The sequence below is a fragment of the Zea mays genome, chromosome 8 (genome assembly GCF_902167145.1).
Source record: "Zea mays cultivar B73 chromosome 8, Zm-B73-REFERENCE-NAM-5.0, whole genome shotgun sequence".
Lineage (NCBI taxonomy): Eukaryota > Viridiplantae > Streptophyta > Magnoliopsida > Poales > Poaceae > Zea > Zea mays.
The window spans coordinates 8,468,019-8,530,908 of record NC_050103.1 but is presented as its reverse complement, the minus strand read 5'-3'; the positions used below and the strand labels follow the sequence as shown (position 1 = coordinate 8,530,908).

Here is a 62,890-nt window from a genome sequence, read left to right as displayed (position 1 = left end):
CCTAATTGGAAAGCTGATTTGATGACCAGAGCAGGCAGGAGAATACTAGTGCAACATGTGCTCACAGGTATGACTGTGTATCTGGCAATGGCAATTGATATACCCCACTGGGCAGTTGATGCTATAGATAAAATAAGAAAGGGCTTTCTTTGGAGAGGAAGAAAAGAAGCTAAAGGGGGCCATTGTTTGGTGGCTTGGGGCAAGGTGTGTCGCCCACTTCAGCTTGGTGGACTGGGTATCTCTAGTCTACCGGAACTTGGATGGGCCCTCAGGATGCGATGGCTGTGGCTACATAAAACTGACTCTAGAAGACCTTGGACAGGGCTTCCTATTCAGGTCCCAAGTAAAGCCAGAGCGTTCTTCAGTAAAGTCCTTATCTCGGTGGTAGGTAATGGACATAATACCCTCTTCTGGTCTGATAACTGGTTGCAAGGCAAAAGCATCTCGACCATTGCCCCGAGCCTATTTTCTGTAATCCCAAAGAAGATAGCTAAGAGTAGAACGGTCTATGAGGCCTTGTCAAACAACAGATGGATTTATGATATTCGAGGTGGTCTAACTGTGGGAGTTCTGGCAGATTATTTCAAGCTCTGGGACTGTCTCTCTGGTTTGGAGCTGCACCCCCTCATTGAAGACAGACACATCTTTAGCATAGCCCCAGATGGAAAATATTCAGCGAAGGCAGCTTACAAGGGTCTCTTCCTGGGATCATGTGCATTTGGACACTACAAGAGGGTTTGGAAATCTTGGGCTCCATCAAAATGCCATTTCTTCCTCTGGCTGGTGGCCCAAAACAGGTGCTGGACTGCTGACAGATTAGCAAAAAGGGGGCTCAATCATCCTAGCAGTTGTCCATTGTGTGATCAGGAACCTGAAACTATTAATCACCTGCTGGTCTCATGTGTGTTTGCAAGGCTTTTCTGGTATAATCTGCTCAGAAAGTTCGGGTTGGATATCTTGGCCCCCCAGCCGGGCCTGACTTCCTTCCTGGATTGGTGGGAGATGATTTCTGAAACTGTTCAGGGAATGGTCAAGAAAGGTCTGAATTCACTGATCTCTTTGGGGGCCTGGATGATCTGGAACCACCGTAACAGATGCGTTTTTGATGGACAAACTCCCAGTCTCCCCTCTATCCTTCGGCAGGCTGATGATGAGAGAAGACTGTGGGCATTAGCTGGGGCCAAGGGCCTCTCTTTTTTGGCAGCTTCCTTAACTAATGGCTGAATCCTGCTGTTTCTTTTTTAGTAGTTTTTTGAGTCTGGCTTTATTGGACTCTTTCACTTATAGGAGGTACTGGCCTCCGTAAGGAGCTTATTGTTTGTAACCTGGTCTATTTTAGACCTTTTTTCCTCTTCTTAATATATTTTAAGGCGCAGTTCCCCTGCGCTTTCGAGAAAAAAAAAGAATGCGCTAAAAAAGTTACATGCCTTATTTTATAGGACAAAGGGAATATATTTTTAGGCATTTAATAACACATTAACACTAGAAATATGACATTCTACAAAATATAATGATGAAATATTTGTAATGTATATTTTAACACAAAATATGATGTTCTCTATTATCTCACAAAATTCAAAACTAAAACTCGATTATACATAGAAAATAAGAAAAATCTTTTTGGGTGGAAATTAGACAAATTTGAATAGTCTTTGGTGGGGAAGGCGGGAACGATCGTTCAATTTCAGCAACCACAACTCTATCTTCACTTGTGATGCCTGCATCAAGGGCGGGAGGACTATGGTTTTGTAATAACTTCTCTCAAGGGCGGGAGGACTATGGTTTTGTAATAACTTCTCTGCACTGTATAGGCACCTTATCAATCCAATCTACAAGTTCAAAGATCTGCATGAATATATCCTAGCTACATGGACTGATGCTAGTAGCTCGGCTTGGTTTAGGCACAATCTTCCAAATCTCGGTAGCGCGGTATTCCATTTAAGGGCCTTGTACATAGTGGTAGACATCACAGGTGTTGCCATACAATTCAGGGATAATTTAGGACGATTCCAACTATTACGATTTCAACTAATGCCACTTCCTTATGGAAGAAAATAAAATACTTTGATGTAGAATAGGTAAGGTTATAGTATACAAGTTGGACCGCAATTTTAGAATTACACTGGTTTACAACAAATATAGAAAAGACGATGTTAATCAATCAAACTTTAACAGAACTAGCAAATCTACAAATGAGGTGCATGCAACTATAGGTCGGGGAGGCATTTACAACACACCGAAGGAAGGGAGCACAAGGGAGACATAGACAAGGCACAACAACAACTAGCACAACATCCCTTCAATCAGTAATGCCAACATTACAAACGCCAGATGGATTCTTCATCAATACCCCCTACATGATAGATCTATGAAGGTTGTAGTAATGGTTTAACAACATGACAAATCTATATTCACCTTATGAATAGTTAAATCAGATCCAGACCTACGCATATTCCCTTACATAACCCTAGAGTGAGGATTGGTTAGCTTCCACGCATGGACACTAAAGCTCACTGCCCTACCGGTTCGTCGCTGCTAGCAACAACTACATGCCTCAACTCAAGGACAATTCTCCGGGCCGGACACGAGCCACCTCTTGCTTGGGACCCACACCACCGCTTCCATGGCCGTCCACTCGACCTTGATGCTGGAATTGTGGGCGGGGAGACCGTGTTTCTAGAATGAAGGCTGGCGTTGGGCTGGGAAAAGAAGAGGGTAGAGGGGGACCGATGGAGGAAGGAAGAAAAGGGAACTCAATGGTTAGATGGTTAGATGAACAGGAGGATGCACAAATGGATGAAACCCACATAGATGCGTGACCCCGGAGGAGATCGTGCACTTGCACATGCGAATACACGAGCCACCGGATGTGTGAATAATGTGATTTTGTTGCATATTTTGTGCATACGCGATCATATGCACGAGGTGCTGGAGGTCGTTAGGCTGTCTCCAACATGTTACTCATTCTATCTCCCATCTGATATTCTATTTCAAACTCCACTCTGTGAACATTGCAATATACAATGCAAAACAATGTTTTACGTGATCATAAACACGTTCTGTTGGAGACAATCTTAATGATTGTACTGATGTTTTTTTGGATTCTATGGTCTATTATTAAGATTTGACAATGGAAGTTGATATGATTATGTTTGGTAATGTATTGTTGATTGTTGAGACTTAGGTGGTGTTTGGTTCTCCATAGATTTTAGGTTTTGAGAAGTTGCATACGACACAAAATCCATTACAAATTCTATTATCAACTTGTGTTGAGAATGTGGCATACAATTCAAAATCTGTTTGGCTAATAATAAGATTTTAAGGAGGAGGAATAAACAAAACACAACCTTAAAAATTGAACATGATAAACATTGAAGCTCGGTTTGAGTTTTTTTATTTATTTGCGGCTATTAGCCAGGCAATAAGGCATGAGGCTGTTTGATTCGAATTAATTGTTTGACCACTGGAACTGCAAACTATAGAAGCAATACGGAATAAAGCCAAAACATGACGACATTGAACAGTCATAACAAGACAAGACGACATTGAACAGTAATCAGACGGGATATCACTTATACTTTTCGATAAAACCCCTGTTCTTCTGGAGAAATTGCACACATATTCCCTACGCCTCGCTAGCGCCTTCCGCGAACTGAGGACTCCCGAGAGGCCGAGACCACCCCGATGTCCGCCATGGAGACCGACATCAACGCGCCGCCGCCCGCCCCAGCCGGCGAGGGATCCTCCGTGGTCGGTCCGTCCTCCTCATCCTCCCGCAAGCCCAACAAGCGCTTCGAGATCAAGAAGTGGAACGCCGTCGCGCTCTGGGCATGGGGTACGTCCGCGCTCCCGTCCTTCCGCTCTAGACTTCCATTTTTTTATTGGAATTTGGATCCCGTCTGATCTGTTTGTCCCCTTTACGCCGGTGCAGATATCGTCGTCGACAACTGCGCCATCTGCCGCAACCACATCATGGATCTATGTAAGTTTCGGGTCCGATAGATTCAGTGCTCGTTAGGGTTTGAGATCTAAAATTAGAGGTTTGAGCTTCTTAATTCATTCGGTGCAGGCATCGAGTGCCAGGCGAACCAAGCTAGCGCGACCAGCGAGGAGTGCACTGTCGCTTGGGGTACAAATCCAATCTCCTAGGGTCTTCTCACCTATCTTCTTTGTTGTATCTTTTGTCTGTTGCCACTAATTTTATGTTATAGGTATGTCTCTTCATGTGGAATGAAAGAATTCGCTATTCATTATTTTGCACACTAGTTCCGCGGTTGCTCATTGTGGCATTTAGTTTTCGGGAATCTTACACTAATCAATATGTAACTGGCAACTATGTTTAGGGTATGACACACACAGATCGCAAAATATAGATTTTCCGTGCTCTTTCCTAAGATTCTACTATGTGATCTTGATTACTTTAGTCTGGTGAACTGTGCAATACGAACAATTTGTTTCATATACAGTGGCACTGGAGCTGTTAGAATTATAGTACGATAAGAATTCAAAATTGCACTTCTTCCTCATCTCCAAATTTTGATATGGCTGGTGAACTGTATATGAAACTACTGCACCTAGTTTTTGTTTGACATACCTAATTGCCTCTTCAGATGAAACTTATCCTACTGATTACATATGAAGCTCAGATTACTTAAACTCTGTTTAAGTGTTTGTATATATTTTGAGAAAAAATATCCATGAATCCCAAATTTAACTAGATAAGTGATAAATATCTGTTTAAGTGTTTGAGCCGAAGTTGACGACAGTGGGAGTAGGGCTGGACGAAATACTCGTGGCTCGCTGGCTCGCTCGGTTCGTGGTCAGCTCGGCTCGGCTCGGATCGGCTCGTTTGAATTTTTTCACGAGCTGAGCTAACATCCTAGCTCGGTTCGTTAATGAGCCAGCTCGGTTCGTTAACGAGCCAGCTCGCGAGCTAAACGAGCTACCATATTCCAGCAAAATGAAACTATATGCATATCATTTACAAAATAATTGATGAACATGTTATATATATGTGAGGTGTTTATGGCTTATGAATTAAACTAATGATTAATGAACTATGTCTATGTGTTAATTTGGTTTATACAAATATAATTATGGGTTAAACCGATGAGCATGTATGTGAATTGTGAATTAATGAGTGATGAATTGTGCTAATTTGGTGTTATATTGACGTGATTTGTGAAACTATGAGTACAATTACTATTTTCTATTATTAAATTAGTTTGAAATTAACTAAAAAATAATTATTATATACATTTTATTTTTTTCTGCTCTGGCTCGCGAGCTAAACGAGCCAGCTCGAGCTCGTAAACGAGCCGAGCCGAGCTGACTCTGTGGCTCGTTACCTTAACGAGCCGAGCCGAGCTGGCTCGTTAGCTTAACGAGCCAGCTCGAACTCGGACGAGCCGAGCCGAGCTGGCTCGTTATCCACCCCTAAGTGGGAGGGGCCGCCGCCGCCACCGTCGCTCCCCTGCAACCATGCGCTGCCAGGACGAGTACCACAGCAGCGTCAGCCGATGGCCAAGGGAAGGTCGGAAACCGCGGTGGCACCCTGGATCCACCCACTGGCGGGCCGGATCCACTCTAGGGAGGCTTGATCTGGTCGCTGACGAGGCCCTGGCGACGAGGTGATGACCGACTAAAGCATGGATGAAACGGGAGGTGGAGGAGAAGAGGGGCATGAGAGAGCTGAGGTAAGCCCCGCCGCGGCCTTCCTAGCGCACCGGCACGGGCCTCCTGGCCGTGTGCTCCAGCGGCGGTGAGGTGGTGTTGGGGGGCGGCGGTGTGTGGATGGCGCGGCGCGGGGCTCTGCCCGAGTAGGCGGCATATCCTCGGGAAGGACACAAAAGACATACAGTTAAGGTACAACTGTATAAACTGACAATACAACAATCTCTGAAATCTGAACATTGGCAAAGCTAACCAAAACATTGACCACTGTTTCTTTAATTGTATATGTTTATTTTCTTGATTATAAATATTGAGGGTTTGAGACGAAAATGAACATATCCATTCCAGCCTTCCTTGCATGCCATAGTGGGTACGCATTAAGATAAATGGATGAGCTATGGCATCAAGCGTTATAGAACTTCACAACAATGACGGTCAAACAAACAAAATTAAAATAAACACTCCAAACAAAATGCAGAACCCCTTAAGGTCGCCAAATTAGATGAGAACCAAACTTCCTGAAGCTCAAGAGTTGTCTCACTCTCACCATGACATTGATACTATTTTTCACTACCACTATTACTGTCACCTAATTTTTTTCTTAACCAAGAAACATTCACATTAGTCACTTCAGTTTGTCAAAGCTCCCAAACAATCCACTCTTGGCCCCTCATCTGTAGACGCCTCCCTGCAGAAACAAATTTAAATAAGTAATACCTGCTGATCCAATGTTATCCATGTTTTAGTAGCCTTCAATACATATAATTCCCATAGGTAACTAATCTCACTGACAAGAGACAATCACTGCGGTTGTCAGGTAGCAAGTTCTTGTTCAAAAGCTCTTGTAGGAAGACATACATCATTGTCTTGCTCATTCCTGACACCTTCAATTTTGAAGGAAGAGGCCTGATGATCTACCTTTAGTTTAGTCAAGGTACAACATGTAACCTAGTATCCGTGATTTCACTGCACATCCTGATTCATCTCTATTGTCAGTTGGCCACCAGAATTGTGCTGATTCATTTCTATTTTCGGTTGCCCATCAGTATTGTGCTTCTTTTAGTTATTGAGTTATCTAGAATAAATCAAGTTTGGAATTATCTGAAAGATAAGAAGGTAAATTCAATATCACAAAGCAACCTGAACTAAACAGACAAGAGACAACTACATAGTCGATCATTTTTTTTCTCGAAAAGCGCAGGAAAACTGTGCCCCATAAATATATTAGCAGGGAAGAAAAGGTATAAGAAGACCTGAAATACAAGGCGCTCCTTACCGAGGCCAGAAACAACCATACATGTATAACCCAGCCAAAAAAAAACTAAAACCACCTAGTTGAAGCCCCTCAGCAGCAGGAGGGGCAGCCAAGAAAGAAAGACCCTTTTGTAGTGCCCAAAGGAACTTGACCCTACAAACAGACCCTTGTATGCTGAACTCGCAGAATACTTGCCATCAGGTGCCAAGGAGAAGATGTGTTTGTCTTCAATATTAGGCTGCAACACAATGACAGAAAGAGCATCCCAGAGAGATAAGAAATCTATCAGAACTCCAACTGAGTGCTCCCTTGAATATCTGCTATCCATCTTCTGTTCAACAAAGCTTCTTGCACAGTCCTTTTTCATGCTATTCTATTTGGGATTATGGCAAACAGTCTTGGAGGAATATCTGAAACCTTTTTCCATTGATCCATCTATCTGCCCAGAAGAAAGTGTTGGACCCACTGCCAGTCTCAGTAATCAGCACACTAGAGAAGAAGAGCTTAGCTTTGCTTGGAACTTGTATTGGGAACCCTGCCCATGGGCGGTTAGGATCAGTTCTTTGCAACCATAACCATCTCATGCGAAGAGCCCAACAAAGTTCATGGAGACTACAAATTCAACCCTCCTAACTGCAAAGGACGGCATACCTTGCCCCATGCAACCAAGCAGTGTTCTCCATTTACCTCTTTTCTCCCTTGCCATAGAAAGCCCTTTCTTATCTTGTCATTGGGGGAAATCAATTGCCATTGCAGCATAAATAGACATCCCAGTAAGGACATGCTGCACAAGGATTCTTCTCCCTGCCCTGTTAAGCAAATCTGCCTTCAAGAATGGGAGTTGTAGTCGATCATATTCAAAGTAATATTTCAGATACTCAACATTTAAGCTACTATTTATATTTTGTTTGGAGGGCAATTTAAAAGAATAGAGATGGCAGACATGATTAAATGATATAATTTAGAAGCTGATAAGCATACTGCTATCTTTTCAAATATTTGAATCCTGAACATTTTATCTTACAGACATGGTGCACTACATGTTCCACAACTATAGAAATAGCCACTGTTTACAGTGTAAATATGTACCAGGTAATGAATGGGCAACTGGTGCGGGATTTTATTCATTTTAACTTCTATTCAAGGTGCTTTTAGGAACAAAACTAACATAAGAGAATTGAGTCGGCCGATCATGCTTGTTGCTACGTGTCGAGGCTCGACCAGTGACTTGCTTGTGGATGGTGGATCTTACAAACAAACTGGTAGAAACACCTCGGCTGCGCAGATTATAGGAGTGAGTATCAAGTTGGCTGGACGAGCGGGAGCGAAGGGGCGCCGTGCTGCCGCTCGGCTGGGAACTTAGGTGAGGTGCGGAACACAAGTGAGGCAGGGAACAATCACTTCTTAGATTGATCAATGCTTCCAATTGATTACAGACGCCTGGACTTTATAGTCCAACTCTAAACAGACTCCTTAATCTTAGGAACTCTAACAGACTCTCCTTAAAAAACAGACTCCTTAATATTAGGATCTCTAAACATATTCTCCTTATCTAAGGATCCTCCTAATCCTTATCTATATGTCCCTCTATAATGGGCCGACTAGAGGGCTGTTTAGGCCTCCTACTATAAACCATAACATTTCTCCCTCCCTCGACGAACAGCTCGTCCTCGAGCTGAAACTGCGGATATGAAGCCTTGAACTGTTGTAGAGGTTCCCATGTTGCATCTACTGACTGAGTACCATTCCAGTGCACCAACACCTGCCATTGTCCGTGCTGCATCCTTGCTCTTATTATCTTCTCTGGCGATGGCAGAAGCCGGCCATTTTGCATAGGTGGGAGGTCTGGGGGCAGGACAGGAGGGGTACCCCGGAAAGGCTTAAGGAGTCCCACGTGAAAGACATCATGAATTCGTGCCCCTTCTGGTAACTCCAGACGATATGCTACTGCGCCCACGCGCTCAAGAATACGAAATGGTCCCGCATATCGCGGTCCCAATTTCCCTTTGGGTCGTTCGACCAGTGACTGAGCTTGTCGATTGAGGAGACGGAGCCAAACCCAGTCATCCACATCGAACTCGAGATCCCGGTGTCGGCCATCATAAAACTTTTTGGCATGCTCTTGAGCTTGCAGCAGCCTATCTCTGACTTCCCCTAGAAATATATCTCTTTCCCGTAGCATATCATCCACAACTTGAGTGTCTGCTGTCCCCTGCTTATATGGAATGAGAGGTGGTGGATCTCTGCCATATACTACACGAAAAGGAGTTGTCTTCAATGCTGAGTGGTATGATGTATTGTAACAGTATTCCGCCCATGCAAGCCAGTCCACCCAAGCTCTTGGCCTGTCTCCCGTGATGCACCTCAAATACATGGCAATAGTTTTGTTGACTGCTTCCGACTGACCATCAGTTTGGGGGTGAAAAGCAGTACTCATTCTTAACTTGACACCTGTTAGCTTGAACAGATCCCTCCAGATATGTCCAGTGAAAACTGGATCTCTATCGCTGACTATGGAACTTGGGAACCCATGCAGCCGCACTATGTCAATAAAAAATGCTCGTGCCACAGTCGCAGCTGTGTAAGGATGACTGAGGGCAATAAAGTGGGCATATTTAGAGAACCGATCAACCACTGTTAATATGACAGACTTACCATGGACCTTTGGTAAACCCTCAATGAAATCCATTGAGATGTCTGTCCATATTTGTATTGGGACTTCCAGCGGTTGGAGGAGCCCTGCGGGATGCAGCGACTCTGTTTTGTTCCTCTGACAGATTGCACATGATTTGACCCAATCCTGTACCAGTGTCCTATCCTTGTGAATGAAGAAATCAGCTCTTAATCGATGCAGCGTCTTTTGTACTCCACCATGTCCTGCTGAGTGTGCGGCCTCCAGTATTGAGGGAATGAGTTTGGATGATGTTGGGATAAACACCCTGCGACCGTGCAATATCAAGCCTTCCCGTATCTGCCATGGGGCCTCTAGGGATCCCTCTGTAATCTGAGCCTGGAGGAGTTTCCACTCATCATTATTAGCACATTCTGTCTGCAATTCTTGGTACAGCTGGAATGTTGGGGTTGATATGGTATGGACTGAACTTTCAGTTGTGTCCCTGCGAGATAAAGAATCAGCCACTGTGTTGAGTCGTCCTGCCCGATATTCCACTGTGAAGTCAAAGCCAAACAACTTACTAATCCACTGATGTTGTGGTACCGTGGATAGTCGTTGATCTAGTATGAACTTGAGACTGAAATGGTCAGTTCGTACCACAAATCGTCTGCCCCATAAATAAGGACGCCAGTGACGTATTGCCTGTACCAACCCAATGAGCTCGCGCTCATATGCTGCCAATTTTATGTGTCGGGCTGCAAATGGCCGGCTAAAAAAAGCTATTGGGCCGTGATCTTGGTGTAGGACAGCACCAAACCCCGAGCCCGAGGCATCACAATCCACAGTGAAAGTCCGTTCAAAGTCAGGAAGCTGCAGGACTGGTGCTGATGAGAGTGCCCGTTTGAGCGCTTGGAAGGCGGAGTCGGCTTCTGGAGACCACTGAAAGCCTTCTTTCTTTAGGAGTTTGGTTAACGGTGCAGCGATTAACCCAAATTCCTTGATAAATTTCCGGTAGTAGCCTGCCAATCCCAGAAATCCCCGCAGTCCTCGTGGTGCCTTTGGGATCGGCCAAGAAGTAACTGCTTCCACCTTGCTGCTGTCCATAGTCACTCCTTTAGCTGAGATGATGTGCCCTAAATAAGCAACGGATGTCGCGCCGAATTCGCATTTGGACTGTTTGACAAACAAATTGTTGGTCAGCAGGGTCTGTAGGACAGCCTTGACATGTATGAGGTGGTCTGACCATGTGGCACTATAGATGAGGATGTCATCAAAGAATACTAGGACAAACCGGCGAAGGAACTGACCCAGTACTTCATTCATTAACGCCTGAAATGTCGCTGGGGCATTTGAGAGACCAAATGGCATAACCAGAAACTCAAAGTGCCCATGGTGTGTCCTGAAGGCTGTTTTGTGTACGTCTTCTGGATGAACACGGACTTGATGGTAGCCGGATCGGAGGTCCAATTTAGTGAAGAAATGTGCCCCTTGCAGTTCATCTAGCAGCTCATCAACCACGGGTATAGGGAATTTGTCTTTGACTGTTTTCTCATTCAGTGCTCTATAATCAATGCAGAAGCGCCATGATTTGTCCCTCTTTTTCACTAGGAGTACTGGAGCTGAAAAAGCTGATGTGCTGTAGCGGATAATCCCCTGTTGTAACATGGTTGTGCATTGTGCCTCCAATTCATCCTTTTGAAGCTGTGGGTACCTATATGGCCTAACTGCAACGGGTGCTGTTCCTGGCAAAAGGTGGATCCTGTGATCACACCTTCTTGCTGGAGGAAGGTCACTGGGCGTAGCAAACACCTTCTGAAATTGCAGGAGCAGACGATCCATCATCGGTTTGGTGGTTGTGATATCTGTGCTAATTGTTCTCACTGCTGGGTACACATTAATGGCCTTCCGATCTGATCCCAGTCCTTTCCACACAATTCGTTGTCCCCTTCTCCAGAAAGCTAGGCACAGGTTCTCGAGGTCCCAAAGTGTTGGCCCCAAAGTGCGCAAGAATTTGACCCCGAGAATGATGTCGAAAGAATCAATTGGGATGGCGTAAGCATCCATCAGAAAGTCTTCCTGGCCGATAGTCAAGCTGATGCTGTTGGAGAGCTTACAACACATGATTTTATCCCCATTGGCCACAAATGCCTGGAGGGCTGGGTTTGGCTGGTAGTCCAGTTTCAGAGCGCGTGCTGTGTCTTCGTTGATGAAGTTGTGAGTAGATCCTGTGTCCAACAGGGCTGTAAGAGCTTTCCCCATGATATGTACTTCCAGCTGCAAGGTACTCTCAGAATGGATACCCGTGAGGGCATGTAAGGAGATCACTGGTGTTGGGTCCCCTGGCACTGAATCAGCCTCTATAGATTCATCTTCCTCATAGTCCATGACCTCAAGATAGAACAATTTAGGGCAGCTGTCCACGGACATACTGTTCATCACAATTATAACAAAGTCCCTGGCGACGCCGCTCAGCCATCTCAGCAGGCGTCAACTTCTTGAATGTTCGCTGCTGTCCTGTACTGGGAGCTGCAGGAATCGCTGGTTGAGGTGCCGGTACTGGTACAGACGGGCGCTGGGGTTGACGCATGGTCTTGTTGGTGGTTGATGTCGGCTGGTGATCGAGCACTTGTGACCTCCGTTCATATGCGCGCGCCAAACTCAAGGCGTGATTGATATCCCGTGGTGCCATGAGTTCCACGTCGATCTTGATACGCTCCGGAAGTCCAGCCGTAAACAGATGTACCTTCTGCTCCTGTGACAGTGGAGCTGTTTGGGCTAGCAGGTCCCAAAACCTCTCCTGGTAGTCATCCACTGTCGTGCGGAATGGAAGGCGTGCCAGTTCGCCGAGAGGATTGCTGCGTAATGGGGGCCCAAAGCGGAGTTGGCAATGCTGCTTGAAGAGTTCCCATGACATGGAAGGTTCGTCGCGCTGCAGCTGGGTGTACCACGTCCGGGCAATTCCTGTCATGTGATAGGATGCGAGCCAGACTTTCTCATCCTCCAGCGTGCGCTGACCTTCAAAGAATTGTTCACATCGATTGAGCCACTGGAGGGGGTCTTCCTTGCCGTCAAATAGGGCAAATTCGAGGCGATGGAAGCGAGGAACTCCTGCAGTAGGAGTATGGGGAATGGTGTTGAGAGATGGCAGTGTAGGTGGTGGATAGTGTGGGATGGGCGAAGGGGAATGTGGCAATGGTAGAAGATGGATTGGGAGCTGGGTGGTGGTGGGTGGTGGCACATCATCAGTTGGCGTCGTGGTGGGGGGTATGCCTCCATACCCGGGCAAGCCATAGGGGCAGCTTGCTGGAAGGGACAGCGCCGCTGATGCAGGCGGAGTCTCCACTGCTGCAATGCGCGAGGACATGGAGGACATCTGCGTTGCGAAGGCCCCTAGTTGGCGCTGGACTTCGGCAAGGGCGGTGGTGATCGCTGCCAACTCCGACGCCTGGGTGGCGGACGCTGCACTGTCGTCGGTGTTGGATCCTGGCATCTCCGATACCAAATTGGTAGAAACACCTCGGCTGCGCAGATTATAGGAGTGAGTATCAAGTTGGCTGGACGAGCGGGAGCGAAGGGGCGCCGTGCTGCCGCTCGGCTGGGAACTTAGGTGAGGTGCGGAACACAAGTGAGGCAGGGAACAATCACTTCTTAGATTGATCAATGCTTCCAATTGATTACAGACGCCTGGACTTTATAGTCCAACTCTAAACAGACTCCTTAATCTTAGGAACTCTAACAGACTCTCCTTAAAAAACAGACTCCTTAATATTAGGATCTCTAAACAGATTCTCCTTATCTAAGGATCCTCCTAATCCTTATCTATATGTCCCTCTATAATGGGCCGACTAGAGGGCTGTTTAGGCCTCCTACTATAAACCATAACACAAACACACAGAGGTTCATTTGGTCGGTACATTAGCTTGCCAATGGTGGATCCTACATTTGTTTGAAGCCATGTGGTTGGCTCGAAAATTGCAGAATAGCTTTAGACGTCTAACATCAATAAGCTGAATGGGTATGCATGATAGGTGGTGCTGCATACCAGTGAGCGACCATTTGTCTGTTCTGCAGCTGGACCATGGCCATCCTTTTTTGCCTGGCGTACCAGCCAACCAGCCAGCTAGTGGAAGCCATACTGCCTATTTGCATCCCTGCTCATAGCCATTGCAGGGATCTGGGTTTACCTGTCAACAAGGACCGGGGCTTCCGTAGTGCCGTTATCTGAGGCTGGTTGCTGCAGGACTGGGGATAGGGAACTATGCAACGAATGTTGGAGTTGAACACAGGTTTGGTGCAGATTTTTCTATTTCTTATGCCACGCTCTGAACCGTGGCTGGTTATGGTTACATATATAGGACCAAGTGGTCTGTTACAACTGAAAGTAGAGCTAAGATTCCAACTACTAAACTAGAGATAAGGTAGAAGATAAGATGCTGAAGTACTACATAAGGTGCTGACATATGCACATGACTTATCCTATCATTCTCCCCTGAAGTCTTGTGGCGTCGCTGTAGGAATTCGAACCATCCATTCTGGCATGAAGCTGGTCTTGAGTGCTGATGTACAAGCAGTTTTCTGATGAAGTGGTACTTGACCCGAATGTGCTTGCTGCGCTCATGGAAGACGAGATTCTTCACAAAGCCAAGGCAGACTTGTTGTCCACCCTGAGCTCCACTGCTCGTCTATGCCAAGATCACCCAGCAGTTGTGCCAGCTAGAGAACCTGAGTGGAGGCAGAAGTGGCAGCGATGTACTCTTTGACACAATCGGATAGAGCCACTACCTGTTGCTTGACTGACTGCCAACTGATCAAGCACACTTACCAAGGAATAATAGAGTTCTGCCCGTGCTCTTGCTCATATCAATGTCACCGACATGGTCGTTGTAGCTGAAGTGTGCAGCGCTGGGACACCACGGGTCATGCAATTCATAGTCAGAGATACCCGTGACACAGTGTAGGATCCTCTTGATGGCCTGCTGGTGCTCTGATGTCAGTCGCTGCATGAATCGACTGACTAGCTGACAGCGAACACCAAATTCGGCCATGTGTGGATGAGGTAGTGAAGGCTATACATAACGTGTCAGTACTACACCACGCCCACCTCCTCTGCCGTGCTATCGTGGCTCAGCTTCAGCCTTTCCATGGGAGTGTAGGCTAGGTTGCAGTCGGTGAGCCCACCTAGCTTGACGATGTGTTTGGCATCAACGGTCTGGTGGAGTGAGATATTGGAGCTGCCCTGTCAGTAGATAGCAGCATCGTAAGCACTTTGCTGGTACCCCATCTGCTTGAGGCACCTCCGCCTCTTCTTGGTGCTGGTGATTACCAAGTTGTTGACGTAGATGCCTACCAGTAGGGCATAACCTCCCTTGCCCTGTCAGTAGATAGCAGCATCGTAAGCACTTTGCTGGAACCCCATCTGCTTGAGGGTGGGGTCTAGCTTGGCGTTCCAAGCTCGTGGTGTGTGTGCCGCAAACCGTAGAGGGCCTTGCGTAGGTGGAGGACCTTGTTCTCTTTGCTAAAATCTGATTGCGTGGGTTGTCGCAGAGATGGCATTCATGAAGAAGTGTTCCTGTGGGACGCTGTGTGGAGTGGCACTTGGAGAGAAGTTTTATATGGGACACTATAGCGCCAGGCAGACTATCGTGGCGAGCAAGCGCACGTGGGGAGTGAGCGCATGAAGCCGGGTGGATGGAATCATTTGATGATACACTTGATGTGTCAGTTCCTGCAGATGTTTACCGCATTATATCTGGATTAAGGCAGTTACAAGCCCATAACAGCATCTGTAGCAGAGCACTACATGCTCTTTTTGTACTGTGCTCTTGGCAACCTCTTGTGTGTTCGTTGAATGGACCACTTGAGCAGTGGACAGTGAACTTTTCATCATGTTGTGGTGTTGATTGTAGAAAAAGCTGACCCATGTTTGCAGCTGGAAATGATGTTAAATGCTGCTTGGCTCAAAAATAAAACGAATGGGGAGCTCAAGCATGTAAATCTTTTTTTTTTCTACTAAATCTTCTTTATATTTGATTGTACAAACCAATAGACATTGGAATATGTTGTGGCATGTGTTCTACGTGTTTTTGGGCCCCAGTTTCACCGGCCTAAAAAGGTTTGTTCGCTGGGTCTAACAAGATTTGTTTTTGCATACTGCAGGTGTCTGTAATCATGCTTTTCACTTCCACTGCATCAGCAGGTGGCTTAAGACTCGCCAAGTGTGCCCATTAGGTAGCTGCAGTTCTGTGTTGATTTGATCCCGTAGTTGATTCGTTTGGGCATTGCATTACTGACGGTGGACTTTTTTTTTATCTTGCAGATAACAGTGAGTGGGAGTTCCAGAAATATGGCCACTAGTTCCTGGGCACCGTCATGTGATGTTGGGGCTTTGCTGCCACTCAAGTGTTTTTGTCTGCCAAACAGCTCCATCTCTTACTGCTTTCGATGCTTGCATCTATCACCCGTCAATTATAACTAGCTAGCAGTACGTACACCTGGGACTGTATTTGGACGATCCATTGAGAGGATAGTAGGCCCATTTTATCAATGGTATGTGGATCTTCATAAGTGAGCTTGTATTGTGCTGTGGTACCATTTTCTGAAGTCATGTTTTTTTATACGTGCCTGTCTTGATGTTATGAAGTGGGTTTGCCTTTCGGCCGCATGTATATAGGTTACTGAATGTTGCGGACAATGCCCTGAAATTATGTTGGGCACTATATCCTGTCTTGCAAGTGATAACCTGGTCTCATTATGTTCCCATGTGTCGTATGTAGTACGTTTAGGTTTAGGGCTTGTTTGGTTGTACGGTTAGAAACGAAGCTCGGCAGTGATCGGGCTCGGCTCGGCTCGTCTACTACGTAAGCTAAAAATGAGGCGAGTCCGGGCTCGGCTCGTAAGTTATAATTGGTAAATATTATTGTATTATATATTGAATTAGTAATATATAAATATGAAACATAGGATCATTGTTCAATATTATAAGTAATCTAACATTGAATTGAATTGTCATAGATTTATCACAAAAGGCTAAGTGGTCCATTATTATTGTATATATTAATTAATTTAATTTAGCATAGTTAGTATAGCTGGTGAGTCGAAACGAGCTAGCTTGACTTGCTGCACAAATAAATTTTAAAATAAACTTGGCTCGCTCGAGGCTCACGAGCTGTTCGTAGCCTCGAGCTTATTTTATAGTATTACAATTTGGTTGAATATGTATTGGCAGGATTGAGGGACATACAATTTCTTGCTAGTCATCCCTCGATACTCATGCAACCAAACAATCCTTCGATATCCTTGCGATCTGATTTGCTGCTTCAACCGCCGAGGGGCCTGCTCTTTTGCGATCTTGTCAAGCAATTCAAAGTTCGACTAGATTTATATAAAATAGTATCGATTTTTTAATCTTCAAAGATGTTTGTTTTGTGGAAATAGATTTTATAAGTAATCTAGTGATATTTATTATATACACAGTAAATAGATTTTTTATGCATCAATTAAGCTTTGATCTGTTCCATCTTCGGGACACGAAATTTTCGTTCTTTTTAGCAAGTACATGATTCAATGGTCTCATTTGTATTATAGAGTGTAGTTGAGATTCTCTAGTTATCCACAACAGATCATGTAAAATAGAAGATTTGCATCATAGATTATAATATTTATAGTTGAAGTTTAAAATATGGGATACATATTTAAAACTGCTAGACACAGTGTAAAACAATATTTTAGGTGATGATACGAATGAATTAGGAAAATTCAACCGAAAGTGATGCACCTGATTCCTACCCGAATTCGAGTACTCCACCCATGAAAAACATTCACATGGAACAGATGCATTTTATTCTGTGGAGGCACGATCTACATCCAGGAGGGCGACCTAGAGATGTCCCCTCCAGCGACAACGTTCGCATGTAATTTCATCCAGCTCCAGGGGCCACACACTTCGCCACATCTCAGAACTGCTTGCTATACACACCATGGTCGTGACAACGTTCGCATGTGATTACTACTATGCAGGGACCGGGCTCAGGCCAGAAGCTGGTTGTAGGCTGGCTGCGTGTCTCCTCGCCCACAGATCATAATGGATGATCTCCTCCAGCGATGGGCTTGCTACCAGCTCGTTCCGATGCGCGTCACACGTGAGCTCCACCACCTTGAATATGTCCAGGTAGCTAATCCTGCCAAACCAAACGATCAGGTTAAGATAAAGTACTTAGAGAGTGAAATGCACCAACTTTTCCCAGATCCCCCTCACCTAGACCCATAATTTACTCTCAAAGTGAGCATCAGGTTCACACGATCACACCAGGTTCTCGCTCTAGGTGTCCCATAATTCACTCAAACCCTCCATTCGAGAGCTTATGGACATAGTTGAGAATCCAGGAAAAGCTTTAGGACCCTCAGTGTATTTAACTTGTATTTAAACAAGGAAAGATAGTTTAAATCAAGATTCTACAGCTATTCTAAATTTCTAATCCGTAATGTAGGCTCAAAAGGTACTTGGGAATAATATCTTTAAGGACATGCATTCTCATTAGTAGATGTCCATGGACTTTGGTTGGCCCAAAGTTTTCTTTTTCTTTTTCTTTTCTGCAATTGCAGCTAAAGTTTGCAGAATAATTCACAAACCAAATCAGAAGATGGCATAAAACATGCAGTGATCTATCTAGAAGAAAGCAGGCACAAGTTGGTGTGCACAAAGAATCGTACTTTTCATCGATGAACAGCTCCACGGCCTTCTCGTTGGCAGCGCTTAGAACTCCTGTCATGGTGCCCCCAGCCCGCCCAGCTGCGTACGCTAGGTCCATTGACGGGTATTTTACATTGTCAGGAGCTTTGAACGTCAGCGAACCCAACCTGCATTAACGTCAGTGAACGCTCAAAAACTGTTAACATGGAATGCTTACTATTTAAGAGATCGTGCGGTGTTTAATTTTATAACCCGTTTTCGTTTTCTTATTATCTTTAATGAAGCCTACTCATGTTTAGCAACCTAACCACGGTTACTGCTTATATATTACTAAACCAGAATTGGGTTAGTCAACTAGCTAACTCGTACATATAAACTATTCAAAAGGACACCAGAATTGCAATGAGTTTAGGTCAAAGTCCAAGTTTGATGAGTTGTTCAGAAAATTCAGTTTTAAGTACAGTCAATATTTATTTCTTAAAAATTATGAGGTCGTTGTCATAATATTTTCTGATTAAAAACATGTGAGGTTTATTCACAAATGCACACACCAACAGCTGACTCAGGTTCCCCTGATGCATACATATCTTGCAAGTATTACCATCATATGCCAGCATCTTATTAGAACAATCCCATAATGTAATCCAGAAAAATAAGACTTGGAATTCTTGGAGGTCATTTCCAAATAAAAGCATCAGCTGTACTGCAAAAGTAGCCCAGGAGTTGTGAAGATGTCATACTTGCAAAGATTTAGACGGGGCCACGTGACCTCCGAGCAATAGATTCTATCTGGCCACGATAAGGTGTATAAGATTGGTATCCGCATATCCGGCCATCCCAATTGAGCTAGGACAGATGAATCCTGGGAAAATAGAAGAACATGAATGCTACAGACAATATTAAACCATATGTAAAGCCATTACATAAACAATTCTGCATGTACCATAACGACCTGAAATAATCATATAATTGAGATTCTGCTCAGATGCTGGCATGCACTAATACAGGAGAATGAGGTGGAAAGAAAAAAATATGCAACATGGGAGGATTAAGCATGGATATGTTAGTGTACAAAGCACTACATCTGGGTAGAATACCTCAACATGTGCGTTTTAGTAAAAGATACAACCATGGTTCAGGGCTCACCTGGGTTTCAACCATAGAGTGTATGATAGATTGTGGGTGAATCACAATCTCAATGTCATCATATTCAGCACCAAATAAATAATGTGCCTCAATAACTTCTAAACCCTACAATACCAAGTTGTCACTTTAGTGTTTAACATAATAAATAAGGATTAAACACATTTAAAAAAGCTGGAGCTCTAAGACACCTTGTTGAATAAAGTAGCAGAATCTACTGTGATCTTCTTTCCCATATTCCAGTTTGGATGCTTTAAAGCGTCAGCTACTTTTACATCTTTCAGCCTGTCAACTGGCCAGTCCCTGTCATGAGCATTTGATATGAGATGGATTCGCATGTTTACCGAAGTACATATAACACATATGGATGGACTTGCCTGAAAGCACCACCTGATGCAGTTAGAATAATGCGACGAAGTGCTCCTTCGGACAAGCCTTGGATGCACTGGTACAAGGGAAGCAGATTCTAATAAGAAAAGAATGCCATAACACATAAAATGCATTTCCACATTATTTCAAGTTCAGAGATAACACTACTGTTCTATTGTTAGTTCGTTTAAACATCCAAAGTCAGTGCATATCTTTCCCAACCTCACACCAAACATGTATAATAATAAAAAAGTTAGCTGCAGAACAAGTAAACATTTTGTGAGATACCTGAAATATTGCAGAGTGCTCAGAATCAGCAGGAAGAATTTTCACTTTATGTTTGTGTGCAAGGGGAAGCACGAAAGGACCACCTGCAATAAGCGTTTCTTTGTTTGCCAATGCTATGTCTTTACCAGCTTCAATTGCAGCAACTGTAGGCTAGCAGAACAAACAATACAAAGTTACCGAGACAACTATATTCACTGGTAAATTGCTCATTTATCTGGGTGCACCAAACCAAACCCAGTTACATTAACTTCAAATTATATGGAAATAAAAATATAATGGTGCTGCACTATAATAAAAATAGGGGGGGCATGGAACTTGGTTCTCAGAGATACAAGTATGACACTATGCAGGCAACAGGACAATGACATATATACCACTACCAAATACCAATTGCTTTTATAGGGATGCAAGAGATGTCTATCTATGTCTGGCAACAAAGTAAAGTTTTATCTTCACTGTATACATGATAATGTGGTAAAATTAACTGTAGTCCTTTTTACCACCTTCCAACTGTATAAATATAGCAACCCAAAATAACTAAATTCATAGACAATTTTGCTTATAATTGCCATGATTCATGAAACTAAAGCATGTTGACAAAGGAAGATCTATGCAGACAAATGACATCAGAATTCAGAACGATAGCTTTCTTTTTTTAAAAAGCTTCATATAACCACAACATAGTACAGATAAATTTATTGACGTACCAACAGGAAAATATTACATACAAGCACATAGATACCATTTACACACAAACATTTTATAAATGTTTAGAAAGTATATTGCAACATTAGATTCTTGGAACAGCCAACATAAGAAAGTACAAAGAGAAATATGATAAATAGAAGGGGTGTTACCTTCAGCCCTGCACACCCTACTATCCCTGTGACAACTGTAATTGCATCCGGGTGTCGAGCGACCTATCATTCAAGGGTTGAGTATTTGAGAAATTTTAGAGCAAACCTTTAGTTATTCACAGACATAGGATCATAAGAATCGCCTTACTTCTATGACACCTTGCTCCCCAGGAATAATTTCTGGCTTCTCTTCGCAATCAGCTAAAGCTTCTTTTAGTTCATCAACTAATGTTTCGTTTCTTACAGCAACCAACTTAGGCTTGAATGTTTTGACCTGTAGTAAGTTACATCCAGAATGCTCAAATGAGTGCATATTTTTTGTCTTGCAAGATTAATGCTCAAATGAGTGCAAAATTCTCTTTCAAGCTTTGAATAAAAGGGCAAAAAGAAAAGAATCTACTCAGAACATCATTGTACCTGATCAGCTAGAAGCGTGACATTGGATCCAGCAGAAAGAGCAACAACTCTGAACTTATCAGGATTCTCCGCAACAATGTCCAATGTCTTCGCGTTATGTAAAAGATTGAATATTAGTGCTGCAGAATATAATAGCCTGTTTGGAACCCAAGAATTTCATAGATATCAATTCAATTTCACAGGAAAAATACAGGAACAGGGAAAATTTCCCATGTTCCAAGTGTCTCTAGTTTCATACCTATCATAAGGTAAATGCAAGAGATGCCGATGAAAATAAAACAAATTATTATAAAATGTTAATTATACTTGAAACCTGAAGTCCAAGTTACAGCCGGATGAGAATATTATTACATTGAACTACTACGAATGATCTGCATGCAAAATTCTAATGTAGCATGCAAAATATACCAATTTTACTGGTTCCAAACAGATGATTGTGCACCAATAATCTAAAGTTTGATCTATCAACTACCAACATTAAGTGTAGTACTGCACAGGTAACAAGCAATGTTATGGAATGACAAATTTCATCCATGAGTCTTCGATCAATCGCGTTACCTGTGTTCCTATGGAACCAGTGGATCCAACAATCGATATAGGCTTTGGGCCATCCAATGACCTCCGGCCAGGCTCAGCAACAGCTCGCCCAGGCCATGCCGGTGGTGGAGCCTGTTGCATGGAACAACATGTCCTTCTCAGTGAAATAGCTCGTTTGCCCTTCCTTTGAAACGTAAAATCCACTATAATGAGACAGATCAAAGTAAGATTAGAAAACAACACGAGTAACCAGAATTTACATCAGAAATAAGTCTCTATGCGACTATGCCTAAGAAACACCACTGCGAACGTGCCTGACTGCAATATGGTCCATAAAATGGACGAATTTAAACCCTGAATTATCGACTTGATTCGACCAATTTTGTAAACATTCATGTAAACTTCAGTACCATGTGCACCGATGACCTACCAGTAAACAACTTAACATAACCTAACGAGTAATAACGACACAAGATAGCGGTGCTACCACTACTGGACCATATCAAATCATTAAAAAGTATAACTGAATTGGAACATGTGGAGAATATTGTTGGGGACTTGTTATCAAATGCTATGAATTAAGAACAAGGCAACATAAAATGTTAAATATCAATGTCCTTCGTCCGCTGAAGCATTATCTTCCCAAGGATTTAATGAACTTCGGACGAAGACCATGAGCAGTAATTAAACTTACAAAGATAATACAAGGTAATGTACAATGTGAAACATTAAAGATAAATATATCGGAAATAAGTGACATTATTCACATATCTTATTATATGAATCTAAGATGCTTAAACATAATGTTTAGATACATTTATACATTTGTCTTGACAAACAATAATTCCCGAGTGAAGCGTTTGCAATTACAGGAATGCGTGAACAGTAAAGGAATACTGTTCACTATTTATAGGCACAGGACACAGCCTGTGAGAAATTACAATCATGTCCCTCATAAAAGTTTACAACATTGACTCAGACCCTTATGAACTAAAAGGTCATTCTATCTTTAAGTCGGTTCGATCCCTCATCTTCGGACATGCTGTAATACCGAAGCTTCATGAATGGTACCTTCGGCATTACGTTCAAGCAGCTTCAGTCGAAGCTGTTTTCTTTCCGCAGGACCTTCGGCGACGAAGCATGGTCCTAACAAATATATTCGAAAAACATTATATATTCCAACGGCTGAAGTAGCAAACAACAAGTTGAGGCCCATATATTTCGGAATTTAGTTCACCCAGGTGAGGTGATGGCGAAAGAAGCGATTCCAGACACAGAAGAGGTCGCATAACAATCTGGAAATTTGGGCCACGTAGCAGAAAATTTTATGTTTTTTATCTCAGAAGAGCAAAGGAACTACAGTATGACTTTTTCTCCAAAGAACCAGAAAAATTCTACCTTTTAGGATGTCAAAATCATAACAGTTATTAGAATCGGCAACGACTACTATGCAATCAGTCCTTCTGTGCAAGCGTGAAAGCAAACTATCTGATCCATTAGATCGTGATCCAACCGTAAGTCACATTTAACACTTAAACCCTTCCACCACCAGCTCAATAATCTTTATAAAAAACCTCTAACAAACTATGGTTGTATCTGTGGTTAGATCGTAATCTAATAGATCAGATGGTTTGTTTGCACGCTTGCACAGAAACATTACTTGCATATCAGTCGTTGCCATTAGAATCAGAGCTTGCAACTTTACAATGACTATACCCTGAGGCTCGCAGTTCCCATGCACTCTACACGGATTCCACACTAGTCGAACCCAGCTGCAGGACACCTGCGCTAACAGTGAGTGTTTCCTATAATGGTAGACGAGGCATAGCCGGAAGAACGGTGGATAGCAGGACGGCAAGCGGCACATAAAAGTTTGCACGGTGACGCACATCGCCAAATCGCCCGGAACCCAGAAATATCAAACGAAATCGATCGGAATGTGTCAAGAAGCATCAAAATGGCCAGGAACACGGGATGGCAAAGCCGAGGCCCGAGGGCATCATCAGGCCGGAAAAGCAAGAATATAAGCTCATGCACCGGTCGGGGGAAAAAAAGGAGGCACCAGAAGCGGAAAAGATCCAACCTTTGTGTTGGCCGAAAGGTCCCCTGCTGGAGTCGAGGAAGGAGACGGCGTTGAGCTCCCCTCTGAACGACGCCTTGAGTGCAGGCTGTGCAGCCATCCCGGCTTGATGGGGGAGGCTGTGGTAATGGCCGCTGGGCGAGGAGGAGGAGAGGGATGGGAGCGGTGGTGGCGGCCGTCGTTGAGGCCGAAGCGGAAGCGATGGATTGGTGGCGACAGGGATGGACGGAGCGAGATGGCGCGCGCCTGGCAAGTTATTATTATTATTATATAAACAGAGGACGGAAGAGGAGGCGAGGCCGTGTGGGGAAGTGGAGATAAGAAGACGAGATGGGAATCTGAGAGTCCTATGGATACCGCCGCAACCGGCCGATGCCCGCCCGCCTGCTCGCTGTCATCGTTGGATTTTGTGTATTGCGCGCTCTGTGAGTTTGTGACTCAGGAGTAGTCGGCTGGTGATAGTGACTCGGCGGCGGGGATGACCATCCGCGCTGCTTCTGCTTCTTCCTCGTCGACGTGATATAGGCAGCCGTACTTATTGAGTTTAATCAGTTGATTCTAAAATCTTAAACAAACTCTTAAACTTAGACATAGGCAGCTTTTGGTTAAGTAGGGATTCTTGTAATCGGATAAAATTTATCTGTTTTTTATCCAAACGTTTCAGCTTTTTATGTCTTGGTTTTGTGTTGCAAGACATAATCTCTATTAGGCTATTTTTAATGGTGGTTTCATGCATATTTAATAGTGTGACACATCAGATTTTTTTGTGACATGGCATAATATTTAAGAGGATTGAGTTTTATAGGATGAAATTAGTTTTACGTTGATGAAATTAGTTTTATGAGGATGAAACCATGTCAACTCGTTTCTAAGGTCTTGGAAACCGTGTGAAACCTTCATTGAGAGTGATTTATTTCATATTCACATGATTTACTAACTTATATTGGTCATTGAGTTGCGGCATTTAATTGGTACGTTAGCCTATGAAATAGTGACATGAAATATTGCATTGAGAGACATTGTTTCATTCATAATTTGATACCACTTATGATGATGTGGCAGCGTTGGAAAGAGTGCTATGAAACCCCCATTGTGAATAGCCTTAGGTTAATCACAATGACCATTTTATAACACTCTTTCCAATACTGCCACATCATCAAGAATGTCATGAAACTAAAAATGAAACAATGTCTCTCAATGCAAAATTCCATTTCACTATTTCATAGACTAACATATCAATTAAATGCTGCAACTAAACATCCAATAGAAATCAGTAAAATATATGAAGATAAAACAAATCATTTTTCAATGTAGGTTTCACACGATTTCCAAGACCTTGAAAACGGGTTGATATGGTTTCATCCCTATAAAACTAATTTCATCCCGTAAAACTTATTTAACTTAAATATTATGATATGTCATCTAAAATAGTAATGTGTCACACTATTAGATGTGCATGAAATCATCATAAAACTACCAATGTAAATAGCCTTAGACCAAGAGCAAGGTGGTTAACTGCAATTTTTATTTATTTTATATTACCACTATGGTGAGGGTGCACGGTGGACTAATTAAAACGCGATTATACAATCATACTAGAGCCTAGCTTTTACATAGGGCACCGTATCTTGTGCGCAAGGAGCGCTGCTGCTCCCATGAGCAAAATCAATCTAGATCATACCCTCCACATCCAACGGTGCTACGTCTATTTTGCAAAGAAGCCCCTCCACGCCTCCCACTCTGGCTCTGTACATTTTACAAAAACCCCCTGACGCGGTATCTTCTCTAAGAAGCTAGAAACACATCTCATTATGATCAGGACTCCAGCTAGCACCTCCAGGGGCATCGCCGGGAGCAGCAACCACCCTCGTCGCCACCATTCTTCGCCGGAAAGACATGAAGAAAGACATGAATGATGCAGCTATATAGATTAATTTGTTGTCAGTTCAATGCTATCCAAATGTTGTCTCTGTATTTTGTCTCTGTAACTGGAACAGGCTCAGTCCTGCTTGAAAAAACATGTCCAGAAAGTAGAATGTATGAAATGGCTAGATTCAGGCTCTTTTTGTTGGCGTAGCACCATTGCAGGAGGATTGGCTTCGTGGCTTCGTGTGCGAGAAGGACGCCATCGCGGGTAGGAGAACGTCGGCGTGCCGGAGAAGCCGCTGGCCTCTGCGAGAAGCACGCTGCCGCGGGGAGGAGAACACCGGCGTCGCGTGCCGGAGAAGCCGCTGGCCTCTGCGAGAAGCACGTTGCCGCGGGGAGGAGAACGCCGGCGTCGCGTGCCGGAGAAGCCGCTGTATTGTGCGAGAAGGATGTCGTGTTGGGAGCCGCAACCTTGTACTGAGGCGGTGTCGGAGGCGACCTGGGCCGCGATGGCCAGCATGCTCACCGGCTGGCAAAATCGCCTCCTCCACGAGATTCGTTTGGGGAAGAAACAGAGATTAGAGTGTTTTTATAATATGTAACAGAGAAAGATGTGTTTATGGAAAATGAACAAAAGAAGGCGCGGGAGGGCTTCTTTGCAAAATAGCTGTAGCACCGTTGGATGTGGTGGTGTGGTCTGGATTGATTTTGCTATGGGAGCAGCAGCGCTCCTTGCGCACAAGATACGGTGCCTTTACACATATCACCGATGCTTTGATGATGACAGACAATTCATTCTCTATTCTTAAGCAATCATCGTGGCTAAACGCCTCGCGTTGTCCGTGCCCCCATTCGAGGCGAGAGAATTCTGGGTCCGCGAATTTGGAAAATCATAGGCTGACTGTCTGTTCCTCCTATCCGTTTCTCGAGAGATGGATTCATCCTTTCCTTGGGTCCATCAAGCAAAAAAAAAAAAAAAAAAAAAAACGGAGAAAGCCTAGGATCAGTGAGTACTTCTTCAGTTCCCCTCCATGTCTCAGTACTTCTTCAGTCAGATCTCCCCCTTGTGACCTCCCCATACCTCTTCTTCTCTTCTGGCAACTCGCAGCGGCCGAGTTCTACCGTCGCCATGGACGAAATCCATCTGGGTTGCAGACCTAGTGCCGAGCAATCATCTCCTCGTACGCTGACCAATCTCCAGCTCGATTTAGTGGAAGGAGGGCCACCCAGTTCGCGGAGCTTCAACAAGGAGTCCTTGTTGGCTCTTATCCCCTTCGATTGCAGTGAGGTGAGTTCTTGGATTGCTGTGTTCTTCGATCAGTGAGTACATTTGGTGGTTATGTATGGACAGTAAGTTAACAGGGTGTGGTGTACTCTTTAATTTGTAGGATAGTCAGTTGGTAGATGCAACAAATCAAGTCGATTGGGACGCTATGATATTGTCGGATGCATGGGACGACGAAAGAAGACATGACATGCCACGTGAAAGTGAGATATATTGTGAACTTGGATTAATGCAAGAGGACGAGGCCGAGCAAAGAAGAAGGGAGGAAGCATTTGCAGGTGGATGTAGCAGCGTGGAAGATAGTGTTAAAAAATGTGCTAGGTGACCGGTGGCGGAGGACGCCAGAAAATTTAGGTGTTGCTAACGCAACGAAGAATAAAAATTTATGACATATTTTAAAATAATTTATAGCTACAAAATTGATTTATACCTTCGACTTGAGCATTAACATTTTCACCATTGGCATCTTCACTATTATTCACTTGAACTCCAACTTGTATTCTGGGTTTATTGCAAACTCTACTAGCGCGAGTGCTTGGTCCACTTCCACTAGAAGCTTGATTGAAATAGCTCTTTAAATCTGTCATTTTACGAAGCATATAACATGTATTAGATAAATAGAAGACATTACAACTGTGGAGTGTTCACATAATATAGAGAGATACTTTTTGGGCCATATTCTTTGCCTTGTTTTTGTTTCTATCCAAGACTGCTATTTAGAAATTGGAGCGAGCTGCAAGCAGTAGCAGCTGAGCACGCCGGGACGCTACGACGGAGCGAGGCAGCGAGCAGACGAGCACCGGGCAGCCGGCAGCGGACAGCGGAGCAGGCAGCAGAGGCAGGCCGCAGCCCGCAGGCGAGCAGAGCAGCGCCCAGCCAGCCCACAGCGACCGCGAGGCCGAGGCGGCGAGGCCCGAGCAGGCGACCTCATAGCACCGAGCTGCTGCAGGCTGCAGCCTGCGCCGGAGCGCCCTGCAGCGCGGAGCGCCGGAGCGCGTTGTGGCGTTGTGCGGGCGTGTGGCTAGCGGCTATGCCTCAGTGCCTGTGTGCGGTGCGCCGACATCCGGTGTCCGGCAGGACCGCAGGAGCGCTACGCGCTGGAGCTAGAACGGTCGACCGACGAGCAAAGTAGCGGACTGCGGGTTCGCGGCTGCGGCCTGCGCTTGCGGGTGGACGGTGCTCGGTCACTGAGAGTGGATGACCTAATCTCTGTTTGGGCCGACCCAAGGTATTGCCCAGGCAATATTGGGCCATATTGGGCCCTCCGCCCCTGTGACCACCTTGCAGACCAACCATGTGAAGACTATTTACCAGATGAGAGGAGGATAGTGTATGACCGAATGAATCCTTCAATGCAGCCTTCAATGCAGCCAGACAGCTTGTTTCCTAACATGAGGGAGTTCAGAATCACTATGAGACAATATGCCATTAGACATGAGTTCGAGCTAGGCATTGACGTTACTTTGACCGCTAGATACATCGGATATTGTAAAGTTGGTGATTGCCCGGATTTATGCTCGGGATGAAAAGAAAGGATTGCCTGTTATTGTGGTATAATATTTTGTTTTATCTATTCTGAGGATTTTGTACCTTTTGTTTGTATTCCTTAATTAAATGTTGTTCCATGTTTTGGCAGGTGGCTGTATTGGAAGATGTGCACAAATATACATCTAGTGGTAAGAGGAAGACAACCACACCTACTAGTGGTTAGGTTGTATTTCACAGTCTACCTCTCCTTATGAAGAAACCACAAATGGACGCTAAAGAGCTTCAAGGTGTTTACAGGATGCTCATTGAAAGTCGCCTAGAGGGGGGTGAATAGACAAATCTGAAATTTATAAACTTTAAGCACAACTACAAGCCGGGATTAGCGTTAGAAATATAATCGAGTCTGAAAGAGAGGGCGAAAACAAATCACAAGCGAATAAGAGCGGATGACACGGTGATTTGTTTTACCGAGGTTCGGTTCTTACAAACCTACTCCCCGTTGAGGTGGTCACAAAGACCGGGTCTCTTTCAATCCTTTCTCTCTCTCAAACGGTCACCTAGACCGAGTGAGATTTTCTCTTCAATCAAACGGGACACTTAGTCCACTACAAGGACCACCACAACTTGGTGTCTCTTGCTTTGATTACAAGTGAGTTGAGAACAAGAAATGGGAAGAAGAAAAGCGATCCAAGCGCAAGAGCTCAAAAGAACACAACAAAACTCTCTCTTCTAGTCACTAATGCTTTGAGTGGAATTGGGACTTGGAGAGATTTTGATTCACTCTATTTGTATCTTGTATTGAATGCACTAGCTCTTGTATTGAATGTGTTGGCTAAAAACTTGGATACTTTGAAGTGTTGGTGGTTGGGGGTATTTATAGCCCCAACCACCAAAGTGGTCGTTGGGGAAGGCTGCTGTCGAAGGGCGCACCGGACACTATCCGGTGCGCCAGCCACGTCACCTAACCATTAGGGTTCGACCGTTGGAGCTTCTGACATGTGGGCCATCGAACAGTCCGGTGGTGCACCGGACAGGTCCTGTTCACTGTCCGGTGCGCCATCTGGCGCCTGCTCCGACTCTGCGCGTGCAGTCGGCACTGTTCACTGTTCACTTTTGTAGTCGACCGTTGGCGTTGTAGCCGTTACTCCGCTTGGCACACCGGACAGTTCGGTGCTACACCGGATAGTCCGGTGAATTATAGCGGAGGGCAATTCCAGAAACCCGAAGGTGGTGCACCGGACAGTCCGGTGCGCCAGACCAGGGCAGCCTTCGGTTGTCTTTTGCTCTTTTTATTTGAACCCTTTCTTGGACTTTTTATTGGTTTGTGTTGAACCTTTGGCACCTGTAGAACTTATAATCTAGAGCAAACTAGTTAGTCCAAAAATTTGTGTTGGTCAATTCAACCACCAAAATCATTTAGGAAAAGGTTTGACCCTATTTCCCTTTCAATATCCCCCTTTTTGGTGATTGATGCCAACACAAACCAAAGCAAATATATAAGTGCAGAATTGAACTAGTTTGCATAAGGTAAGTGCAAAGGTTTTTTGGAATTAAACCAATTTACATTTCATAAGATATGCATGGATGCTTTCTTCATATTTAATATTTTGGACCACGCTTGCACCACTTGTTTTTTTGCAAACTTTTTGTAAATTCTTTTTCAAAGTCTTTTGCAAATAGTCAAAGGTATATGAATAAGATTTCGAGAAGCATTTTCAAGATTTGAAATTTTCTCCCCCTGTTTCAAATGCTTTTCCTTTGACTACACAAAACTCCCCCTTAATGAAATTCTCCTCTTAGTGTTCAAGAGGGTTTTAGATATGAATTTTTAAAGAGGTCATACCAATTTGAAATTATATCAAAAATAAGATACCAATTGAAAAACTTCTTTAATACAAATTGAAAGACTACAAATTTTTGAAATTGGTGGTGGTGTGGTCCTTTTGCTTTGGGCTAATACTTTCTCCCCCTTTGGCATGAATCGCCAAAAATGGATACTTGTGAGTGAAATATAAGCCCTTTTCAAACTCTCTCCCTTTGGCAAATAATATGAGTGAAGGATTATACCAAATTGGAGAGCGGTGCGGAGTGACAGCGAAGAAGAAATAATTCAATGGAGTGGAGTGGAAGCCTTATTTTCGCCAAAGACTCCATTTCCCTTTCAATCTATGAATTAGCATGAAATACACTTGACAACCACATTAGTCATAGCAAATGAAAGAGATATGATCAAAGGTATAAATGAGCTATGTGTGCAAGGAATCAATCAAAGTTCCTAGAATCAAGAATGTTTAGCTCATGCCTAAGTTTGGTAAAAGTTTTCTCATCTAGTGGTTTGGTAATGATATCGGCTAATTGTTCTTTGGTGCTAACATATACAATCTCGATATCCCCCTTTGTTGGTGATCCCTCAAAAAGTGATATTGAATGGCTATGTGCTTAGTGCGGCTGTGCTCAACGGGATTATCCGCCATGCGGATTGCACTCTCATTATCACATAGGAGAGGAACTTTGGTTAATTTGTAACCATAGTCCCTAAGGGTTTGCCTCATCCAAAGCAATTGCGCGCAACAATGGCCTGCGGCAATATACTCGGCTTTGGCGGTAGAAAGAGCTACAGAATTTTGTTTCTTTGAAGCCCAAGACACCAGGGATCTTCCCAAGAACTGACAAGTCCCTGATGTGCTCTTTCTATCTGATAGTTGCCTAGAGGGGGGGGTGAATAGGGCGAAACTGAAATTTACAAATATAAACACAACTACAAGTCGGGTTAGCGTTAGAAATATAATCGAGTCCGAGAGAGGGCGTGAAAACAAATCGCAAGTGAATAATGAAGTGAGACACGTGGATTTGTTTTACCGAGGTTCGGTTCTCTCAAACCTACTCCCCGTTGAGGAGGCCACAAAGGCCGGGTCTTTTTCAACCCTTTCCCTCTCTCAAACGGTCCCTCGGACCGAGTGAGCTTTCTCTTCTCAAATCAACCGGGAGCAAAACCTCCCCGCAAGGACCACCACACAATTGGTGTCTCTTGCCTTGGTTACAAGTGAGTATTGAACACAAGAAAGAATGAAAGAGAGAAAGCAATCCAAGCGCAAGAGCTCAAATGAACACGGCAAATCACTCTCACTAGTCACTAGGGCTTTGTGTGGAATTGGAGAGGATTTGATCTCTTTGGTGTGTCTAGAATTGAATTCTAGAGCTCTTGTAGTAGTTGGGAAGTGGAAAACTTGGATGCAATGAATGGTGGGGTGGTTGGGGTATTTATAGCCCCAACCACCAAAAGTGGCCGTTGGGAGGCTGTCTGTTCGATGGCGCACCGGACAGTCCGGTGCACACCGGACAGTCCGGTGCCCCCTGCCACGTCATCACTGCCGTTGGATTTTGACCGTTGGAGCTTCTGACTTGTGGGCCCGCCTGGGTGTCTGGTGCACACCGGACATGTACTGTTTGCTGTCCGGTGTGCCAGCATGGGCGACTCTGACTCCTGCGCGCGCATTAAATGCCGTTGCAGGTAGCCGTTGGCGCGAAGTAGCCGTTGCTCCGAGGATGCACCGGACAGTCCGGTGCACACCGTACAGTCCGGTGAATTATAGCGGAGCGGAGGGAGAGAAAACCCGAGGCTGGCGAGTTCCTGAGGCCGACCTTCCTTGGAGCACCGGACACTGTCCGGTGTACACCGGACAGTCCGGTGAATTATAGCGGAGTCGTCTCTGGAAATTCCCGAAGGTGGCGAGTTTGCGTTGGAGTCCTCTGGTGCACCGGACATGTCCGGTGGTGCACCGGACACTGTCCGGTGTACACCGGACAGTCCGGTGCTCCCGGACCAGAGGGCCTTCGGTTGCCACTTTGCTCCTTTGTTGAAACCAAAACTTGGTCTTATTATTGGCTGAGTGTGAACCTTTTGCACCTGTATGACTTATACACTAGAACAAACTAGTTAATCCAAAGATTTGTGTTGGGCAATTCAACCACCAAAATTATATAGGAACTAGGTGTAAGCCTAATTCCCTTTCAATCTCCCCCTTTTTGGTGATTGATGCCAACACAAACCAAAGCAAATATAGAAGTGTATAATTGAACTAGTTTGCATAATATAAGTGCAAAGGTTGCTTGGAATTGAGCCAATATAAATACTTATAAGATATGCATGGATTGTTTCTTCATTTTTAACATTTTGGACCACGCTTGCACCACATGTTTTGTTTTTGCAAAATCTTTTATAAATCTTTTCAAAGTTCTTTTGCAAATAGTCAAAGGTAAATGAATAAGAGTTTGCAAAGCATTTTCAAGATTTGAAATTTTCTCCCCCTGTTTCAAATGCTTTTCTTTTGACTAAACAAAACTCCCCCTGAAGGAGATCCACCTCTTAGTGTTCAAGAGGGTTTTGATATATCATTTTTGAAATACTACTTTCTCCCCCTTCTTGAACATAATAGGATACCAATTGAAAATTTCTCTTTGAAAGACTAAGTTTTTGAAAGTGGTGGTGGTGCGGTCCTTTTGCTTGAAAGTGGTGGTGGTGCGGTCCTTTTGCTTTGGGCTCATATTTTCTCCCCCTTTGGCATAAATCGCCAAAAACGGAATCATTAGAGCCCATAGAATTCCTTTCTCCTCCTTTGGGCATAAATGAATGAGTGAAGATTATACCAAAGTAGGAGTCCTTTTGTTGTGCTCTCTCCCCCAAGGATAGAGAGCGGCTCGGAGTGACGGCGAAGGATGAGTTACGGAGTGGAAGCCTTTGTCTTCGCCGAAGACTCCAATTCCCTTTCAATACACCTATGACTTGGTTTGAAATAGACTTGAAAACACATTAGTCATAGCATATGAAAGAGATATGATCAAAGGTACATTTATGAGCTATGTGTGCAAGCTAGCAAAAGAAATTTCTAGAATCAAGAATATTGAGCTCATGCCTAAGTTTGGTAAAAGATTGTTCATCAAGTGGCTTGGTAAAGATATCGGCTAATTGATCTTTAGTATTAATGTAAGAAATCTCGATATCTCCCTTTTGTTGGTGATCCCTAAGAAAATGATACCGAATGGCTATGTGCTTAGTGCGGCTATGCTCGACGGGATTGTCGGCCATTTTGATTGCACTCTCATTATCACATAGCAAAGGGACTTTGGTTAATTTGTAACCGTAGTCCCGCAGGGTTTGCCTCATCCAAAGCAATTGCGCGCAACAATGGCCTGCGGCAATGTACTCGGCTTCGGCGGTGGAAAGAGCGACCGAATTTTGCTTCTTTGAAGCCCAAGACACCAAGGATCTTCCCAAGAACTGGCAAGTCCCCGATGTGCTCTTCCTATTAATTTTGCACCCCGCCCAATCGGCATCCGAATAACCAATCAAATCAAATGTGGATCCCCGAGGGTACCAAAGCCCAAACTTAGGAGTATAAGCCAAATATCTCAAGATTCGTTTTACGGCCGTAAGGTGGGATTCCTTAGGGTCGGATTGGAATCTTGCACACATGCAAACGGAAAGCATAATGTCCGGTCGAGATGCACACAAATAAAGCAATGAACCAATCATCGACCGGTATACCTTTTGATCCACGGACTTACCTCCCGTGTCGAGGTCGAGATGCCCATTAGTTCCCATGGGTGTTTTGATGGGCTTGGCATCCTTCATCCCAAACTTGCTTAGAATATCTGAGTGTACTTTGTTTGGCTAATGAAGGTGCCTTCTTGGAGTTGCTTGACTTGAAATCCTAGAAAATACTTTAACTCCCCCATCATCGACATCTCGAATTTCTGTGTCATGATCCTACTAAATTCCTCACAAGTAGATTCGTTAGTAGACCCAAATATGATATCATCAACATAAATTTGGCATACAAACAAATCATTGTCAAGAGTTTTAGTGAATAGAGTAGGATCGGCTTTTCCGACTTTGAAGCCATTAGTGATAAGGAAATCTCTAAGGCATTCATACCATGCTCTTGGGGCTTGCTTGAGCCCATAAAGCGCCTTAGAGAGCTTATAGACATGGTTAGGGTACTCACTGTCTTCAAAGCCGGGAGGTTGCTCAACATAGACCTCCTCCTTGATTGGTCCATTGAGGAAGGCACTCTTCACGTCCATTTGATAAAGCTTGAAGCCATGGTAAGTAGCATAGGCTAATAATATGCGAATTGATTCAAGCCTAGCTACGGGTGCATAGGTTTCACCAAAATCCAAACCTTCGACTTGTGAATACCCCTTGGCCACGAGTCGAGCTTTGTTCCTTGTCACCACACCATGCTCGTCTTGTTTGTTGCGGAAGACCCACTTGGTTCCTACAACATTTTGGTTAGGACGTGGAACTAAGTGCCATACCTCGTTCCTTGTGAAATTGTTGAGCTCCTCTTGCATCGCCATCACCCAATCCGCATCTTGGAGTGCTTCCTCTACCCTGTGTGGCTCAATAGAGGAAACAAAAGAGTAATGCTCACAAAAATGTGCAACACGAGATCGAGTGGTTACCCCCTTATGAATGTCTCCGAGGATGGTGTCGACGGGGTGATCTCGTTGTATTGCTTGGTGGACTCTTGGGTGTGGCGGCATTGGTTCTTGCTCATCCTCCTTTTCTTGATCATTTGCATCTCCCCCTTGATCGTTGCCGTCATTTTGAGGTGGCTCATCTTCTTGATCTTCTTGTTCAACATCTTGAGCCTCATCCTCAAATTGAGTTGGTGGAGATGCTTGCATGGAGGAGGATGGTTGATCTTGTGCATGTGGAGGCTCTTCGGATTCCTTAGGACACACATCCCCAATGGACATGTTCCTTAGCGCTATGCACGGAGCCTGTTCTTCACCTATCTCATCAAGATCAACTTGCTCTACTTGAGAGCCGTTAGTCTCATCAAACACAACGTCACAAGAAACTTCAACAAGTCCTGAGGACTTGTTAAAGACTCTATATGCCCTTGTGTTTGAGTCATATCCTAGTAAAAAGCCTTCTACAGTTTTAGGAGCAAATTTAGATTTTCTACCTCTCTTAACAAGAATAAAGCATTTGCTACCAAAAACTCTAAAATATGAAATATTGGGCTTTTTACCGGTTAGGAGTTCATAGGATGTCTTCTTGAGGATTCGGTGTAGATATAACCGGTTGATGGCGTAGCAGGCGGTGTTGACCGCCTCGGCCCAAAATCGATCCGGTGTCTTGTACTCATCAAGCATGGTTCTTGCCATGTCCAATAGAGTTCGATTCTTTCTCTCCACTACACCATTTTGTTGTGGCGTGTAGGGAGATGAGAACTCATGCTTGATGCCCTCCTCCTCAAGGAAGCCTTCAATTTGAGAGTTCTTGAACTCCGTCCCGTTGTCGCTTCTTATTTTCTTGATCCTTAAGCTGAACTCATTTTGAGCCCGTCTCAAGAATCCCTTTAAGGTCTCTTGGGTTTGAGATTTTTCCTGTAAAAAGAATACCCAAGTGAAGCGAGAATAATCATCCACAATAACTAGACAGTACTTACTCCCGCCGATGCTTATGTAAGCAATCGGGCCAAATAGATCCATGTGGAGTAGCTCAAGCGGCCTGTCGGTCGTCATGATGTTCTTGTGTGGATGATGGGCTCCAACTTGCTTTCCTGCTTGACATGCGCTACAAATCCTGTCTTTCTCAAAATGAACATTTGTTAGTCCTAAAATGTGTTCTCCCTTTAGAAGCTTATGAAGATTCTTCATCCCAACATGGGCTAGTCGGCGGTGCCAGAGCCAACCCATGTTAGTCTTAGCAATTAAGCAAGTGTCGAGTTTAGCTCTATCAAAATCTACTAAGTATAGCTGACCCTCTAACACTCCCTTAAATGCTATTGAATCATCACTTCTTCTAAAGACAGTGACACCTACATCAGTGAATAGACAGTTGTAGCCTATTTGACATAATTGATAAACAGAAAGCAAGTTGTAATCTAATGAATCAACAAGAAAAACATTGGAAATGGAGTGGTCAGGGGAAATAGCAATTTTACCCAAACCTTTGACCAATCCTTGATTTCCATCCCCGAATGTGATAGCTCGTTGGGAATCTTGGTTTTTCTCATATGAGGAGAACATCTTTTTCTCCCCTGTCATGTGGTTTGTGCACCCGCTGTCGAGTATCCAACTTGAGCCCCCGGATGCATAAACCTACAAAACAATTTTAGTTCTTGACTTTAGGTACCCAAACGGTTTTGGGTCCTTTGGCATTAGACACAAGAACTTTGGGTACCCAAACACAAGTCTTTGACCCCTTGTGTTTGCCCCCAACAAATTTGGCAACTACCTTGCCGGATTTGCTAGTAAGCACATATGATGCATCAAAAGTTTTAAATGAAATAGCATGATCATTTGATGCATTAGGAATTTTCCTTTTAGGCAACTTAGCACGGGTTGGTTGCCTAGAACTAGATGTCTCACTCTTATACATAAAAGCATGATTAGGACCAGAGTGAGACTTCCTAGAATGAATTTTCCTAATTTTGCCCTCAGGATAACCGGCAGGGTATAAAATGTAACCCTCATTATCCTGAGGCATGGGAGCCTTTCCCTTAACAAAATTTGACAATCTTTTAGGAGGGGCACTAATTTTGACATTGTCTCCCCTTTGGAAGCCAATGCCCTCCTTAATGCCAGGGCGTCTCCCATTATAAAGCATGCTACGAGCAAATTTAAATTTCTCATTTTCTAAGTTGTGCTCGGCAATTTTAGCATCTAGTTTTGCTATATGATCATTTTGTTGTTTAATTAAAGCCATATGATCATGAATAGCATTAACATCAACATCTCTACATCTAGTACAAATAGATACATGCTCAACAATAGATGTAGAGGGTTTGCAAGAATTAAGTTCAACAATCTTAGCATGAAGAATATCATTTTTATCTCTAAGATCGGAAACTGTAACTTTGCAAACATCATAATCTTTAGCCTGAGCAATTAAATTTTTATTTTCTACTCTAAGGCTAGCAAGAGAAATATTCAATTCTTCAATCCTAGCAAGCAAATCATCATTATTATCTTTAGGATTGGAAGTTGAAACAATGCAAACATGAGAATCAACCTTAGCATTTAAACTAGCATTTTCATTCCTAAGGTTGTCAATTATCTCACGGCAAGTGCTTAGCTCACTAGATATTTTTTCACATTTTTCTACTTCTAGAGCATAAGCCTTTTTAACCTTAACATGTTTCTTGTTTTCTTTAATTAGACAATCCTCTTGGGAGTCCAAAAGGTCATCCTTTTCATGAATAGCACTAATCAATTCATTTAATTTTTCTTTTTGCTCCATGTTAAGATTTGCAAAGAGAACACGCAAATTATCCTCCTCATCACTATCATTATCATCACTAGAAGACTCATATTTAGTGGAGGAGTTAGATTTAACCTTCTTCCGTTTGCCGTCCTTTGCCATGAGGCACTTGTGGCCGACGTTGGGGAAGAGAAGTCCCTTGGTGACGGCGATGTTGGCGGCGTCCTCGTCGTCGGAGGAGTCGCTTGAGCTTTCGTCGGAATCCCACTCCCGACAAACATGGGCATCGCCGCCCTTCTTCTTGTAGTACTTCTTTTTCTCCTTTCTTCTCCCCTTCTTGTCGTCGCCTCGGTCACTGTCACTCGATATAGGACATTTAGCAATAAAATGACCGGGCTTACCACATTTGTAGCAAACCTTCTTGGAGCGGGACTTGTAGTCTTTCCCCCTCCTTTGTTTGAGGATTTGGCGGAAGCTCTTGATGACGAGCGCCATCTCCTCATTGTCAAGCTTGGAGGCGTCGATTGGTTGTCTACTTGGTGTAGACTCCTCCTTCTTTTCTTCCATCGCCTTGAATGCGACGGGTTGAGCTTCGGATGTAGATGGATCATCAAGCTCGTTGATCTTCCTCGAGCCTTCGATCATGCACTCAAAACTTACAAAATGCCCGATTACTTCCTCGGGGGTCATTTTAGTGTATCTAGGATTACCACGAATTAATTGAACTTGAGTGGGGTTAAGGAAAATGAGAGATCTTAGAATAACCTTAACCATTTTGTGGTCGTCCCACTTGACGCTCCCGAGGTTGCGCACTTGGTTCACCAAAGTCTTGAGGCGGTTGTACATGTGTTGTGGCTCCTCCCCTTTGCGAAGCCGGAACCGACCGAGCTCCCCCTCGATCGTTTCCCGCTTGGTGATCTTGGTGAGCTCATCTCCTTCGTGCGCGGTTTTGAGCACATCCCAAACCTCCTTGGCGCTCTTCAACCCTTGAACTTTGTTATACTCCTCTCTACTTAAAGAGGCGAGGAGTATTGTTGTCGCTTGAGAGTTGAAGTGCTCGATTTGGGCCACCTCATCCTCATCATAATCCTTGTCCCCTACGGATGGTACCTGTGCACCAAACTCAACAACATCCCATATACTTTTGTGGAGCGAGGTTAGATGAAATCGCATAAGATCACTCCACCTAGCATAATCTTCACCATCAAAAGTTGGTGGTTTGCCTAATGGGACGGATAGTAAAGGTGTATGTTTAGAAATGCGAGGGTAGCGTAGGGGGATCTTACTATACTTCTTGCGCTCTTGGCGCTTAGAAGTGACGGATGCCGTGTCGGAGCCGGAGGTAGATGTTGATGAAGTGTCGGTCTCGTAGTAGACCACTTTCCTCATCCTCTTGTGCTTGTCCCCACTCCGATGCGGCTTGTGAGAGGAAGATCTCTCCTTCTTCTCTTTGTGGTGAGAAGAAGATTTCTTCTCCTTCCCTTTGTTGGAGGAGCTCTTCTTCTTCTCCTTCCTCTTGGTGCGGGACTCTTCCGATGAAGTGCTCCCGTGGCTTGTAGTGGGCTTTTCGCCGGTCTCCATCTCCTTCTTGGCGTGATCTCCCGACATCACTTCGAGCGGTTAGGCTCTAATGAAGCACCGGGCTCTGATACCAATTGATAGTTGCCTAGAGGGGGGTGAATAGGGCGAAACTGAAATTTACAAATATAAACACAACTACAAGTCGAGTTAGCGTTAGAAATATAATCGAGTCCGAGAGAGGGCGTGAAAACAAATCGCAAGTGAATAATGAAGTGAGACACGCGGATTTGTTTTACCGAGGTTCGGTTCTCTCAAACCTACTCCCCGTTGAGGAGGCCACAAAGGCCGGGTCTTTTTCAACCCTTTCCCTCTCTCAAACGGTCCCTCGGACCGAGTGAGCTTTCTCTTCTCAAATCAACCGGGAGCAAAACCTCCCCGCAAGGACCACCACACAATTGGTGTCTCTTGCCTTGGTTACAAGTGAGTATTGAACACAAGAAAGAATGAAAGAGAGAAAGCAATCCAAGCGCAAGAGCTCAAATGAACACGGCAAATCACTCTCACTAGTCACTAGGGCTTTGTGTGGAATTGGAGAGGATTTGATCTCTTTGGTGTGTCTAGAATTGAATGCTAGAGCTCTTGTAGTAGTTGGGAAGTGGAAAACTTGGATGCAATGAATGGTGGGGTGGTTGGGGTATTTATAGCCCCAACCACCAAAAGTGGCCGTTGGGAGGCTGTCTGTTCGATGGCGCACCGGACAGTCCGGTGCCCCCTGCCACGTCATCACTGCCGTTGGATTTTGATCGTTGGAGCTTCTGACTTGTGGGCCCGCCTGGGTGTCCGGTGCACACCGGACAGGTACTGTTTGCTGTCCGGTGTGCCAGCATGGGCGACTCTGACTCCTGTGCGCGCTGCGCGCGCATTAAATGCCGTTGCAGGTAGCCGTTGGCGCGAAGTAGCCGTTGCTCCGAGGATGCACCGGACAGTCCGGTGCACACCGGACAGTCCGGTGAATTATAGCGGAGCGGAGGGAGAGAAAACCCGAGGCTGGCGAGTTCCTGAGGCCGACCTTCCTTGGAGCACCGGACACTGTCCGGTGAATTATAGCGGAGTCGCCTCTGGAAATTCCCGAAGGTGGCGAGTTTGCGTTGGAGTCCTCTGGTGCACCGGACATGTCCGGTGGTGCACCGGACACTGTCCGGTGTACACCGGACAGTCCGGTGCTCCCGGACCAGAGGGCCTTCGGTTGCCACTTTGCTCCTTTGTTGAAACCAAAACTTGGTCTTATTATTGGCTGAGTGTGAACCTTTTGCACCTGTATGACTTATACACTAGAACAAACTAGTTAATCCAAAGATTTGTGTTGGGCAATTCAACCACCAAAATTATATAGGAACTAGGTGTAAGCCTAATTCCCTTTCACTATCAATTTTACACCCTGCCCAATCAGCATCTGAATATCCTATTAAATCAAAAGTGGATCCCTTGGGGTACCAAAGACCAAACTTAGGAGTATGAACTAAATATCTCAAGATTTGTTTTATGGCCCTAAGGTGAACTTCCTTAGGATCGGCTTGGAATCTTGCACACATGCATATGGAAAGCATAATATCCGGTCGAGATGCACATAAATAAAGTAGAGATCCTATCATCGACCGGTATACCTTTTGATCTACAGATTTACCTCCCTTGTCGAGGTCGAGATGCCCATTGGTTCCCATGGGTGTCTTGATGGGCTTGGCATCCTTCATCCCAAACTTGGTGAGTATGCCTTGAGTGTACTTTGTTTGGCTAATGAAGGTGCCCTCTTGGAGTTGCTTGACTTGAAATCCTAAGAAATATTTCAACTCCCCCATCATAGACATCTCGAATTTTTGAATCATAATCCTACTAAACTCTTCACAAGTAGATTTGTTAGTAGACCCAAATATAATATCATCAACAAAAATTTGGCATACAAACAAATCAATTGCAATTGTTTTAGTAAAGAGAGTAGGATCGGCTTTGCCAACTTTGAAGCCATTAGTGATAAGAAAATCTCTTAGGCATTCATACCATGCTCTTGGGGCTTGCTTGAGCTCATAAAGCGCCTTAGAGAGTTTGTAAACATGATTAGGGTACTCACTATCTTCAAAGCCGGGAGGTTGCTCAACATAGACCTCTTCCTTGATTGGTCCATTGAGGAAGGCACTTTTCATGTCCATTTGATAGAGCTTAAAGCCATGGTAAGTAGCATAGACAAGTAAAATGCAAATTGACTCAAGCCTAGCTACGGGTGCATAGGTTTCACCGAAATCCAAACCTTCGACTTGTGAATAACCCTTGGCCGCAAGTCGGGCTTTGTTCCTTGTCACTACACCATGCTCATCTTGCTTATTGCAGAAGACCCACTTGGTTCCTACAACATTTTGATTAGGACGTGGAATAAGATGTCATACCTCATTTCTCGTGAAATTGTTGAGTTCCTCTTGCATCGCCAACACCCAATCCGAATCCCTTAATGCGTCTTCCACCCTGTATGGCTCAATAGAAGACACAAAGGAGTAATGTTCACAAAAATGAGCAACACGAGATCGAGTGGTTACCCCCTTTTGAATATCGCCGAGGATAGTGTTCACAGGGTGATCTCGTTGTATTGCTTGGTGGACTCTTGGGTGTGGCGGTCTTGGACCCTCATCATCTTCCTTGTCTTGATCATTAGCATCTCCCCGTTGATCATTGTCCTCCTCTTGAGTTGGCTCCTCTTGATCTTCATTTTCATCATCTTGAGCTTGATCCTCATCTTGGGTTGGTGGAGATGCTTTCATGGAGGAAGATGGTTGATCTTGTTCATGTGGAGGCTCTTCGGATTCCTTAGGACACACATCCCCAATGGACATATTCCTTAGCGCAACGCACGGAGCCTCTTCATCATCTAGCTCATCAAGATCAACTTGCTCTACTTGAGAGCCGTTAGTCTCATCAAACACAATGTCACAAGAAACTTCAACCAGTCCAGTGGACTTCTTAAAGACTCTATATGCCCTTGTGTTTGAATCATAACCAAGTAAAAAGCCTTCTACAGCCTTAGGAGCAAATTTGGATTTTCTACCTCTTTTAACAAGAATAAAGCATTTGCTACCAAAGACTCTAAAATATGAAACATTTGGCTTTTTATCGGTGAGGAGTTCATACGATGTCTTCTTGAGGATTCGGTGAAGGTAGAGATGGTTGATGGCATAGCAAGCGGTGTTGATTGCTTCCGCCCAAAACCGGTCCGAAGTCTTGTACTCATCAAGCATGGTCCTCGCCATGTCAAGTAGAGTTCTATTCTTCCTCTCCACTACACCATTTTGTTGTGGTGTGTAGGGAGAAGAGAACTCATGCTTGATGCCCTCGTCCTTAAGAAAGCCTTCTATTTGAGAGTTCTTGAACTCCGTCCCGTTGTCGCTTCTAATCTTTTTGATTCTCAATCCGAACTCATTTTGAGCCCGTCTCAAGAATCCCTTTAAGGTCTCTTGGGTTTGAGATTTTTCCTGCAAAAGAACATCCAAGTGAAGCGAGAATAATCATCCACAATAACTAGACAGTACTTACTCCCGTCGATGCTTATGTCAGCGATCAGGCCGAATAGATCCATGCGGAGTAGCTCGAGTGGCCTGTCAGTCGTCATGATGTTCTTGTGTGGATGATGAACACCAACTTGCTTCCCTGCTTGACATGCGCTATAAACCCTGTCTTTCTCAAAGTGAACATTGGTTAGTCCCTATAGGATCTAGGACACCGGCTAGAGGGGGGGGGGGTGAATAGACGGTTTTGACTAAAATCAAAAACACTAGGTAAATTTAATCAATATAACAAGAGGAATAAATTCTCTAGTGACAACAAGTAAACAATGTATGAGAATCAACTACGGTGATTGAATACTTGAGGAACAATATGCAAAACACTAATCACTTGCAAGGCAATAAGTAATGCAAGAAAGTAAAGACACCGAATTTTATCCCGTGGTATCGGTGATTTGCCGATCACCCCTAATCCACGTTGAGGTGGACTTCAAGCTCTCACTTGCTCCTCTATCAAGACACGGCTTGATCTTTGAGCCAAGTGGACAAGAAATCACTCAATACCTCAATTCCACTAATGTCACCTTTGCCGCTCCGACGAGGTAGGCGCGAACCCCTCACAATCAACACCGCGGCTTCTCCACAATCTTCTTGGAGAGCTCAACGGAGACAATCACCCGAGCCGTCTAGGAGGCGGCAACCTCCAAGAGTAACAAGCCGATGACGCTTGCTCGGTGTACCACATAGTGCCTCAAGAATCACCGAAGGATGCAAATGCACTAGGAACCCTCAATCTCTCACTAGAATGCAATCTCAATCAAAGAGTGTGAGAGAGTGAGTTGGAGGATCACAAATGAGCTCAATGTGTGCAAGGAATGGCCAAGAGAGCTCTCTCACACGAGCTACCCTTCTATTTATAGCCCCCCACCAAATTCCAACCGTTATGGGCAAAAAGCACCAGTTCTGCGCAGACGCGGACGGTCCGCGCCCTAGGCCCGGACGGTCCGCCGTACATATAATGACTATAATTCCTGTTTGAAATCTGTCAGAGTTGTCAGACAAGTTGGGTCCGGACAGTCCGCCCATCAAGGCCGGACCGTCCGAGACCTGACAGCAAGAAGCACCTGGACTTCGGACCAAGAATTGTTAACACAGGCAGACCGTCCGCCTATAAGGCCGGACGGTCCGAGACCTGAGACAGTACTGTCTGGACTAGTCCCCCGGACAGTCCGTAGTACAAATCTACAAAATCACACAGTCCCTGTCCAAACCATATTTGACACCTGCGGATTGTCTGCCCAACACAGCCGGACGATCCGCGCTATAATTCAGGGACTGGCCCAAAACCAGCCTTCTCTGGTCATGACTGCGGACGGTCCGGCCCTAAGGCCCGGACGGTCCGCAGTGCAAAGGAACAAGATGGCTTCCGAAGTGGTCACACTTCGGACCCCTCTGGTGGATCGCGGACGGTCCGCCCTCAAGGCCCAGACGGTCCGCGCATCCAAGACTTTGCATTTTTCAAACTCGCTTTTGAAAGAATTTTTAACTCAAGAAATTTAAAGCGTTGTTAGTCCTCATGCAAATGCAACCACTAGATGCTCTATGAGGCACTAAGTTTTACACAGATCAAAGTCATTGACCCCTCTTAATAGTACGACTATCTAGCCTACTAATGTGGTCAAGTATCTTCTCTAAACTCCTCAAGACCGGCAAAACGAAACCTATATTATACCTTTGCATTCATTTGATCCACAACCAATGCTTATGATTCTCCAATATTTCCTGTTCTATGTGGTCCAACCCTGCATTCTTATTTCTCCAAGAATCGTTAGCCCATAAGCAGTTGTCATTAATTACCAAAACATCACCAAAGGGGCCTAGATGATTCATAATCTCCCCCTTTTTGGTAATTGATGACAACACTACATAATATATTAAAGAGAAGTTTAGTTTTTCCAAATCTCCCTCATACCTTAGGTATAAGATAGATTTTGGAGTTGAGTTTCATAGGACTTACCTTGATTTGAAGTTCTGTCCGAGAGATAGATAAAACCCAATAAAAACTCAGTATGTAATAAAGGCTCCCCCTAAGTGTGTGCAGGATTATTTGAAGCTGAAGATATAACACACATAATAGATCGGAGTTTTGATGGAGACTTTCCTACAATCATTGTTATCGAGGCATACAAGAGATGATATGTAGAGTAAGCGCAGCAATTATAATCACTCCTCGATTAACCACACACAGAGTAATTTGAACTAAACATAGTCCAACCCACAGAATATTACAGATAATTGTCCACAGGCATAAGACATAGACTAATGCATGCGACATAAAAAGGTAAATATGCATATGCACGGTCTTAATGTCCACATAGACCAACAACTCCCCTGAATGTGACACCTGACAACTTCTCTTCTCATCACTTCTCTCCCCCTTTGGCATCAATTGCCACAAAGGAGAGACCTCACTGATCACTGGGTGGAGGATGCATGGTGTAGTAGTGAGAGCTGAATGTGTCAAAAAGAGAGGAGAACTGGCCAAAATCTTGCTGGAGTTGTTGCTGCCTCTGACTGATCTCATGCATGTTGTCATTGGTAGAGAGATTGTCAAATTGACTAGACAGAGCTCCCATGTTATCCTGAAAACTCTGCTGCACATTATTCAGTCTGGTCATGATAGGATCAGTGACATTAGTGTGAATGTGATCGCGAAGCTCAGAAAACTCAGAGTTGAGCGCATCCCAGTTACTGTCAAAGCGAGACTGCATGTCATCTAGGCGGTGATCCATATGTGTCATCATGCCCTCAAAGCGAGTATCAATATGGGTCTCAAGCCCCTGCTGCATATTGTGAAAATATGGATCAAAGTAGCCTAGACCAGGCTGCCAATACTGCTGAGGCTGAGGAGGAGGTGGAGGAGGAGGCATCTGCTCGGCCTCAACATCAGGAGCTGCTCCTGCCTCATAGCCAGGGTCTTCCTCATTATCTGGGAAGGGAGTGAGTGGCCTGGTGAGAAACCCTATTTCATTCTTAAAGGGTCTGAACGGTGTGTGAACAATCTCGCATGGCCCCTCAAATCTTGTCTTGGCTTTGATGAGAGCCATAATATAAGGAGCATATGCTAAATTTTGGTTCTTGTCCATTTTCAAATCATTGAGCTGTCTCATCATGAAAAGAACAATATTCATTACCTCACCATTCGTGATGTGGTGGATAATGTTCCAGAATTTGTCTCGTATTTTACTCTTATCCCCACTCTTGGGAAGAATAGTAACTCTGGCAATCTTGTTGATCACAGCAGGATGATGCCTGAGTCCTGCTGTCTCTCCAAACCTCCTGGGTATTCCCAGCCTTGCTGGCTCATAGAATTGCACAAAGCCCTCAAAATTATCCTCAGTGTAGAGATCCAGCCCAGCTGAAATGATGCCATAATCCAGACTGTTGGCAGTGGCAAAGTCAGCAAAAGATGCAGAATATCGCTTGAATCCAGTCATCCAAGTGATGGATTCCTCTTCTATATCAATCTCTGAGGTGGCCAGGAATTGCTTGACAGCCATTTCACTGAAGTCTGTTCTTTGTCCCATAAACTGATACAGTCCACACGTCTCAAACTTAGGGATCAGATCCTCCATGACTGATTGTCCTAGCATGAAAGACCAATCAATCACTTGATGTTTATGAAAATTTGTATCCACCAAGGTGCCCCAAAAAACATCAAACTGGAGCTGAGTGTGGAAAAATTGGATATTGGTGTCAGATGGCAGAGTGTATTGGTTCACAGTCCGCCTTGAGCAGTACTCCGCCATAGAAAACCTCCGCTTTGGAAATGTCCATCCCGTGGTGTCAATTGGATAGTCGGGATGTACATGAGGAAAGTCTTCTGTGTCCATAGATTCAGTGCCCCCAGCTGAGGATTGGGCCTCTGAATCAGTGGTTGGTGTATAGTCAGCATCATCTCCACGAGGGCGCTTTGATTTGAAGCGACCTGCAAGCTTCTTGCGAAGACCACCCAAACCACTGCAATAAATGTGAGAGACATCCATAGATGAAGAGTTGATACCAATCACCACAATAAAAAGAATAGAACTGCATTGCTCTGTCAGGGTCCGGACGGTCCACGCTAGGGGGCCGGACGGTCCGCGCCCACCAGGCGGACGGTCCGCGACCGACCAGGGGCGATTCTCTAGAACCCTAGCCGCCTCAATCGTTGAATTGATGATTTCGCAGAGAATATCCATCCAAACAAGTTCAAAATTTTGCACAGCATTCATAGAGAGTAGTATTAACAATCCCACCAATCAGATTTGTAAAACTATGGCTCAATTCTAGATCAGAGAGAAAATCCGAATAATCCCAAAAGTGAAGAGATTTGATGAAATCCATAAGATTATGAAATACCGTGAGGACGACATGTTGGTTGAACTTCTCACAAGCTGTTGGACTGTCCGTGCGCAACTTGCCTTCTCCGTCCGCACGCAAACGACAAAGGAGAGCCCTTTTGCGAGTGGAGAGCAAGAGAGGAGATGCAAAGAGTGAAACAACCAGTCTGCGGCCTCTGCTCGATTTTACTGCCTGTCGCGGACGGTCCGCGCAGGGTCGGCGGACGGTCCGCGACCTGATGAGTTCAGACAGTCTGCAACCCCAACCGGACTGTCCAGTTCCTGATACGGCGGACGGTCTGCGGTCCATGGGCGGACGGTCCGCGGCCTGATACTCAGGTTTCCAATGTCTGTCCATTTGCTGACTTTGAATTTCAAATCCGAATTGATGCTCATATATGGACATTTTGATTAATCCAAGGATTAGTAAGCATGCATATGCCCATTATGTAATTGAGGAATGCAATTTTTTTATATCAAACTACTTAGATCATTCTAAAATGAAAAATGCATCAAAAATACCAAATAAATAGCATAGAGAGCATATTTAGAACCGAAATGCAATACTATACATATGCGATCAACTTCAAGCCACATTTGAGAGATCGATCACATTCATTTCACTTCTTAGAGAACAAAATCTCGTTTCATCCAAAGGCTTTGTAAAAATATCTGCTAATTGATCATCCGTGCCAATGGAATAAATAGAGATATCTCCCTTTCCAACATGATCCCTTAAGAAGTGATGCCGTATATCAATATGCTTAGTTCTTGAGTGTTGGACCGGATTGGTAACCAATTTTACCGCACTCTCATTATCACACATGAGAGGCACATTCTTGAAAATAATCCCATAATCCAATAAAGTTTGTTTCATCCACAATAATTGAGCACAACAATTTCTGGCCGATATATATTCCGCCTCGGCGATAGAGAGAGCAACCTAATTTTGTTTTTTAGAAGACCATGAAACAAGAGATCTACCAAGAAATTGACAACAACCGGAGGTGCTTTTTCTATCAACTTTGCACCCCGCATAGTCTGAATCCGAATATCCAATTAATTTAAATTGAGCACCTTTGGGATACCATAGACCAATATTGGGAGTATACTTCAAATATCTTAGAATTCTTTTAGCGGCCTTCAAGTGAATCTCTCTAGGTGAAGCTTGAAATCGAGCACACATGCATACACTAAACATAACATCGGGCCTAGATGCGGTAATATAAAGCAAACTACCAATTATTGAACGATAAAGTTTTTGATCAACCATAGTACCTCCTTCATCTAAGTCTAGATGACCATTTGTTGCCATTGGAGTCTTGATAGGCTTTGCATTTTCTAAACCAAACTTCTTGAGCATGTCCTTCAAATATTTTGATTGACTTATAAAAATTCCATCTTTCAATTGTTTGATTTGAAGGCCAAGGAAGAAGCTCAATTCTCCTATCATAGACATTTCAAATTCTTTTGACATCATTTTCCGAATTCCTCACAAAATAATTCATTAGTAGATCCAAAAATAATATCATCAACATAGATTTGAGAAACAAATAAGTCCTTGCCAATTATTTTAGTGAATAGAGTAGTGTCAACCTTCCCAATTTTGAAGTCTTTGGAAAACAAGAAATCCCTAAGCCTTTCATACCAAGCGCGTGGAGCTTGCTTAAGCCCATAGAGAGCTTTAGAAAGCTTGAACACATGGTTAGGTCTTTTGAGGTCCTCAAAACCGGGAGGTTGTTCAACATACACTAGTTCACTAATCTTACCATTTAGAAAAGCACTCTTTACATCCATTTGGTAGAGCTTGATATTATGTGCACAAGCATAAGCAAGAAGAATCCGGATTGCTTCTAATCTTGCCACGGGAGCAAATGTCTCCCCAAAATCCAATCCCTCAATTTGTGTATATCCTTGTGCAACTAATCTTGCCTTGTTTCTTACTACCACACCATCTTCATTGTGCTTGTTGCGAAACACCCATTTTGTACCAATAACATTGTGGTTCTTTGGTCTCTCAACAAGCTCCCAACTTCATTTCGAGCGAAGTTATTTAATTCTTCATGCATTGTGTTCACCCAATCAACATCAAGTAGAGCTTCATCTACACGGTTAGGTTCCATACAAGATACGAAAGAGAAATGTTCACAAAATGAAGCTATGTGAGAGCGAGTTTGAACACCCTTACTAATATCACCCACAATTTGATCAACCGGGTGATCCTTCACAATAGAATGATGAATTCTTGATACCGTTTGATAATTGCTAGTTGAAGCATTAGGAGGAACCGAATGTCTTGAAGTATCTTGATCATGCGTATCCATAGTTTCATCATTTTGTTGGCTTTGGTGATCTTCCTCATTTAGAGTTGAAGATGAAGGAATGACAACCACACTATTTTCATCATCATCTTCCTTTGGCTTTATTTCACCAATAGCCATTGTTTTCATTGCATTTATCAATTGAGTTCCAACAACATCATCAAGATTATCACTCTCATCTTGAGACCCATTTGTTTCATCGAATTCAACATCATATGCTTCTTCAATAATACCATGAGTTTTGTTGAAGACTCTATAAGCCTTACTATTTGATGAATATCCAAGAAGAAAACCCTCATCACATTTCTTCTCAAATTTAGAAAGCCGGCTTCCCTTTCTTAAAATATAACATTTGCAACCGAATACCCTAAAATATGAGATATTTGGCTTTCTACCAATGAGCAATTCATATGGAGTTTTCTTCAAAAGCTTGTGACAATATAGTCTATTTGATGAATGACAAGCGGTGTTTATTGCCTCGGCCTAATAAGAATCTGATATATTATATTCCGCTAACATAGACCTAGCCATATCAATGAGAGTTCTATTCTTTCTTTCAACAATACCATTTTGTTCCGGGGTATATTTGGAAGAGAACTCATGTTTAATACCCTTGTCATCACAATATTCATCAATTCTTGCATTTTTGAATTCCGACCCATTATCACTTCTAACCTTTTTGATGTCGAAATCAAATTGATTTTGAGCCAATATAGCAAATGACTTGAATGTTTCAAACACATTAGATTTGTCTCGAAGAAAATAAACCCAAGTAAATCTTGAATAATCATCCACAATCACAAGACAATAAGAATTACCACCAATACTCACAAAAGATGTGGGCCCAAATAAATCCATGTGAAGTAATTCCAAAGGTCGATGAGTGGACATTTGACTTTTATTTGGATGAGTGTTTGCCACTTGCTTCCCGGCTTGACAAGAGCTACACAATTTGTTCTTCTCAAACTTCACATCTTTTAAGCCACGAACTAAGTCATGCTTGGTTAACCGATTGAGTTGCTTCATTCCAACATGACCAAGTCTTCTATGCCATAACCAACCTAGTGAAGCTTTTGAGAATAAGCAAGTTGTGAGCTTTGCCTCATTAGATGAGAAATCAACAAGATAAAGATTTTCATGTCTAAAACCTTTAAACTTAAGATTGCTACCATCAACACTAGAGATAATAACATCTTCAACCGTGAAATTGCAACTAAATCCTAAATCACATGATTGAGCTACGGAAAGTAAATTAAAATTCAAAGACTCAACCAAGAGCATATTTGATATGGAATGATCATTTGAAATAGCAATTTTACCCAAACCTTTAACCTTTCCTTTGCGATTATCTCCAAATGTGATACTATCATAATTTGAGCAATCTTCCTCACTCATTTGGGTGAACATTTTCATATCTCCGGTCATGTGTTGAGTGCATCCACTATCTAACACCCAGTGATTCCCTCCCGCATTGTAGTTCATCTACAAAAGGAAATCAATCTCTTTTAGGTACCCAAACTTGCTTGGGTCCTTGGATGTTAGTGACCAAGGTCTTTGGCACCCAAATAGCTTTCTTTTTGTTTCCAACAATTGAAGTACCAACAAATTTAGCATGAACACCTTTTGCATTATGAGAAAGAACATAACAATGCTCAAAACAAGTGGAGGATACATTTTTGAGCTTAGGACAATTTTTCTTAACATGTCCCTTCTTGTGACACTTGTGACACACTTTGTCACATTCTTTCACAAACAATGTCTTTTGCTTTATAAAAGCATTCTTTCCTTTCTTGGGAACATATCCAAGACCTTCACGGTTAAGTGAGCATCGTTGACTTCCCAATATGAAATCCAATTTAGCCTTACCACCATATGCCTTTTCTAGGTCATGAGTTAGAGTATTTACTCTATCTACTAACACTTCATTCTCAACAATAATTTTTGATTCATCAAGAGCAATATTATCATTGAGAGAAATTTTGCATTTATCACAAATAGAGTTAGTAGGTAGTGGTTCACTTGTAAGACTATCAAGTAAGTCACAAGTGACTCCAACATCCTTAGTGACCACCACAACTTCATGCACAATAGACGATTTTTGAGCATCCACAAGCTTCTCACAATTTTCTTTTAGGTCATTGTGAGAGGTCTTGAGCTCCTCAAAAGACACTTGGAGGTTTTTATACAATTCCTTCAAGGTCTTAAATTTTTCTTTTTCTTTGTGCATGTAGTCATCGGCCTCACCTAACATTCTAACAAGATCATCATATGTGTGACACCCCAGTGTCACCTAGGGTTTCTCTTAAAAAGCCAAACCAAGAACCATTATTTCATGTGAACCAAAGTAAGCATGAGCATCAAAATAACTTAAGTGATAAAGAATTCACCAAGTATATGGTTAAAAGTGTCATGATCAAAACAATTGAGTCTTTGAAAAGATAAGAATGTGCAACCCTAATTAAGAACTCTAAGTGAACCCCATGAACAAAATTCAAGAAAATAAGCAAAAGGGAAGGAAAAGTTTAAAATTTTGAGTTGAGCCAATTATATAAGTTGAAGTATATTTAATATGCAACAAAATAGATTGAGAAAGCTTAGCCAAAATAATTCAAGAAAACCCCCAAATCAAGCTTCTTTTGTTGGGACTCATTGGGAATTCTGAATTTCAGAATTCTGAAATTCAGACCTTGAGCCAAAGATCAGGGATGTTCACCTTGATCCCTAACTCGAATCCTAATGGCCCCATTGACAAATTTGTGTCTAACTAACCCCTCTGTCGTGTGCCAGAAGATGGCATTGGGACGCGAGCCCTAGACACGACAAAACTTGGGATTTGCCTCGGGTTTAGGCAGGGAGACAGACCAGATTTCCTGGCTCCATATCTCTGCAACCAGTAGGCAAAATCCTATGACCTCCACACATGAATGGTAGCTTGTAGGGAGGAGAAGAGGTTTCGTGCACTGGCCAAGGCGAGAGCAGGCTCGGATGAGCGACCACACGCGCCAGAGCTTGGGCAGAACGCACGGGCACACGTGTTCGACCCTGGTCGGCACGCCAGAGCTCGCCCAACCCGCGCGCGCGCTCGCCCCGGCGTCCGGTCAAGTCCGCCGCGCGCCCACGCCCTCGGCCGTGCCCGCCCGCGCCTATAAAGCCTCCCCGAGCGCACCTCTCTTCGCCTCGCACTCACCCTCATCGGCCAGCCACCGTTCCTTAGCTCCGGCGAGCGTATTTCCGCCCGCCATTGCCGCCAGAGCTACGGCCGCCGTGGCCAGCCCACTCCAGCCGCCCTCCAGCCCAACCTGTGCTTCGGCTAGCTCCGCCAGTAGCCCGTGAAGCTCGCCAAGCCCTCGGACCCAACCGGACTTCACCGGAGGCCCGAGATCAACCTCACCGGACTTCGGTCTTCCGCCGCCGCGCGTGGACCGAGCTATCCAGTGAGTCTCCGCCCAATTCCTTTCGCTCATGTCTTCTCTGGCATCCCGTGGACCTCTCTGACCTATTTGATTGAACTACCTCGCCGTGATCAGGCCGGTCTCCTCGCCGCCGACGAGCATCCCCGCCTGCGCGCGTGGACCGACCAACTCCGGCCATCTCCGTCGACGTTCCGCATACCGTTGTGATCCCCGCGACCTCCCCTTCGCCCTCGACCACCTCACCGGAACAGTCTCGCCGCCGGTAAGCCCCTCCGCCCTTTTCTTCGCCGCGGCTACTGTTTGAGGTAGAAGAAGGACCTCGGGTTAGGTTTTTGTAGAACCCGAGGGGTTTTCTGTAATGTCAGCGACTCATGTGAATAGTAACCTAAGGACTGATTCGCGAGGAAAACCTAGAAAAACCGCCAGGGACCCCAGTGCAAAGTGTTTTTCCCTTTAATCAATTCTGTTATTCTTTTAAAATAACCAGAGAACTTAAAAAAATTCATAACTCGATGAAATCTTAATGAAAAGCTGTCAAACCAATTTTGCTAGCTCTGGAATATTATGATCTATCATTTAAAATTATTAAACCATATGCTTCTGTTCTAAATTTTAGAGCTTAAAATTAAAAACAGAAACCCCCTAAACCTTGTTTAATTAAGAAAAATTAGTTTTTCTTCTATACTGAGCTTAAGAAAATTTGTAGATGCTTATACCCTACTTAGACACTGTTTAAAAATAATAGGAACCCCAGCATTAGAGATTATGATGTAGTTATTCATTTAAAGCCATTTTGTCCACAACTTAGAGAAAATCAGAAAAGCATTAGAAAATGTTGAACAGTGATTAGTAATATTTTTCCTAGTTTACTTATGCAACCAAGAACCTAGGAAAAATGCAGAGACCATTAATTAGGACCAGTTTCTAATTAAGATGCTTTAATCAGCCTTATGTAGACTGAAAATCAATTATTAAAATTGCAACACCATAACCAAAGTGGTTAACAAAAATCCAGTGAACTTATAACCACCAGAGCCCCACTACAAAAATACAGAGCACCCCAGCCTAACTTTTTAAGTAAGGAAAATAAATACAAAAGTGGTAATAAGGCATTTTCCCAATAAATCATAAACAACCTCAAATAATGAGATAATGGGCAACCAAAAATTAGCTAAGTCCATGATGAGATAAACCACCAGAGAAAAATACAAACCCATGAAAAAGAAGTGAACCCATGCCTTTTGCTAGTAATTTGTGAGAAAGGCCATTTGACTTAAATAATGCAAACCACCCCTCCCCTTAAGCAAAAAGAAACCAAACTCCAGAATGATTGCTCTTGCACAAAATACTAGCTAAGAAAAATAAGAACTCTGTTGTTGATGTTTTTCAAACATAGTGGTAGTAGAAAGCACCCCTTTGGCTAGAAACCTTAAGAAAACCATAGGAAAAGAATTAAAAGGTATTAATGACTAGAAATTTGTATCAAGTCATGTTATGACACCTAAAAGCCAGCAAAAATAAGTTTTAAAGAATTACCCACTGTTAAATAATAGTTGTAGTTCAAAGTACCCCTTCTGCCTTAAGATTTGGTAATTTTGTCCAGAGAAAACCATTTACTTTCTGAACCCCAAATTTTGAGACAGAGAATCATACACCAGTAGCAAGCCACTGAAATTTTTGCAGAATTTTTGGAATTCTATAAAAGCAACTTGTAGTTCAAACCTACTCCAAAGCATTAAAGAGAATAAAAGAAAAGAGAAGAAGGAATAAACCTCATCCCATTAAAACCAACCCAATTTACTAAGTATACCACTAAAAGGTTTTACATAAGTAAGGTTAACTTGTTTAAATTCAAAAGACCCTACATCTTTAAAAGTTGTAAATTCTAAAGCACATATTGTATCATGCATATATCTTACGCATTGCATTCATTAGATTGTAATCTTGCCGACGGAGAGTACGTGCTCATCCCCGAGCAAGGACCTGTCCAAGAGGAGGACCAGGAGCAGGCTTCAGAGGCTGCTATTGAGGATCTCCCCGCAGCCCCAGCAATTGAAGGCAAGCCCCGGTTCTATGCATAACCATGTTAATATATGCTACTTTACTACACTTAATGCTTGTAGGACTGTAATGTGCACTTAAGTGTAGGAGTTGCTTGAAACCTCTAGTTGCATGAACTTAGGACTCCTTTTTGAGATGAATACTAGTATGCTAGGTCGAGTAGCTGCTTGCTAATCAGGATCTCGGTAGAAGTCGAGTGATTTTTCTAGCACTCGCGCGAGGTCAGGAATTGATTGTATTCATCTTGATAATGGGATATATGTTGGTCTATGGACTTGGATCCAGGGAGGATGCCTTGTCCATGAGACGGGAAAAAAATGAATTAAGGATTAATGTGTGGATACCTGAGTCAAGCTTTTGAACGTACTAAGCACATGCCGGGAAAAATGGTAACCGGTAAACCTAGTACCTGAGTGAAGCCGGGCGCGGACTTTATCCCTCATGCGACCTGAGACAGGGTCTCCCATGCTAGCTATGGTGGGTACAAGTGCGGTCACTGCACGGCGGCAGCCGGGGTCAGTGGAGCATTGTATGCCAAGGCGGTGAGGCCTGGACGCGAACGGGGAATCGATGGGGACGGTTGTCATGTGTGGGGTCGGAGTACCCTGACATGCCGTGTGTTTAGGTTTACCTTGCAAGGTTTAAAACTCGATTCGAATCGTCTGCTTCTCGCAGCTAATGAGACTGTTTGATTCCTTGTACTGCATCGAGTAAGAAGTGAAATGTGGATTACATGAGATAACTTGTTGATTGAACTAATTGCTTGTCACCATGTATGCTTAGAAGGAGCAAATCTAGCTAAGTCAATGATGGTAGAAATTGAAAAGCTAAAAGTTGATTTTAGAAACAGCTAGTGCTTTTGGCAAACCAAACCCCTCAGCCAAACAGCTGCATAGTCTAGAGGTAGAGGAGTAGACTCCTCACACCGGTTAAGTCTAGCTGAGTATTAGTATACTCAGCCTTGCTTGTGGCACCATTTTTGCAGGTACCATGCAGGATGTAGTTGATGGTGTGACTTGGCCTACCACCCTGCCACCGGGTTGGACGGTCGAGTGGGATGTTGCTCCGGCAGGAGAGGAGCAGGAGGAGTAGTGGGCTAGGCCTTGCCCATTTCCTCATTACCGACGACATCGATTATCCGCTGCACTTTATTTTGTGAACTTATTTGCTACTCCAAAAACTCCGATTTATGTAATAATTCCGCACTTAATTTGAGGTTTCCTGTTTTATTGTATTTCTTCTGTGACTCACCTTCGAGTGAGATTGTGGAATTTGATCCTGGTTAAGTGGCTCTATCAGACTAGATCTGAGGGACTGACGGGTTATTCCGATTTAAGTGTGTTACGGCCCCTGAGGCGTGACTTAGGCACTTAAGCTGGAATAATTCGGGTGGTTCTGCCACAATATGAATATCCATCATCATCAACATCATCGATATCATCATCATCATTTATATCATTTAAATCGTTGATGATTTTTACCTTAGCATCTCCCTTTGCCATGAGACAATGGGGGAATGAGAAGAGTGAGGGAGCTTCATTGATGGCAATTCCGGCATTAAGCTTGGATGAGGTGTCATCATCATCATCATCATCATCCGAGCTATTATCCGAGTCCCATTCAACTAAGTAGGCTTTGCCATCTTTCTTCTTGTTGTAGTATTTCTTTTTCTTCTTGTCACTTTCTTCTTTGCCCTTCTTCTTCTTGCTTGGGCAATTCATGGCAATGTGACCGGGTTCCCCACACTCAAAACACTTTCTATCATTGAAAGCATTTCTTCTTGATGTTTGACCTCTTCTAGGTTGACCTCTCTTCATCTTCATGAATTTATTGAATTTCCTTACAAATAGAGCCATGTCACCATCACTCTCACTTCCATTTTCTTCATCATTACTATCTTCTTTTTCAATTGCCTTTGAGGCCTTAGCTTTGAGAGCAATTGATTCATTTTTCACCTTCTTTGCCAAACTTAAAGCATCGGCTTGTGACTTCTTAAATATATCTTGAGTAAGAATTTCTCCCAATACTTCGGTTGGAGAAGTTGTAGATAGATCACTCCTTACTAACATTGTCACAATGGTCTCATATTTCTCCGGAAGTGATCTAAGGAACTTGTGAGTGAAATCCACATCCGGTACATTAAAACCAAGTCCCTTGAGTTCATTCACTATCTCATTTAGCCAATTGAACATATCGGATACACTCTCATCTTCTTTCATAATAAATTGCTCAAACTTCCCTTTGCACACATATAGTTTGGCACTCTTCACAATTGTAGTTCCTTCATGAATTTCCATTAGCTTAATCCAAATCTCATGAGCGGTTGTGAGATTCTTGATGCGATTGAACTCATTTATATCAAGAGCATCATAAAAGACATTCATGGCTTGATCATTTGTGAGGATATTCTCATTGTCACTAATGGATGGTTCATCTTCTTTCAACACAACAAATCCATCCCTGACAATTGGCCAAATTTTTCCACCCATTGCTCTAAGATGCATTGACATTCTTATTTTCCAATAGTCATAATTATTCCCATAAAAATACGGTGGCTTCCCAATGTGCACATTGTTGTTACTAGCCATTTTGTCCCACTCCGGGATGACTAGATCCACAAACAATGGAGTCCTCGGCTCTGATACCACTTGTAGGATCTAGGACACCGGCTAGAGGGGGTGTGAATAGACGGTTTCGACTAAAATCAAAAACACTAGGTAAATTTAATCAATATAACAAGAGGAATAAATTCTCTAGTGACAACAAGTAAACAATGTATGAGAATCAACTACGGTGATTGAATACTTGAGGAACAATATGCAAAACACTAATCACTTGCAAGGCAATAAGTAATGCAAGAAAGTAAAGACACCGAATTTTATCCCGTGGTATCGGTGATTTGCCAATCACCCCTAATCCACGTTGAGGTGGACTTCAAGCTCTCACTTGCTCCTCTATCAAGACACAACTTGATCTTTGAGCCAACTGGACAAGAAATCACTCAATACCTCGATTCCACTAATGTCACCTTTGCCGCTCCGACGAGGTAGGCGCGAACCCCTCACAATCAACACCGCGGCTTCTCCACAATCTTCTTGGAGAGCTCGACGGAGACAATCACCCGAGTCGTCTAGGAGGCGGCAACCTCCAAGAGTAACAAGCCGATGACGCTTGCTCGGTGTACCACCTAGTGCCTCAAGAATCACCGAATGATGCAAATGCACTAGGAACCCTCAATCTCTAACTAGAATGCAATCTCAATCAAAGAGTGTGAAAGAGTGAGTTGGAGGATCACAAATAAGCTCAATGTGTGCAAGGAATGGCCAAGAGAGCTCTCTCACACGAGCTACCCTTCTATTTATAGCCCCCACCAAATTTCAACCGTTATGTGCAAAAAACACCAGTTCGGCACACACGCGGACGGTCCGCGCCCTAGGCCCGGACGGTCCGCCGTACATATAACAGCGATAATTCCCGTTTGAAATCTGTCGGAGTTGTCAGACAAGTTGGGTCCGGACAGTCTGCCCATCAAGGCCGGACCGTCCGAGACCTGACAGCAAGAAGCACCTGGACTTCGGACCAAGAATTGTTAACACGGGCGGACCGTCCGCCTATAAGGCCGGACGGTTGTAGCATCCCAAAAATTCAAATCTTGGAATTTTCTCAAACCCGCTCTAAATTCAAAATGAATTTCAAATTTCATTTCAAAATGTTTGTTTGCGAGTTGATATCAGCAAATAAAATATAGTGGTCTATATTCTCTCCAAAATCCTCCTCAAATATCCTACAAATGTTTCTCCAGTGATCCCCCTCAAATTCTTTCCAGAAATACTGCCCAGATATTTTCCGAGTAATCCCCTTCAAGTTCTTTCCAGAAATATTGCCCAAATATTCCACCAATATATCTCCAAGTATTTTCTTCCTGAGAAATACCTTCAGAATCATTTTTCAAGTCCCTACAAATATTTTCTTCATAACTTTTCTCATGCTCATATGTATACGTATGCCTCCGGTGTCATACGGTGAGCTCTACAAGCTAATCTCACTTATACAAGACAAATACATGCTAATCTCCCACTAATCCTCTCATCCTCCCACTAATCCTCTCATCCCTCCCCCTAATCCCCCCACCATGGCTATAAATAGAGGGGCAAGGGCCTCCTCTCATCCCACCCCAAGCCATTTCATGGCAACTCTCTCCCCCCCACACACACCCACTCCATGTTCCACACAAGCACACACTAGCACAAGGATCGTTCGATCGTTCTTCGATCGTTCGTCCCCTGTTCTTAGTTTGTTTGTTCGTTCGTCCCTTGTTCTTAGTTTGTTCGTTCGTTCGTCCGATCGTTCATGGTTCGTTCGTCCGATCGTCCGATCGTTCGATCGTTCGTCCGTTCGTTCGTCCAAATAATCTTTTTCCTACCGTTATGCTGCCGAAATTCCGATCGTTCGTTCGTTCGATCATTCGATCGTTCATCATTCGTTCATAGTTCCTATTCATCGTTCATCGTTCGTTCATAGTCCCTATTCATCGTTCTTCCAGATAATCTTTGTCCTGCCGTTATGCTGCCGAAATTCCGATCGTTCGTTCGTCCGATCATTCGATCGTTCGTCCGTTCGTTCATCCAAATAATCTTTGTCCTGTCGTTATGCTGCCGAAATTCCGATCGTTCGTTCGTTCGATCATTCGACCGTTCATCGTTCGTTCATAGTTCCTATTCATCGTTCATCGTTCATTCATGGTCCCTATTCATCGTTCTTCTAGATAATCTTTGTCCTGTCGTTATGCTGCCGAAATTCCGATCGTTCGTTTGTCCGATCATTCGATCGTTCGTCCGTTCGTTCATAGTTCCTATTCATCGTTCATCGTTCATTCATAGTTCCTATTCATCGTTCATCGTTCGTTCATACGACTATTCACCATCACTATTCACCGTTACTATTCATCATTACTATTCACTGACACTATTCACCATCGTTACTATCTAGTATTACTATTCATCATCGTTACTACTCATCGATGATATCTAGTAACTTTTTTGTCGTCACTATTCATCATTACTATTCATCGATTAGCCGATCACCCCAAATTTCTACTACTCATACATCATGCTGTCCAGTCCACCTAAGACCAGCCAGACCCATATTCCAGTCATACGAACTCCGGTGGCTGTGATTTTCCTTCTAGTAGGGAACTTCCCATCTGGTCACCCATCCCAGGTTCCTCCAAGTTGAGCACGCTTAACTTTAAGATTCCTTCGATCCAGGCTTCCAAACTCAGATTCCAATGATTCTCGTTTCTAAATTCTTATCAAACTATTCCCTATCCAACCATGTCATCCCTTAAGCATGGTCCATATTCCAGAAAACTCCCAAAATACTCTTGTCCCATATTTTGCCTATAACTCTCCTGTTCATACTAAGTCAGACGATTCATTCGTCACTATTCTCACCAACAGTGAACTTCACTGTGCTACACCACATACACCCAGCTATAAATACACCCAGCTACCCTCTCCCTCTCCACACACACTCAACACCCTTAGCCAAGGCAAACACCCCACCCACTCAGTTACTCTGCTCTGCCGACTACCCGCATAGTGTCGCTTCGCCTCCAGTCCACCCTCCTAGTAAGCACCCCCGCTCCACCACTAGTAGTATCTCAACACCACATGACACATATTCTACTCAAGACTCTACCCATCCATGTATCACTATTCTGACCACTATACTAAATGTTTGTTGGTATACTTGCTTGTTTGTATGTTTGCTTGTTCATGTTGCATAGTTATCGGAGCGTTCGTGTCGTCTCGTGGAGGCCAGATCTGCAAGTATACGCCAGGCGGTGGAGCCAGAAGCCAGTTCCACGAGCTCTCCTTCCCCCTTCGCCGGATAAGCACGTCAAGCTCACTGGATCCCTTTGATGCATAAATTACCTATGATTTTTCAACCACAACCCTCAGCCTGTTATTTTATGCATGATATGATTTTGAGACACGTTATTATGGCCACCCAACCGCTTGCCGCAATCAATCTCTGATATATATGTTCCAAATGATTTGAGAACAGGTGTGAGTTTTCAAAAGAAAATGCTTTTCAAAATGTGTGTGATGAAGGGTTTTCACCCTTATCACCTTGTGAGTGGGATAATCAGGGACTCCCTAGTTTAGGGGAGGGCCTAAGGTGAAGGCTCAGCTGGTTTAGGCGTGAGCAGAAGGATTGTCCCCTCATATAAGGACTGGTTTGTCATCTTTCACTACCTGTACTCATAATAAGTACAACCACTCGAGACTGTGTGGGCAGTCACTCAATCTGAACTCGTACGGTCCAACCCCAGGGTTATGAAGGCTAGGGAGCACCGGGAGGATAAGGAGGGGGAAAGTTTTGTCTGGTTTGGACATGGTGGTGGCCTGACTCCTTCCGGATAACCGTTAAGGTTAGGACATGCGGGGAAAGAAAGAGAGTCGGATTCGGGTCTCATTGGCCATGGGATCACAGAGCCGAACTAGTGGGTAAAGTGTACACCTCTGCGCAGAGTTTGAAAACCTATTCGAATAGTCTGTGTCCACAGGAATGGACGAGTCTGGTATGGTATGGCAATTAATGTTTTGTTTTCAAAAAAGTTGTGTTTGAGAAAAGTGGTTTTTAAAAAGGTTCGGCGGTTGAGTCGTGAGCTATGGTGGACGGGAAGTCCAGTAGCTGTTTTTGAGAATGAAAACCAGTGGGAAACTGCTGAGATACCTGGATGGTTTAGTCCAGGGGATTTTGTTATAATACTGAAAACCTTCCTGCTCCTTTTGGAGAGGATGTGCTTTGAAAAAATACAAAATGTTTTTCAAAACAACTCTGCATAAAATATTGTTGTTTCTGCAAAATATCCTGAGCTCCACATATTCCATGCATTATATCTGATTTCCCCATTCCGCGGGTGAAGGTGGGCTGCTGAGTACGTTTGTACTCACCCTTGCTTATTTGTTGTTTTTCAGAAAAAGGAGATCGGGTAAGAGTTACGACTGTTCCCAACCTTGCATGTGGCTGTTGGACCGCTGATTTGCTTCACTGCGTATATCGGGCTGCTTCAGCCCCACTCTGATGATATGTCCTGAGTTGTGGACCAACTCTTAAAGTTGATCGCCACCTTTACAGGTTTGTCTCGTTTAAGCAGATCTGGAATCATCTGATGTATAAATGTGTTTACTAGCCTCCTGGGACTAGTAATTGTATCACATTTGAGTCCCAGAGGATCGAAACGCTTCAGGTGGTATCAGAGCAGTTAGGTTGGCCGCAGGACGTAACCCTTAGCCTGATCCAAAAGTTTTTGAGTCCAAACTATTTTCTTAAAAAAAATCTTGCTCTCATCCCTTCATTTCAAAAATGCTTTCCCCCTTTCCTTCTCTCAGAAGTCAGATGGAGGTTCGCTGCCAAACCAGCTTTTGCCAGAATGAAGATGGTTTCCCCAAGTTGCTGAGAGCATGCACAGTTCGCCTCGGAATCAGGAGTCAGCCAGAGTATGATGGTCGTGAATTCGTCGAGCATGGCACAGAGAAGTGTGTCGTGACTGTATACATTGGATCTAGTCTGCACCATGTGGAATGGAGTGTCACTGCTACAGGGCACAGATTCAAAGACACCTGCCAAGTCGTCGCCCGCAAGGCATTGAGGACCCTGTGTCAGATCTATGAAGAAGAAGTGGCAGACGCACCGTAAGATTCTTTCCGCCCTTTCAGAGAGACCATCCTGTTTGGATGGCCAGGATGCGTGCATTGGAAGGTCAGCAGCTGCTTGAGGACGACCCCACAGTCGTGTACCTCACTGCATACCTGCTCACCCTGGATGCGCAGTATGATTTCTTGGCTCGGCACCACCGTC

At 43.8% G+C, this 62,890-nt stretch overlaps 2 protein-coding genes and 1 long non-coding RNA gene across 3 annotated transcripts; 2 read left to right on the top strand and 1 right to left on the bottom strand.

Moving 5' to 3' along the window:
• The first annotated feature begins 3,630 nt into the window (after positions 1–3,630).
• LOC103634739 (RING-box protein 1-like) lies at positions 3,631–16,271 on the top strand. Its single transcript, NM_001301484.1, has 5 exons — positions 3,631–3,835; positions 3,932–3,982; positions 4,070–4,129; positions 15,699–15,770; positions 15,859–16,271. The coding sequence occupies exons 1-5, from the start codon at positions 3,685–3,687 to the stop codon at positions 15,894–15,896; spliced, it is 372 nt and encodes a 123-aa protein (NP_001288413.1). The 5' UTR covers positions 3,631–3,684; the 3' UTR covers positions 15,897–16,271.
• Positions 16,272–17,274: 1,003 nt separating this feature from the next.
• On the bottom strand, positions 17,275–24,345 carry LOC103634738 (1-deoxy-D-xylulose 5-phosphate reductoisomerase, chloroplastic). The gene is made up of 12 exons (XM_008657325.3): positions 23,926–24,345; positions 21,864–22,045; positions 21,306–21,392; positions 21,037–21,162; positions 20,889–20,951; positions 20,032–20,181; positions 19,752–19,819; positions 19,566–19,677; positions 19,378–19,482; positions 18,972–19,093; positions 18,252–18,398; positions 17,275–17,719 (listed from the first exon to the last, which is right to left on the bottom strand). Exons 1-12 carry the CDS (start codon positions 24,020–24,022, stop codon positions 17,551–17,553), a joined length of 1,428 nt encoding a protein of 475 aa, XP_008655547.1. The 5' UTR covers positions 24,023–24,345; the 3' UTR covers positions 17,275–17,550.
• Positions 24,346–25,915: 1,570 nt separating this feature from the next.
• LOC103634737 (uncharacterized) lies at positions 25,916–27,477 on the top strand. Its single transcript, XR_004851845.1, has 2 exons — positions 25,916–27,076; positions 27,177–27,477. It is a non-coding gene; the product is annotated as an uncharacterized lncRNA (long non-coding RNA).
• The last annotated feature ends 35,413 nt before the right edge of the window (positions 27,478–62,890 follow it).

Excerpts from the sequence above, each read along its gene's own strand:
- LOC103634739 (NM_001301484.1), top strand. The coding sequence starts at position 3,685 with ATGTCCGCCATGGAGACCGACATCAACGCGCCGCCGCCCGCCCCAGCC. Across the intron at positions 3,983-4,069 it reads CAACCACATCATGGATCTAT|GCATCGAGTGCCAGGCGAAC; the intron begins GTAAGTTTCGGG and ends CATTCGGTGCAG. Across the intron at positions 15,771-15,858 it reads TCGCCAAGTGTGCCCATTAG|ATAACAGTGAGTGGGAGTTC; the intron begins GTAGCTGCAGTT and ends TTTATCTTGCAG.
- LOC103634738 (XM_008657325.3), bottom strand. The coding sequence starts at position 24,022 with ATGGCTGCACAGCCTGCACTCAAGGCGTCGTTCAGAGGGGAGCTCAAC. Across the intron at positions 19,678-19,751 it reads GCATCAGGTGGTGCTTTCAG|GGACTGGCCAGTTGACAGGC; the intron begins GCAAGTCCATCC and ends TGCTCATGACAG. Across the intron at positions 19,094-19,377 it reads ACTCTATGGTTGAAACCCAG|GATTCATCTGTCCTAGCTCA; the intron begins GTGAGCCCTGAA and ends CTATTTTCCCAG.